The sequence below is a fragment of the Saccopteryx leptura genome, chromosome 13 (genome assembly GCF_036850995.1).
Source record: "Saccopteryx leptura isolate mSacLep1 chromosome 13, mSacLep1_pri_phased_curated, whole genome shotgun sequence".
In the NCBI taxonomy this organism is placed as follows: domain Eukaryota; kingdom Metazoa; phylum Chordata; class Mammalia; order Chiroptera; family Emballonuridae; genus Saccopteryx; species Saccopteryx leptura.
Genome location: NC_089515.1, coordinates 49,072,875 through 49,143,058, shown reverse-complemented (window position 1 = coordinate 49,143,058; position 70,184 = coordinate 49,072,875). Strand labels below are relative to the sequence as shown.

The 70,184-nt window shown below is 51.4% G+C and overlaps 1 protein-coding gene and 1 non-coding gene across 2 annotated transcripts; one reads left to right on the top strand and one right to left on the bottom strand.

Moving 5' to 3' along the window:
• The first annotated feature begins 14,143 nt into the window (after positions 1 to 14,143).
• Positions 14,144 to 47,118, top strand: FAM174B (family with sequence similarity 174 member B). The gene is made up of 3 exons (XM_066355340.1): positions 14,144 to 14,644; positions 31,727 to 31,858; positions 46,476 to 47,118. Exons 1-3 carry the CDS (start codon positions 14,322 to 14,324, stop codon positions 46,477 to 46,479), a joined length of 459 nt encoding a protein of 152 aa, XP_066211437.1. The 5' UTR covers positions 14,144 to 14,321; the 3' UTR covers positions 46,480 to 47,118.
• Positions 18,511 to 18,586, bottom strand: TRNAA-UGC (transfer RNA alanine (anticodon UGC)). Its single transcript has one exon. It is a non-coding gene; the product is annotated as a tRNA-Ala (tRNA).
• Positions 47,119 to 70,184: the final 23,066 nt, after the last annotated feature.

Below are 70,184 nucleotides of genomic sequence, written 5' to 3'. Positions count from 1 at the left end.
AAAAGGGCTCTCAGGCCCCTCAGCGAGATCTTCTGAGCATGGCTTTTAAGGTCTGTAATGACCCAGATAGAAACAGAAAAAGCAAATAAGGCCCAAAAGAGATCAGGAAAAATACTAGCTTTTGGCATATACCCTTAAAGGCTCCAGCACCCCAAAAGGGCTTCATAAGATTCCATCAGGGCCCTGCTTCAAGAGTGGAAGAAAGGTAATTTAAGCTGGAGCCTGCCAGGCTTCTCGGTCCCATGGGGGGACAGGCCTTTGCTGTGGAAAAAGGGACACGAGACTGAACTAGACATTAGGTTACACTTTGTAAATAACATAAAGCAGCAATAGTGTTAACATAGACTTAGTGAAATTACGTTAACATGTTAAGGACATTTGTGACTAAGAATTTTATTTTGGATCCTGTTATATTAGTTAGAACTTTGTTCCATTTAATAATCTAATAGGCTTTAGTCATTTTATTGTATTAGGACAGTTGCTATAGTATTTGTTAACATTAGTTGTTTGAATTTTATTGTTTATCTTATATTTCTCCAGTTCGCCTCAAAATCAGAACATAGTAATTCAAATGAATAGATGCCACCCAAAGTCAGTGGGGTTTTGGGACCCTTATTGCCAAAGGTTTGTTCGAAGCCAATTAGAGAAAGATTTTGCCAACGAAAAGGAGATAATTAGAAAAGCCAAACTTAGAATCTATTGCAGACGGCATAATATCTGAGTGTTCATTTTGTGTCCCAGTGAATACTGGGCAAAGTAAGGAAATTGCTGTATAGAATTCTTTCCAGGTTTAGCTTGCCCATTATAAGTATTGGACCTGCATTTGTGTCCACAGTCTCAAAGCCAGTAGGAAAGGAACTCAATATTAATTAGAAGCTAATTTGAAGTTACACTGTGCCTACAGGCACCCAAAAGGTCCAGGCAAGTAAAATGCATGAATCAAATAGTAAAAAGAAATGTAACCACCCCTCTCCTAATGTAAAGCCAGTAGCCAGGGCCACCATCACAGCAGCCTGGCCCATGCAGGTTCGCATTGGATTCGGACAGTCGGTAAAGAAACAACGGAGCCAAAAGCTGATGGGCCATCATCTTTAATCCTAGCTTGCACCCCGCGGGCAAGTAAAAACACACACTGGGTTCCAAAACCTACTCACATTCAGTGCTCACAAAGCTACTGACTTATCCAAGTTTCCTAGAATCAAAGGTTTCTAGCTCACCAGACTTATTCACCTCTGTTCCCCATCTCCTTCCTTCTCCCTGCACAAACTCTGCACAAACTGGCATCTCACTCAGCACTCCGCCATCTTGGCTGCTTCTCCTGGCCTCCTCCACGTGGCCTCTCTCTGCTCTCCTCTCTGCTCTGCTCTCTCCTCTAATGATAATCTCAGGAACCAAGAGAGCAAACTCCCGTTCTGCCCCCTTTTTATAGTGCAGAACTCAAAACCTTTAATCCAATATGCAAAATAGGGAAGTCTCTGATACAAAGTCAACTCCACATCGAAAAGGGTGGGAAAGGCTTAGTCCTAAGACCAAGCCCCAGGCTACAAGGATCCTGCCTGCCCACAGCTGGTCCAACACACATTAATATCACCTGGGTGACGGGCCTCCACGTGGGCAGTGTCATCTTTAACAAAGTGAGCTTAATATAGTTTATCTGCCCAACACCTAAGTACTTGCAGGATTTACACAGGTTACTCAGCAAACTGTTCAAAAGACTGTCCAAGAGGTGCTTCCAACATTATCAGAAGATCAAGTGCATTACCCAAGCACTGACTGTCACGTGGACGGGTCCACACCTCGTGATACTGACAACTCCCACTGCTGCTAAAGAAGAAAATTGACGTGCCTTACGCCAACCACAAACCGGAAGCTGGTTGGTTTATGTAAGGCAAATGCATGAAGAAACTTACTAAGGACTCCCTTTTAATCTGACTTTGGGGAAAGGGAAAACTAGGCTAAAAAGAAAGTCAACTTAATTGTCACTAAAGGTTAAGAGTTTTAAAATTAAGAGTTCTGACTAAAAGTAAATTGTTATAAAGGCCAATTAGTTTATAAGTTGCTAAAGGTTTGTACAATTCATAGGAAATCAATTCGTTTCTCTAGTAAACTATATTACTATTAACGCTGTCTGTCAAATATTTGTTATATAAGTTAATATCCCTACACAACAGCATCATGCATTTTAGTAAATTAAGTCAAAGATTTGACTTGGGACATAAAGCCAGTGAGGATTGTAAGGTACCAAAAAGCTGCAAATTAATATTGATATTCTAAGAGGAAGAGGTCAGGCTTTCCTGTCCTTTCCTTGGAAAGTGGAGGAAGAATGTAGAAGTCTCCTGACTTACAAGGACGACTAGGGTCATTTGGTTTTTTTGTTTTGTTTTGTTTTGTTTTTTCTGAAGCTGGAAACGGGGAGAGACAGTCAGACAGACTCCCGCATGTGCCCGACCGGGATCCACCCAGCACGCCCACCAGGGGGCGATGCTCTGCCCCTCCGGGGCGTCGTTCTGCCGCGACCAGAGCCACTCTAGCGCCTGGGGCAGAGGCCAAGGAGCCAAGCCCAGCGGCCCGGGGGGTGGAGAAGCAAATGGGCGCTTCTCCTATGTGCCCTGGCCGGGAATCTAACCCGGGTCCCCCGCACGCCAGGCCGACGCTCTACCGCTGAGCCAACCGGCCAGGGCTAGGGTCATTTGGTTTTAAATTCTCTGAAAGGATTAAGGTTAACTGAGAAACTTCTTCTCTTTCAATAGGAGGCAGAATTTACATACCACCTTGCATTGATTGTAGTTCCTCCCTTTCCTAGAATTTTGAGAGTAAAATACCTCTAGGCTAGTGAGGGAAGAGGAACCCTGAAAGATTTGTAAATGTCTTTGATTGTGTTACCTTGAGAGTCTTAATGTTTCTGTGTATTTCCTAGACAAATGTTATAATCTTGTTAATAATTGTGCCATAATGTCATGCTCTCCTCCACCCGCATGTGATCAAGGGTATATAAGCAGCCCCTGAACTATTTTTGGGACTGCACAATTTGGGCCTGATGCCCCGTGTCAGCCATATGTGGTGGCATATTAATAAATCTCCTCCTTTAATAAAACTCTTCAAAATTTATCTGGACTGGGTGTCTCTACGTGGTCTCAATGAAGTGAGGTACACTGCCTTTCAGAATCTGTGATGCAGTACTTCATAACAGATGCAGGACCTCAGCTTTTGTTTATGTGTGTTATACATAATAATTGATATTTACTACATTAGAAATTTAAAATGGAGAAAACTTTAAAATATTTAACTCATTTAAAAACAAAGTACTAAATACATTAGCATGTTAATGTCAATGACCTGATTAAAAAACGGTGCTATTTCAAAAAAAAATTGGAAGAGTGGCATTGTTTAACATTTTTTTCAAATTTATTTAATGTCTGGCTTAGGAGAGGATAACTAGAATCTCGTTCATACCTGCTTTTGCATTCAGTCTGTGGTGATTTGTTGCTTTGCTTAAAGACTGAAGAAAGGCCAGCCAGATATTCAATTAGATTAGTGAGATTTTATGAGCTTTTTCAGATAGTATGATGTTGGGCAGATAAAATATATTATGCTCACTTTGTTAAAGATGGCGCTGCCCACGTGAAAGCTGTCGCCCAGGTGATATTAATGTGTGTTGGGGGCTGGCTGTGGGCAGGCAGAATCCTTGTAGCCTGGGGCTTGGTTTTGGGATTAAGCCTTTCCTACCCTTTTTGATGTGGGGTGGTACAATCCCATCATGCCCCAGATAAGTGACTTTGTATTAGAGACTTCCCTATTTTGTATATTGGATTAAAGATTTGGATTTCTACACTATAAAATAGGGGCAGAACAGGAGCTTGCTCTCTTGGTTCCTGAGATTAACATATGAGGAGAGAGCAGAGAGGAGAGCAGAGAAAGGCTACGTGGAGTAGGCCAGGAGAAGCAGCCAAGATGGCGGAGTGTTGAGTGAGAGGCCAGTTTGTGCAGAGTTTGTGCAGGGAGAAGGAAGGAGATGGGGAACAGAGGTGAATAAGTCTGGTGAGCTAGAAACCTTTGATTCTAGGAAACTTGGATAAGTCAGTAGCTTTGTGAGCACTAAATATGAGTGGGTTTTGGCCCAGTGTGTGTTTTTACTTGCCTGCCGGGTGCAAGCTAGGATTAAAGATGATGGCACATCAGTTTCTGGCTCCATTGTTTCTTTACCAACTGTCCGAATCTAATGTGAACCTGCATGGGCTGGGCTGCTTTGATAGTGGTTGCCCTGGCTTCTGGCTTTACATATGGGCATTTTCCTTTGATATCTCACCAGAATCTTTTTTTTGACAGACAGAGAGTCAGAGAGAGGGACAGATAGGGACAGACAGACTGGAAGGGAGAGAGATGAAAAGCATCAATTCTTCTTTGTGGCACCTTAGTTGTTCATTGATTGCTTTCTCATATGTGCCTTGACTGGGGGGCTACAGCAGACAGAGTAACCCCTTGCTCAAGCCAGCGACCTTGGGCTCAAGCTGGTGAGCCTTGCTCAAACCAGATGAGCCTGCGCTCAAGCTGGCGACCTCGGGGTTTTGAACCTGGGTCCTCCGTGTCCCAGTCTGATGCTCTATCCACTGCACCCACCACCTGGTCAGGGGAACATTTTTTTTTTTTTAAGTGCGAGGAGGGTAGATAGATTCCCACACATGTGCCTTGACTGGGATCTACCCAACAACTCCCATCTGGGGCCAATGCTTGAATCAACTGAGCTACCCTCAGCAGCTGGGGCCTAGGCTCAAACCATTCAAACCACTGGCTACGAGAGGAGAAGAGAGAGAGAAGGCGGACAGGGAGGGGAAGAGGAACAAATGATTGCTTCTCATGTGTGCCCTAACCGGGGATTGATTCATCATGGGACTTCTGCATGCTGGGCCAACACTCTATCCACTGACCCAGGGCCCTCACCAGAACTTTTAAAGTAGTTTGTTTCTTAAAGACGAGTTGCAATGCGAAATCTGAAACTGTCCAAATGAACTTTTATACTCTGTTCCCTCTAAACCAGGGGTCCCCAAACTTTTTATACAGGGGGCCAGTTCACTGTCTCTCAGACCGTTGGAGGGCCGGACTATAAAAAAAACTATGAACAAATTCCTATGCACACTGCACATATCTTATTTTAAAGTAAAGAAACAAAACGGGAACAAATACAATATTTAAAATAAAGAACAAGTAAATTTAAATCAACAAACTGACCAATATTTCAATGGGAACTATGCTCTTCTCACTGACCACCAATGAAAGAGGTACCCTTCCAGAAGTGCGGCAGGGGCCAGATAAATGGCCTCAGGGGGCCGCATGTGGCCCGCGGGCCATAGTTTGGGGACCCCTGCTGTAAACCCATTGGTTTATCTTGTACGTTGAATGGATAGTTCACCCATATATGATTTTGTAACATTGTGCCTTGGCCATTGGGAAAAATTGTTTTGCTGATTTTGTAGTTCTTCCAAACTTTGACATATTTCATTATACAACATCCAAACCCCACATTTTTTAATATCACCACCCAGCTCATCAGAAAAGTTTGAAGTATTGGGAAGTAGTCCAGCTCATGGCAGAAAATGTCTGAATTGACAAGTTGTCTAAAAATTCAGATTTTTTGCTGGAAGGTCTGAATTTTTATCATTGGCTACAATCTTGTTAGTTGTTATTCTTGAAGTGACAGGCTCATCTTGTTCATTTTTGAGGAAATGCCTGCCAGAGACCAGGCTTGAAGTTTGTCAGGCACGCTTCTCATTAAAAATGGCGTTCTGTGCAAAAAGTGGCAAGTTCAGTTTGCACGGGAGCTTTTCCGTGAGACAATCCTCATGCTTCCGCGTGAGGCAGAAGTGATTTATTCATACTTAGCATTTCATCACATACAATATTAAAATGATCTGTTCTCAAGGGTCAAGATTTAAATAATTTTATAAATAGATCAATGCCATTCTAAAGTGAAACTTTTTTTTTTCTTTTTTTGTGCATGGCTGTGAAGAACACTGTTGAGTCTAGTTTGTCCAAATTGATGCTAGGGTACCATGAGGTTTTTTGTTTGTTTGTTGTTTTTCTTCTTTTTCCATGTGAGAGGAGGGGAGGCAGGGAGACAGACTCCCACACGCGCCCTGACTGGGATCCACCCGACAGCTCCAATCTGGGGCTGATGCTCTGCCCATCTGGGGCCATGCTTGCAACCAGTGGCTCCACGGAGCCATCCTCAACCAATGCACTCAAACCAATTGAGAGCCACGGCTGTGCGAGGGGAAGAGAGAGACACAGAGCAGGGGGGAGGGGGCGTCGTGGAGAAGCAGATGGTCGCTTCTCCTGTGTGCCCTGAGCAGGACTTGAACCCAGGACTTCCACATGTCGGACTGACGCTCTACCACTGAGCCATCTGGCCAGGGCTGCCAATGAGGTTTCATCACCATTGCTTTAGCTCAGTGGTCAGCAAACTCATTAGTCAACAGAGCCAAATATAAACAGTACAACGATTGAAATTTCTTTTGAGAGCCAAATTTTTTAAACTTAAACCATATAGGTAGCTACATTCCTTATCGAGGTAGCGCCTGCATGTGGTATTTTGTGGAAGAGCCACACTCGAGGGGCCAAAGAGCCGCATATGGCTCGTGAGCTGCGGTTTGCCAACCACTGCTTCAGAACATCAGTGCAAATGTTCACTCAGTTAAAATGTCCAATAACATCTTAGTGTTACTATGTGTATGGCCAGTAGCTGCGGCCACCAGCAGAGCCGCCTGGCCCATGAAGGTTCGCGTTTGATTTGGACAGATGGTAATGAAACAATGGAGCCAAGAACTGGTGGGCCATTACCTTTAATTCTAGCTCGCACCTGGCGGGTCAGAAATACACACAGTGGGAAAACACTTCCCTTTCCACTCAGGGCTCCCAAAGCCATGACTCATCCGAGTTTCCTAGAATCAAAGGCCCCACCAGCCTCATTCACCTCTGTTCCCCATCTCCTTCTCTCTGCACAAACTCTGCACAAACTGGCTTCTCCTTCAGCACTCCGCCATCTTGGCTGCCTCTCCTCTGCAATGCTAATTTCAGGAACTGAGAGAGAGAGAGAGAGCCCCTAGTCTGCCTCATTTTATAGTGTAGAATATTAAAGCCTTTAAACCAATATACAAATAAGGAAGTCTGATACAAAGCCACTTATCTGAGGCATAAATGGAATTCCTCATTAGAGTGCACCACCCACATCATGCAACAGTCAAGGGTGTGGAGAAAAACTCTTTTGAGAAGATCTTAGAGACTTAGAAGGTATTAGAAGGATGTTGAAGAGATCTTAGTATTAAAAGGGTGGGAAAGGCTTAGTCTTAAAACTAAGCCTTAGGCTATAAGGACCTTGTGAGTTTACAGCCTGTCTCCCACACCCAGTGCAAATTATAAGTGAGCAAACATATATATCATATTTACACACTTATTTGACTAACACTATGGATTTTCTCTTAAGTGAGAGAAGGGGAGATTGATTCCCACATGTACCCTGACTGGGATCCATCCAGAAACCCTTGTCTGGGGCTGATGCTCAAATCAACTGAGTTATTTTTAGAGCCTGAGGCTGATTGTTGGGCAGATAAAATGTATTATGCTCACTTTGTTAAGGATTACGCTGCCCACGGGGAGGCCGTAGCCCAGGTGATATTAATGTGTGTTGGGAAGCAGGCAGAATCCTTGTAGCCTGGGGCTTGGTTTTGGGATTAAGCCTTTCCTACCCTTTTTGATGTGGGGTGGTACAATCCAATCATGCCTCAGAGAAGTGACTGTATTAGAGACTTCCCTATTTTGTATATTGGATTAGAGATTGTGAAACTACAATATAAAATGGGGGCAGAACGAGAGTTTGGGCTCTTGGTTCCTGGGATGATTAGCATGAGAGAGCAGAGGGAGCAGAGCAGAGAGCAGAAAGAGGCCAAGTGGCCAGGAGAAGCAGCCAATATGGCGGAGTGCTGAGTGAGATGCCAGTTTGTGTAGAGTTTGTATCTGGGACAAGGAAGGAGATAGGGCACTGAGGAGAATAAGGCTGGTGAGCTAGAAACCTTTGATTCTAGGAAACTCGGATAAGTCAATGGCTTTGTGAGCACTGAATGTGAGTGGGTTTTGGAGCCACTGAATGTGAGTGGGTTTTGTGTATTTTTACTTGCCCGCCGGGTGCAAGCTAGAATTAAAGAAAATGGCCTATCAGTTTTTGGCTCCATTGTTTCTTTACCGACTGTCTGAATCCAATGCGAACCTGCATGGGCCAGGCTGCTGTGATAGTGGCCCTGGCCCCGGCCACTGGCTTTACACCCTCTTTTTCTAAAATTAGCCAGGGTTGGTTTCTCTCTCCTGTTATCTGTGTTCCATGTTTTAAAAAATGTTATATGTACGGTTGGTTGAATCAGAATGTTTAAAGGACTTTAATTGAGGACATTTTGTAAGTCAGTCCTTTGTTGTAGGGAATCACCCATCTAACCTTGGACACTCTATGACTTGGATTGAAGAACTTTAGTTAAAAGCCCTGAGTGCCTGACCAGGCAGTGGCACAGTGGATAGAGCATCGAACTGGGATGCAGAGGACCCAGGTTCAAGACCCCGAGGTCGCCAGCTTGAGCGTGGGCTCATCTGGTTTGAGCGAAGCTCACCGGCTTGGACCCAAGGTTGCTGGGGTTACTCGGTCTGCTGAAGGCCCACGGTCAAGGCACATATGAGAAGCAGTAAATGAACAACTAAGGTGTCGCAATGAAAAGCTGATGATTGATGCTTCTTATCTCTCTGTGTTCCTGTCTGTCTGTCCCTGTCTATCCCTCTCTCTGACTCTCTCTCTGTCTCTGTAAAAAAAAAAAAAAAGCCGAGTAAATGTCTCTTGGGTGCAAACACCAAGAAACTGTGTGACTGACTGTGCAGACACAAAGGAATACATGTGAACGGGCTTTAGAAAATTAGCCTAGAGGTTCTAGATTGCCCCTTCCTTTGTGCTTAATTAGCAAAAGAAAAGAATGTTCTGACCAATTTAGACCTTTCTCCATGTCAGCATTAATCAGCCATTAATCATTTTTTCCCCTTATCGCCTGGCCTCCCTCCCTTATAATCCTGTTACCTCTGTCTGCTCCTGATCAATAAAAACTAAGGGAGTCGGCCCTGGCCGGTTGGCTCAGTGGTAGAGCGTCAGCCTGGCGTGCAGGAGTCCCAGGTTTGATTCCCAGCCAGGGCACACAGGAGAAGCACCCATCTGCTTCTCCACCTCTACCCCTCTCCTTCCTCTCTGTCTCTCTCTTCCTCTCCCGCAGCCAAGGCTCCATTGGAGCAGAGTTGTCCCGGGCACTGAGGATGGCTCTGTGGCCTCTGCCTCAGGCGCTAGAATGGCTCTGGTTGCAACAGAGCGATGCCCCGGATGGGCAGAGCATCGCCCCCTGGTGGGCATGCCGGGTGGATCCCGGTCGGGCGCATGCGGGAGTGTGTCTGACTGCCTCCCTGTTTCCAACTTCAGAAAAACAAATGAACAAACAAACAAACAAACAAAAAAACTAAAGGAGAAGGAAATTCAGGAGGTCCTCTGTGCCTCCGTTGACAGGCCTCCCCCTCTCTTCCTTTTGACGTAAGTTTGTGTCTCGAGTAGGTTTCTTCCACTCGACACCGGAAGTTCCCAGAGGCCTGGAGTCTTACACTTTGTTGTGGTGATTTGCACAGCAAATAATCAGAAAGAATGCAAGATTCTAAAGTTTCACTTCTAAAAAGCCCAACCTTTATGCTTTCTACATTTGAGGTATTAACTGAATGTTATATAATTAAACAAATCTATCCTGATCCATGAACTTTGGCAAAAGAAGGGTTAAATTACCAATGTTTTCTCCTTTCTTATGGCTGCTTTCAGTGACTTTTTTGAAAAAAAAAATTTTTTTGATTTTTAGAGAGAGAGGAAGGGGTCAGGAGAGAGAGAAGCATCAGTTTGTTGTTCCATTTATTTATGCATTCATTGGTGATTCTTGTATGTGCCTTGACTGGGGATCAAACCCACAACCTCGGTTTATCAGGATGATGCTCCAACCGAGTTATCTGGCCAGGGTTTCCAGTGACCTTTTTGAGTTAAGTATGACTGTACTCATTTTAGACACTTAAAAAAAAAACCTTGAATTTTGTGGTTAAGTCCTTGGCCAAGGACACTCAGTGGTCAAACCTCTCATGTTGAGTGAGAGGCTCCCAAACCCAGTCCCTCTTTGCTCTACCACGTAAGAATTTCTGATAAGGACTGAAATGTAAACCTGTGACATCAGAGTTTTATGCCTTAGAGGCCGGTGCTGCAATATCATGGCTGTCAGAGGTGGCTCATTAGGAATTTCTTTGATAAATTCTATCATGATGACATGATAATCTTCTTCTTTTTTTTAAGTGAAAGAGACAGACAGATAGGAGGGGAGAGAGATGAGAAGCATCAATTCTTCATTGCGGCACACCTTAGGTGTCCATTGATTGCTTTCTCATATGTGCCTTGACCAGGGGGCTCCATTCGAGTTAGTGACCCCTTGCTGAAGCCAGTGACCTTGGGTTCAAGCCAGCAACCTTTGGGCTCAAGGTGGCAATCATGGGGTCATGTCTATGAACCCACGCTCAAGTCAGCGACTTCACGCTAAAAATGGTGAGCCTGAACTCGAGCCAGATGAGCCCACACTCAAGCTGATGACCTGAGTTTTGAACCTGGGTCCTCAGAGTCCCAGGCTGATGTTCTATCCACTGCGCCACTGCCTGGTCAGGCGTCAGTGTACATTTCAAATAGCACTTTCTGGGTGGTGACTTCTGATAACCTATTATTGTTCATTTCATAAAATCAAAATGTAGCACATACTGTGGCAGCCATCTTCTTAGATGGCCTGAGGGATCCCCTCTTCCTGATATTCACACCCTTGTCTAATTCCTCCCTTGAGTGTGGACAAGATCTGTGACTTGTCTCTAACCAACAGAATATATATAGCAAAGGCGTAGGGATGCCATTTCTGTGACTGGCTTTCATTAGATAGTGACTTCTGTCTTGCTAGCAGACACTTTTGCCTTCTGGATTTGTAACTTTTATTTTTTATTTTTATTTATTTATTTATTTTTGTATTTTTCCGAAGCTGGAAACCGGGAGGCAGCCAGACAGACTCCCACATGCGCCCGACTGGGATCCATCCGGCATGCCCACCAGGGGGCGATGCTCTGCCCATCTGGGGCATTGCTCTGCTGCAATCAGAGCAATTCTAGTGCCTGAGGCAGAGGCCACAGAGCCATCCTCAGCGCCCGGGCAAACTTTGCTCCAGTGGAGCCTTGGCTGCGGGAGGGGAAGAGAGAGACAGAGAGGAAGGAGAGGGGGAGGGGTGGAGAAGCAGATGGGCACTTCTCCTGTGTGCCCTGGCTGGGAATCGAACCCGGGACTCCTGCACGCCAGGCCGACGCTCTACCACTGAGCCAACCGGCCAGGGCCTTGGACTTGTAACTTTTGATAAGGCAAGCTGCCATGTCAGAAAACCCCACATGATAAGGAAAGGAGGGCAGCTTGTGGCCAAAAACCAGTGGGGAACTGAGGTCTCAGTCCAAATAATGGTCTGTAGTCAGCTGAATCTGGCCAACAAGCACTGATTGGACTTGGAAGCAGGTCCTTCCCCACTTGAGTCTTCAGGTGAGACCCCAGCCCCAGCTGGCACGTTGACTGACCCCTTGTGAAAGGCCCTGAAGCAGATGGCTCAGCTAAGCTATGCTCAGATTCCTGACCCACACCAACTATGAGATAATGTATGTGTGCTGTTTTAAACCTTAAAGTTTTGGGGTGAGCCTGATCAGGCGGTGGCGCAGTGGATAGAGCGTCGGACTGGGATGCAGAGGACCCAGGTTCGAGACCCCGAGGTCGCCGGCTTGAGCGCGAGCTCATCTGGTTAGAGCAAAAGCCCACCAGCTTGAACCCAAGGTCGCTGGCTCCAGCAAGGGGTTACTTGGTCTGCTGAAGGCCTACGGTCAAGGCACATATGAGAAAGCAATCAGTGAACAACTAAGGTGTCACAATGTGCAACAAAAAACTAATGATTGATGCTTCTCATCTCTCTCTGTTCCTTTCTGTCTGTCCCTGTCTATCTCTCTCTCTCTGACTCACTCTCTGTCTCTGTAAAAACAATAAGCAAAAAAAAAAAAAGTTTTGGGGTGATTTTTTAAGGCAGTAATGGCAAACCAATGTACTCTACTGTCTGGATTTAGCTGTCTCTTTCTTTTTTTTTTTTTTTTCCTTCATTTTTTCGAAGCTGGAAACGGGGAGGCAGTCAGACAGACTCCCGCATGCACCCGACTGGGATCCACCCAGCACGCCCACCAGGGGGCGATGCTCTGCCCATCTGGAGCATTGCTCTATTGCAACCAGGGCCATTCTAGCTCCTGAGGCAGAGGCCACAGAGCCATCCCCAGCGCCCGGGCCATCTTTGCTCCAATGGAGCCTTGGCTGCGGGAGGGGAAGAGAGAGACAGAGAGGAAGGAGAGGGGGAGCGGTGGAGAAGCAGATGGGCGCCTCTCCTGTGTGCCCTGGCCGGGAATCGAACCCGGGACTCCTGCACGCCGGGCCGACGCTCTACCGCTGAGCCAACCGGCCAGGGCCTAGCTGTCTCTTTCTTTAGCAGGTCCAAAAGCCAGCTGTTTCAGGTCACCGAGTCCTTGTCTTGTGTGTTTGCCTGTTTACCCAACACTGGACAGCTTCCTGTCTGAAGCCATTACCAGGGTGAAGGATGGAACCCCAGGCCCTCAGTGTACGCACTTTCTAGTGTGCCAGGAAGGCCCTCTGTCTCTCCATCAAATCCCACCTTCGGACCTCACACTAGGACCTTCACTTTCCCATCGTCTAGCTTCCTAATCAGGCAGCCAAGCAGAGATTCCCTGGGATCTGAATCTTCAGCCTGGGAAGGAGACTGTTAGTCCCTGTCCTCGGTGAACTGTGAACGCAGAAGCACACATTCCAGTCCAGATCATGAGCAGACGTGTGCAAGATGCCTGAATTACTGAAGCCATGAGATAAAAAAAACTCTTTTTGACAGAAAGAGGGAAATTGGGGAGATACCGAAATACATGCAAGGGATGCAACCTGCGTCACCCTAGCACAGGGGTCGGGAACCTTTTTGGCTGAGAGAACCATGAACGAACGCCACATTTTAAAATGTAATTCTGTTAGAGCCATATAACGACCCAGGTACCTTAAGCATTATCCAATAAAAATTTGTTGTTGTCCCAGAGGACAGCTGTGAATGGCTCCAGCCACCTGCAACCATGAACATGAATGGTAGGAAATGAATGGATTGTAATACATGAGACTGTTTTATTTTATTTATTTATTTTTTCTTTTAGTGAGAGTGACAGACAGGGACAGACAGGAAGGGAGAGAGATTAGAAACATCAACTCACTTTTTGTGTGTGTGTGTGTGACAGAGACAGAGAGAGGGACAAATTGGGACAGACAGGAAGTGAGAGAGATTAGAAGCATCAATTCTTTGTTGCAGCACCTTAGTTGTTCATTGATTGCTTTCTCATATGTGCCTTGACCATGAGGCTACAGCAGAGCAAGTGACCCCTTGCTCAAGCTGGTGAGCCTTGCTCAAACCAGATGAGCCTGCGCTCAAGCTGGCAACCTCAGGGTTTTGAACCTGGGTCCCAGTCTGATGCTCTATCCACTGCACCACTGCCTGGTCAGGCTGTTTTATATTTTTAACGTTATTATTTTTTTATTAAAGATTTGTCTGCGAGCCAGATGCAGCCATCAAAAGAGCCACATCTGGCTCGCGAGCCATAGGTTCCCGACCCCTGCCCTAGCGGCTTCAGTTTTCTCTTCCGTGAAATGGGGTTTACCTCCAGGTCGCATAGCCTTGGACCCTCACTCTGGTACAACCTGGATTGCTGTGAGCTGGTTCTCCGGGTCCTAAGTCAACTATTTCACGAGACTAGCAATTACTTGTCTCCGAAAGGGATTGCAGAATTAAATGACATAAAACGGAAACTGCAGCACAGAGCCTGCACAAGGAGTCCTAGGTCCTCAGGGTGATTGGGGCCGCGGGTGAGCAGTGCGAAGCCCGCAACCCGGCCTAGTGGCCTGCCCCGCCCACGTGGGGCCGCGGCGGGTCGAATGACTCGGTGTAACGTGTTGGCAGCGGCAGCGGCGGCGGCGGCGGCGGCGCGGGCTCTTCCGGGCGCCGCAGTTTCCTGCCAAGAACCGCGCAGCCGCCTCGGCCGCGAGAGTCCCGGGTGCAGGCCTCCGCGCGGGTGCGGGAGCCGGGCTCAGCCGCGCGCCTGTCCGCCCCGCGCCGCCCGCCCGCACCATGCGCGCCGCGCCTCTGGCGCCGCTGCTGCTGCTGCTGCTCGCGCTCCTCTCCGCGCCCGCCGCCCGCGCCCGCCGTGCCCAGCCAGCCGCGGCGCTGCAGCCCGAGCACCCGCCGCCCGGCCCACGGCCTGCGAACACCACCCGGACCGGGTCTGCGGAGGCGGCGGCGGCAGGCGGCGGCAGCTCCAATAGCAGCGGCGACGCCCTGGTCACCCGCATCTCCAGCCTGCTCCGCGACCTGCCCACCCTGAAGGCGGCCGTGATCGTGGCGTGCGCCTTCACCGCTTTCCTCATCGCCTGCCTGCTGCTGCGCGTCTTCAGGTGGGTCCAGTTGTCCCCTTCCCGGGCAGGTCCACCTGCACCCGCTACCGGCTGTTACCCGGCCGCCGCGCCACCTGGGCGCACAGATGCTTTAAGTGCGCGGCTCTGTGCCACCCTGCCCTGGGGTGCTCCATCAACCCGGCTTCCTCCGCTGCCCCGTGGCGGTGCGCTCGCTTGGTTTTCCTGGTAACATTTTCGGAATTTTTCCTCTTTTAACTACATACACATAACATAAATATTGGATTTCTTCGAACTCTCTGTTAATGCTTAACACTAACAGTAGCTCTCTGAATTTTGATAACGTTACACGGAATTTATTTATATACCCGTTTCACAGATGAAAAAATTTACCGCGTAAAGTCTGTGGCAGAGGTGGAATTCTGTGCTCGACTGACTTCAAGCTTGCCCACCTTGCTAACCCTCGTGTGAGGTCCTTCTTCTGAGGCTCCCTCACCCCCAACCCGCCTGTCCCCTCTTCCTTGTGCAGTGTCTAGCACGTGGAGATGTCTGCAGGACACCTGTTGGGAGCTGGGCTTCAGGATGCTTGGTGACTTGGGGGCCTCGGTATTTTCTGTGAGTGGGGGACAGACAGCTGTGCTCTGCTCCTGCCTGACTGGGCTGGTCTAATGAAGATTCCATGGGCATGAGGGATCCTGGAGAGGACTTAGGTTGCTTCAGTTCAGGGAGAAAGTGCTTGGGAAGTTGGGAAGGATGCCCGTGATCCTGGAGTAGGGAGAGGGAGAGAGCTGCAGTGGATACACAGAGTGTGTTTTCCCCTAATGCCCGGGAAATCCTGCCTTTGTAGGAAATGAACCAGATGTGTCCTCCTACTCCCGCAGGCCCCAAGTATGTGTGTGTGTGTGTGTGTGTGTGTGTGTGTGTGTGATTATTCACTGCCCATTCGCTTCCCTTCAGGTGTACACAGAGTGCTGGGGTTTTGATCAGCTGCGGGAGGTGTGGGGCCGGGGCTTGTTCTCCCTGTGGGATCATTCTCCAGGGCAGGAGCAGAGACCCGACCTGGAAGGGAAGGGTGGGGATTTGCCTAGAGGTTTGCTGTAGTTGTGCTGTGACTTTGAGTCCAGGTGTTTTCTTTTGGGTCTGTAGGAGTAAGTGCCAGTGCATCTAAGAAAATGGAAGAAGGGGGAACTATGGTCCCCCCATCCACCCACCATCCTGTGCCCTGGCGTAGGCCACGCTGTTCCTCACTGTGCTGGTTGGTCCCTTTCACGTGGGAATTGAATTGTCCCCGTTTTCCCCACCCTCCCACCTCTGCTTACAAACCTCAGTGGCTCCTAGTGGCCGTTACCTGGGCATGGCAATTGGGGCCTTTACAAACTGACGCCTGCGCCCCCTGCAGCCACCAGCCCTTCCAAGCCTCCTCTCTGTCTCTCCGTCCCTCGCTTCTTTTCCTGCGCTCTGCAGATTGTGCTTCCCCGCTCCTGGGCTGGGCACCCTGCTCCGCACCTGCCCTGACTGCACGCAGCCGCCGCGGCCCAGCGCCCATGCGTCTTCCTCCGTGTAGTTCTCCTGCACATCCGGGTGAGGCCGTGGCTCCCTTTCCTGGCCGCCCCGGGCCCCAGCCTTGTTCATCCTCCTTAGGGCCCCGCTCCCGCCCTGCTGGCTGGCTGGCTGGCTGGCTGGCTGGGGTTGGTGTCCAGCTCCCATACTTAGGGACAGCCATGGCCGGTGTCTCCTTACCCCTCGCTGGCCTTCAGCGGAGGCTCCCTTATCCTTGACCTATTCCCTGATGGTTCAGTTGGAGTGAGTGTGGATGCCCTACAGCCATTCTGGGCCTGGAGCTTTGCAACATTGAGCTCAAAATAGGCTGCCGAGCCCAGAAGGTGGTGTACTTTTCAAGAAGGTATTTGAACTATTTTGCCAGTCTGCTCCTTATTATCCAGGAGTGGGGGAGAAAGGCAGCAGCATGCGGCCAGATGTGAGGGCTCTGGGAGGCAGGTTTGAATGGGGGCGCGGCACCGGGGCGGGCAGGGACAGGTCCCCTTCGGGTCCCCTTCAGCCTGGGTGCGAAGTGTTGGGAGAGCGCTCTGACTTCACAGAGGAGCCGGTGTGGATGTCGTCTGCCTCTTCCACCCAGGAAGGCAGTCTCTTTGGGGTGGGTTTGCAGGATGACAGCTGCCACCCCGGTCTCTGATGTGGAGAGGAACATCCGGCATTTCCAGCTGGGAAGGGCCTGGATAGCACACAGACCCATGTGCTCCGTGGCAGAGGGGGAAGTTGTGTCCCGGGGTGTGGATTGGCTCATCTGTCCGATGGTAGAACGCTGGACAAGCCTGTGGCTGAGGCAGCCTCAGTGCCCTGTGGCACTGCTAGGTGGTCCGCGCTGTGGCCTGGCCCCCTTTCTGCGGTCCTCTGCGGGCTCAGTCCCCCGGGGGGCGGCCTTCACCCTGGTGCCCTCTCCCCGCTTCCCAGCAGGCAGGTGCCACTCCTGCCTGGTCTGCCCCCGTCACCCTGAGGCTGTCTCACCTGTGCCCGCGGCCCTTTCACCCACGGAAGCCTCCCGCCTGCCCGTGCCCCCGCCCACCCCGATTCCCTGCTTACTCTGAACCACCACCATTGCCTCCGGGCTGGTGCTCCTGCCACCAACCTTGTCCTGGCTCCCACTCTCCCCTCTTCTCAGCCTGTGGGCGAGCTGGCTCTTCAGGTCCCCGGGCTCACCTCCCTCCTGAGCCCCTGTCTTGGCTCTGCGCCCAGCTCCAACCCTCCTGGGCCCCCAGGGGTTCTCGGGAGGTAGTGTGTGGCTTCAGGCCTGCAGGTCCTGCCCTGCTTTGACCCTGGCTGGGAGCTCCCTGCTGTTTGTCCCCCTGAGCTGTCTCCAGTGGGAGGCCTCCCCCGCCGGGGCCCCCCCGCGCTCCAGAGCACACTGGAGTTCTGAGTTTCCTACCCGGAGTCAGGAGTGTCACTGAATATGCCCCTTTGCCACGGGAGGCAGAGGGCTCTGGAGAGCAGGGCTGGGCCTTAGTCATTGGCGTCTCTCTAACACCTACTTGTGGCTCCAGGCACAAGCTGGCATCTAATAAAGATATTTTTAGCAAACGAATGTTGAACTTCTGGGTAGTTTGCATTGCTGACAGCTGGCCCATGGCCGACACCTGTGAGGTCGGAGTTTGTTTGCATGGTGGCCTTTCCCTTTCTTAACAATGTAGATAGGGAGGAGTAAGTGCAGGGTTACTGTGTATAAAGCGGCAGTCCTAGCCCATTGGTCTTCTTTCCCTGAAGGAGTCACTTGGCTGGACAACGGAAAACAATATGGATCCCGGAAACGTAAAATTAGAAGCAAAGATTGTGAATTGTAGTGAAAAAAAAAGTATATATCTTTAATCAAGCAATTCTGTTCCTAAGGCACAGATGGTTTTCACTGTGATACATATTCTTTGCTATGCTAATTTTATTAATTTGGCAAAGATGCACGGGCAGTGAAATGCAGAGCAGGTGTAGCTGACGGCGGAAAGGTTTCGATAACCTGAGTATCCGACAGTTGGGCACTGGTTAGTTACAGCAGGGGTCGGGAGCCTTTTTGGCTGAGAGAACCATGAATGCCACATATTATTATTATTATTTTTTGTATTTTTCTGAAGCTGGAAACGGGGAGGCAGTCAGACAGACTCCCGCATGCGCCCAACCGGGATCCACCCGGCATGCCCACCAGGGGGTGGTGCTCTGCCCATCCGGGGCATCGCTCTGTTGCAACCAGAGACACTCTAGTGCCTGAGGCAGAGGCCATGGAGCCATCCTCAGCGCCCGGGCCATCCTTGCTCCCATGGAGCCTTGGCTGTGGGAGGGGAAGAGAGAGACAGAGAGGAAGGAGAGGGGGAGGGGTGGAGAAGCAGATGGGTGCTTCTCCTGTGTGCCCTGGCCGGGAATCGAACCCGGGACTTCTGCATGCAGGGCCGACGCTCTACCACTGAGCCAACCAGCCAGGGCCGAACGCCACATATTTTAAAATGTAATTCCATGAGAGCCATACAATGACCTGTGTCCATTACGCATTATCCAATAAAAATTTGATGTTGTCCCGGAGGACAGCTGTGATTGGCTCCAGCCACCCGCAACCGTGAACATGAGCGGTAGGAAATGAATGGATTGTAATACATGAGAATGTTTTATATATATATATTTTTTTTTATAGAGACAGTGAGTCAGAGAGAGGGATAGACAGGGACAGACAGACAGGAATGGAGAGAGATGAGAAGCATCAATCATTAGTTTTTCGTTGCGTGTTGCAACACCTTAGTTGTTCATCGATTGCTTTCTCATATGTGCCTTGACCATGGGCCTTCAGCAGACCAAGTAACCCCTTGCTGGAGCCAGTGACCTTGGGTCCAAGCTTGTGGGCTTTTGCTCAAACCAGATGAGCCCGCGCTCAAGCCAGCGACCTTGGGGTCTCGAACCTGGGTCCTCCGCATCCCAGTCCGATGCTCCATCCACTGCGCCACCGCCTGGTCAGGCATGTTTTATATTTTTAACGTTATTATTTTTTTTATTAAAGATTTGTCTGCAAGCCAGATGCAGCCATCAAAAGAGCCACATCTGGCCTGCGAGCCATAGGTTTCTGACACCTGGGCTACAGAAATTATGGTGACCCTTACAGAGGAATACTGTGTAGCTGTTAAAAATGATGGTGTCACTAGAATGCTCATTATATTTATTGTTGAGTAGAACAGGTTATAACACACATGTTCAGTATGAGCTCATATAAATAAATGATACATGTGAATGTTCAAAAAAATCTACAGTATGTATGTGCATGTATGTGTACACATGAATGTGTAGGTTATTTATTGCATCTTTATGATTCATGAGATATCCCTATATTGTCGGAGTTTCCTTACCATGGACATCTGTTCATTATTTCTCTCCCTGTCTGTGCACTCGGTTCCTCGTTCACCCTGGGGGAGACCTCCCGAGGGCCTGCATGATGGCATCTGGGGTGTACAGCTGGGAGGGGGACTCCTGGGGTCCCGGGTGCACAGACTGGATTTCCTTGCGTATTTACCAGTTTACCATCCCATCTGCAATGCCTGTGGGTTCTCATATCCTCCCATCATATCGAGGACTTGTCGGCACAGTCAGGCTTGCTAAGGTTTTCCAACCAAATAAATGGGTGTGATTGGGTATCACATTGCTTTGTTTTGCATGTCCCCATTTTCTTTTTTTTAAGTTTTTTTATAGTGACAGAGAGAGGGATAGACAGGGACAGATAGACAGGAAAGAGAGAGATGAGAAGCATCAATCATTAGTTTTTCGTTGCGACGCCTTAGTTCATTGATTGCTTTCTCATATGTGCCTTGACCATGGGCCTTCAGCAGACCGAGTAACACCTTGCTTAAGCCAGCGACCTTGGGTCCAAGCTGGTGAGCTTTTGCTCAAACCAGATGAACCCGCGCTCAAGCTAGTGACCTCGGGGTCTCGAACCTGGGTCTTCCGCATCCCAGTCTGACGCTATATCCACTGCGCCACCACCTGGTCAGGCGTGTCCCCATTTTCTATTGAGGTTGAGTAGCCATGTCTTTCCATACTTACTAATCCGTAAGATTTCCCCACCTGCAGAATCGTTTATACCTTTTCTCATGTATTTCAATCATTAAACACAAGTATTTTAAGACGAGACAAAATTGGAAGGAGGGAAAGGCAGTTTGGAGGCAGAGGCCCTTTGATGGGAGTGTGTGTGTGAGTGTGTGTGTGTGAGTGTGTGTGTGTGAGTGTGCGTGAGTATGTGTGTGTGTGTGTGAGTGTGTGTGTGTGTATGAGTGTGTGTGAGTGTGTGTGTGTGAGTGTGCGTGTGTGAGTGTGCGTGTGAGAGTGTGTGTGTGTGAGTGTGTGTATGAGTGTGTGTGTGAGTGTGTGTGTGAGTGTGTGTGTGTGAGTGTATATGAGTGTGTGTGTGTGTGTGAGTGTGTGTGTGAGAGTGTGTGTGTGTGAGTATGTGTGTGTGTGTGTGTGTATGAGTGTGTGTGTGTGTGTGTGTGTGTGTGCGCTACACTCCTACACTCCCAGGTCGCTCAGCTCACTGTGAAGCCTTCTGTCCCCTCAACCCTTCGTGTCTGTTCCTTGATGTGTTTCTGAGAGCTGGAAGGCTGTCTCTAGGGAGGAGAAAACTTCAGTTCCTCCCGTTTTTGAGGTCGGTATGTTGGCTGGGTTAGCATGGACCCAGTGGCAGCTGTTCCCCGTGTTTGTCCCGGGGCTCTGTTACCCTTTGAGACGGGGGAGGGAGGGTCGCATTTTACTCTCAGGTGTCTTGCAAACAAGATGGCGGCAGTCAGAAACTCCCAGCTGACGCCACGACTCCCCTTTTCTTCCCGGGGAACCTTTCCCCCGGTCTCGGCGAGTCTCCCAGCTCCCCTGCCGGGGCCACCTTTCCCCCGATCTCCGTTGGCCGTGTGCCCAGCCACCTCTTATTTCAAAAGCTCTGTCAAGCCCTCTTATCTGAAAGGAGGGTTTGTTTTGGTGCTTCCTGGGGGAGGGCGGGGAAGCCGGACTCTAGGTGATCTGACATCGCCCAGCTGTCGCCGCCACATCCTGCTGATGTTGGGAGCGCAGAAGCTGAGCTGCTTTGCTCAGCCATGCCTTAGAAAGGAACGGAAACTTTCCTGCTTAGCCTGGAAGTCCCGAAGCTCCCATTTCTGTGGATTGACATTTATAATAAGAATAAAAGTTAAGAGGAAATAGCCTGGCCAGGTGGTGGCACGGTGGATACAGTGTTGGACTGAGATGCAGAGGACTCGGGTTCGAAACCCCGAGGTCGCCGGCTTGAGCATGGGCTCATCAGTTTGAGAGTGGGGTTGCTGGCTCGATCGTGGGATCATAGACATGATCCCATGGTCGCTGGCTTGAGCCCAAGGTTACTGGCTTGAGCAAGGGGCCACTCACTCTGCTGTAGCCCCCCCCCCCCCCGTCAAGGCACATATGAGAAAGAAATCAATGAACAACTAAGGTGCCACAACGAAGAATTGATGCTTCTCATCTCTCTCCCTTCCTGTCTGTCTGTCCCTATCTGTCCTTCTCTCTGTCTCTCTCATTATCTCTGTTCCCCCTCCTCCCCCCCAAATGTTAAGAGAAAATAGAAAAGCTTGGTACCATTAGGATTTGGGGAAAGTTACCATTCTGAAATGTGTTCAGTTATTGCTCATTAGTATATCAGTATTATTTTAATAAATAGGGGCTTGGGGCAGAGCCATGGTTAGACAGCCCAGTCCCTGTCCTTGACATTAAAAAAAAATTTATTTATTAGTTTTAGAGAAAAGAGAGAGAAGTGGAGGAGGACCAGGAAGCATCAATTCCCATATGTGCCTTAACCAGGCAAGCCCAGGGTCTTGAACCGGCAACCTCACTTGATACTTATTTTTCTGGGGTGCAGGGAGGACGAAACCCACGCTCATTGGTGGGTGTAGAGCAGAAGAAGTCCATGGTGAAGGCCATGGGCAAGGCTGTCAGGACTGGGAGGGTGCAGGGCCTTATAACCTCTCAGGTGTTGGGTTTCTTTGCATTCAGAACTCCCCTGACCTCCTTCCGTTCACCCATTGTTCAGGTGAGGAGACTGAGGCCTAGAAATGGAAAGGGCTTGTTAAGGTCCCCTAGTAAGTTTGTAGGAAAAGTCAGACTGAAGCCCAGAGGTTCTGACACTCAGCTTGTCCTTTCTGGGCCTTCAAGATGCGGTGGGCTGGGTTTTGAAATGGACCAGCTGGGTGTCCTCAGTGCCCAGCCAAGGACCTAGGAGAAAACATGGCTGAATGGCTCATTCTTCTCCGTGTGTTAATGAGACCTGCTGTGAATGTCGAGGCTGCCTCTGGGAACACACTACAGGCACAGGAGCTTCCAGTTCAGTCTGGGAGACAGGATGATACCCTGCGATGATGCTACTGGTAGACAAGAAGCAATCCAGTCCACCTGGGGGAGTGATGTGATGTATCCAAAGCAACACTAGCCTGACCAGGAGGTGGCGTAGTGGATAGAAAGAACACCAACCTGGGATGCTGAGGACCCAGGTTTGAAACCCCGAGGTCGGCCCTGGCCGGTTGGCTCAGCAGTAGAGCGTCGGCCTGGCGTGCAGTAGTCCTGGGTTCGATTCCCGGCCAGGGCACACAGGAGAAGCGCCCAACTGCTTCTCCACCCCTCCCCCTCTCCTTCCTCTCTGTCTCTCTCTTCCCCTCCCGCAGCCGAGGCTCCATTGGAGCAAAGATGGCCCGGGCGCTGGGGATGGCTCTGTGGCCTCTGCCTCAGGTGCTAGAATGGCTCTGGTTGCGACAGAGCGACGCCCCGGATGGGCAGAGCATCATCCCCTGGTGGGCATGCTGGGTGGATCCCGGTCGGGCGCATGCGGGAGTCTGTCTGACTGCCTCCCCGTTTCCAGCTTCGGAAAAATGAAAAAAAAAAAAGAAACCCCAAGGTCGAGGGCTTGAGCGTGAGATCATCAACGTGAGCCTATGGTTGCTGGCTTACGTCTAAGGTCACTGGCTTGAGCAAGGCATCACTGGTTCGGCTGGAGTCCCCCAGTCAGGGCAGGTATGAGAAGCAATCAGTGAACAGATAAAACGACACAACTACGAGCCAACATTTCTCATCTTTCTCCCTTCCTATCTGTCTGTCTCTCTCTTGCTAAAAAAGAAAATAAATTTAAAAGAGCAGCGCTAAGTAAGCTGTTAAAGGAAGGGGCCCAAGGGCTTTGGCTGGGTACAGAATGACCTAGGAAGGCAGATAGGAAGGAGGAGGGACAGGACTTGAGAGGGTTTGAAGAAAAACAGGTTCTTCTAGGACCCAGTGGGCCAAGCAGGTTTTGCTGTGAGTAGGGTTTAAGCAATTGATCACTTGTAATCATGATGATGTCAGTAATAATAGCAACTGTTATTTTTATTTTTTGGCAGAGACAGTGAGAGGGACAGATAGGGACAGACAGACAGGAAGGGAGAGAGATGAGAAACATCAATTCTTCATTGTGATTCCTTGGTTGTTCATTGATTGCTTTCTCATATGTGCCTTGACCACCGGGGCTACAGCAGACCGAGTGACCCCTTGCTCGAGCCAGCGACCTTGGGCTCAAGCTGGTGAGCCTTGCTCAAACCAGATGAGTCCGCGCTCAAGCTGGCGACCTTGGGGTCTCGAACCTGGGTCCTCCACATCCCAGTCTGACGCTCTATCCACTGCGCCACCGCCTGGTCAGGCAGCAACTGTTATTTATTAAGTTCTTACTGTGTACCAGTCTCTGTGCTAAGGATTTTGGGCATTCCCTCATTCTCATGACGGGCATGCTGTTGGACCCCCATTTTACGGGTGAGTAGATCAAGACGCAGAGGTCTGAAGTGTCTTGCTCAAGGCCATGGGGTGGGGAAGGGCAGGAGTCTGACTTCTGGTCCAGCACGCTCGCCCCTTCTCCTGGTGCAGTGGGATTTTGGAAGACATGACCTTCAACTGGAGACTTCTGGGGTTTGTGGGGTCAGAGGAGCAAGCGGAAGATTTGAAATAATCAAAGGGCTACTTTAGATACAGGAGGCTTGGTGAGACCTGTGGAAGGTGCTGGAAGCACCAGGAGTCAGGGCTGGAGGCCTGAGTGGAGAGAGAGGAAGAAGAGGACAGTGTGAGGAAGGGCCTGAAGAGGGGTCCGTGGTGACGGGGACGGGCAGTCAAGGTCGAAGGAGGCTTACAGGGGGACAATGATGGACCGGTGAAATTGGCTCGTGGAAATGCCAGCCACGCAGCTGAACATGTGGGTTTGAGGTAGACAGTCAGGGAGCTTCTGCTGAGAGGTAACTGTCCCCGAAGTGGGGGTCCTGGTGGCAAGAACCGACATGTAGCAGGGACAAGTAGATCCCTTATGATGTGTGTCCCAGAGCACAGTCACACCACAGTTTCCAGGCTATGTTGGGGCCCCTGGGTCCACCGAAGAGCCCGTCTTGGTCATCTCGTTGCTGCCCTTGAACCAAGGGAGTTACCCCAGAGGCTTTCTTTCCTTTAAGACCCCTCTTCCTTGTTCTAAGCCCTACCTTCCTCTAAGCCCCACCTTCCTCATGCTAAGCCCTCCCTCCTCCCCCTAAGCCCTCCCTCCTCCCCCTAAGCCCTCCCCCCCACCCTAAGCCCTCCCCCCCACCCTAAGCCCTCCCCCTCCCCCTAAGCCCTCCCCCCACCCTAAGCCCTCCCTTCCTCACCCTAAGCCCTCCCCCTCCCCCTAAGCCCTCCCCCTTCCTCACTCTAAACCCCGCCTTTCTCACACTAAGCCCCGCCTTTCTCACTCTAAGCCCCGCCTTTCTCACACTAAGCCCCGCCTTTCTCACACTAAGCCCCGCCTTCCTCATGCTAAGCCCTCCCTCCTCCCCCTAAGCCCTCCCCCTTCCTCACTCTAAGCCCCGCCTTTCTCACTCTAAGCCCCGCCTTCCTCACCCTAAAGCACCGCTTTCCTCACTGACACGTCACAGAAACAAACAACCCAGCCCTTGGCAAACACATTCGGGAGCTGGAATAACAGGTCTCGGGGCATTGCTGTGACCCTATTTCATGTGGCTCCTCAAACAGTTCAAACTCGGGGTAGGATGACTTTGTCTTAGAAGGGTGAGGGCTGGGTCTGTCCCTCTGGCACTGAGAGAGGGAAAGAGAAACAAGGGTGGGGCAGAGGGAGGTGCAACACTGGAGTGTGGTGGGGAAAAGCCCTAAAAATCGTGGTTGAGCTTTTTGGGGTTGCCTGGCCCATGCTGTGTGATTCTGTATGAAGCATAAGCCCCAGTGGACACACTGTGTGTGGTGTGCTGGGCGCAGGTGTTGGGGTCAGTCAACATGGCACCACTTTGTCATCCTGAGGGGACAGTGCCCAAGAGAGTGGGAGCAGCTAGGTTGTATAAAGGGCGGCCAGTCCCCTGTCATCGTAAACGAGCCGCTGAGAACTGCTGTAGGGAGACCCAGCTGAATGTGTGTCACTCCATTTCTGTGGGTTCACGGCTTTTAGCTGAGTTATTTGGTGTCACTCACGCTTGGTTCTCATGACCAATGCCCATGGCCAGGAGACTTGAGTCAGAGGTTGTGAACTGATGGCCCCTCGATAGCTTTTTTGTTTTGTTTTGTTCTGCACAGTGGTTTTAACAACTGAAGTTGAGAACACAAAGAAATTGGGAGTCTTCAAATCAAAATCTAGATCTCCCATTTTTCTTGACTAGTGGAAATGTTTGGAAACCTGGGGCCTCTGTTCCCAGTGACGGCAACGTGCGGAAGTTGGTGGCTTCCATCCCTTCTCCGGGCCTGCGAAGCACCACTCCTTGTATCTCTTTGACTTGGGGACAGAAAGATGACAGCCAGATGGCCAGACATCACCTGTTTGCACTAATGTTTATGTCACATCAGGCCCACATCACTGGTTCTCTGTGCTTATGGGCTCTGGGACAGTTGAGCCTTTGACCTAGTGTTTTGAGTCATTTCCCTTGACTGGGCGCTGGTCCTGGAGCGGAGGGGCCGCAGCGTGGCGGGGAGGGGACAGCCCCAGGACAGGGGGAAGGTGTGATGACGCCGCTGGAAGGCTGCCGGACACCCGTGTTCTGGAAGGCTTGGCGGGAGCGTGTTCGACAGGCGTAGAGGGTGGGTGAGCTCACTCAGAGGCACTGAGACCGAGGAGTTGCAGAGCGAGATCTAAGCCCCAGTCTCTGGACATGCTGTCTCTCCGTCTGACCACCACACCCTCGAAGTGAACTTCCAATTGCAAGCTAACCTTTATGGGCTTGTTTTGTTTTGTATCTCTTTGTGGGCAGGGCAAGGAAGGAAGGTCTCTCTCCAAGCTGGTCAGCTGAGCTCCGCTTCCTCTGCCTGTGTTTTTGTATAAACGGTGCCTGCCCGCCCAGCGTTCACCAGAACCCGCTGCTGACCAGCTGTTGAGAGGGCCTCTGAGTAAACAAACCCCCTGGCTTTAGGATTGCATTTCAGAGCAAAAGAATTTTGGACTTCTCTGTCTTGTTAGAAATGTGTGCTTTGGCTCCAGTGGAAGGACCCTGTCTCTTGTAGAACGTCCCTGGTCTTGCTCGTCCCGCTGAAGCACAGCGTGGATGTTTATTTAAAACCCCCACTTGCCAGTACTTTGTGGAGGCCGCCTGGTGGGATGAGACCTGTGCCAGGGGAGAGGAACTGCCGCAGGGGCCATGCTGCAGGGGGCGTGCTGCAGGGGGTGTGCTGCAGGGGGCGTGCTGCAGGGGGCCGTGCTGCAGGGGGCCGTGCTGCAGGGGCCGTGCTGCAGGGGCCTGTGCTGCAGGGGGCGTGCTGCAGGGGGCCGTACTGCAGGGGGCCGTGCTGCAGGGGGCCGTGCTGCAGGGGGCGTGCTGCAGGGGGCGTGCTGCAGGGGGCCGTGCTGCAGGGGGCCGTACTGCAGGGGGCCGTGCTGCAGGGGGCGTGCTGCAGGGGGCGTGCTGCAGGGGGCCGTGCTGCAGGGGCCGTGCTGCAGGGGGCCGTGCTGCAGGGGGCCGTGCTGCAGGGGGCCGTGCTGCAGGGGGCCGTGCTGCAGGGGGCGTGCTGCAGGGGGCCGTGCTGCAGGGGGCGTGCTGCAGGGGGCCGTGCTGCAGGGGGCCGTGCTGCAGGGGGCGTGCTGCAGGGGCCGTGCTGCAGGGGGCCGTGCTGCAGGGGGCGTGCTGCAGGGGGCCGTGCTGCAGGGGGCGTGCTGCAGGGGGCGTGCTGCAGGGGGCCGTGCTGCAGGGGGTGGGCCAGCGGTCTCTTCTTTCTTGGTTTCCTGACTCTCCTCCTCCTTCTTCTGAGGGATAGTTTTTTTTTTGTTGTTGTTGTTTTTACAGAGACAGAGAGAGGGATAGATAGGGACAGACAGACAGGAACGGAGAGAGATGAGAAGCATCAATCATCAGTTTTTCGTTGGGACACCTTAGTTGTTCATTGATTGCTTTCTCATATGTGCCTTGACCGTGGGCCTTCAGCAGACCAAGTGACCCCTTGCTCCAGCCAGCAACCTTGGGTCCAAGCCGGTGAGCTTTGCTCAAACCAGATGAGCCTGTGCTCAAGCTGGTGACCTCGGGGTCTCAAACCTGGGTCCTCTGCATCCCAGTCTGACGCTCTATCTACTGTGCCACCGCCTGGTCAGGCTGAGAGATAGTTTTTGAAAGCCTCTCTCCTGCTATGCCCTCCCACCCCCATGCCCATGTACAGCTGCGGATACAGGCCTGTGTGTCGAAACGCTGGGTTGGTTGTTTTTTTGTTTTTTTATTTTTCTGATGTGAGAAGCAGGGTGGGGGAGGCAGACAGACAGACTCCTGCATGTGTCTGACTGGGATCCACCTGGCATGCCCACCAGGGGGCGATGTTTGGCCCTTTTGGGGCGTTGCTCCATTGCAACTGGAATCATTCTAGCGCCAGAGGCAAAGGTCACAAAGCCATCCTCAGCGCCCGGGCCAACACACTGGACCGATGCTCTACTGCTGAGCCAACTGGCCAGGGCCAACACTGGGTTTTGAACCAAAGTCTGACTCTTCCCCTGGGATCTTTCTAGAACCAGGTGCTTCTTCCTTCAGCTGCGTGCCTTTCTGGGTGAGGTGAGTGCTCTGTCCACAAGGCTGAGCCCCTGTCACCTGCAGGGACTCATGACCATGTAGCCTTGGCTTTCCTTTTCTTCCTTCCTTCCTTCCTTCCTTCCTTCCTTCCTTCCTTCCTTCCATCCATCCATCCATCCATCCATCCTTTCTCAGTGACAGAGAGTCAGAGAGAGGGATAGACAGGGACAGACAGACAGGAACGGAGAGATGAGAAGCATCAATCAGTTTTTTGTTGCGCGTTGCAACACCTTAGTTGTTCATTGATTGCTTTCTCATACGTGTCTTGACCGCAGGCCTTCAGCAGACCGAGTAACCCCTTGCTCAAGCCAGTGACCTTGGGTTGAAGCTGGTGAGCTTTTGCTTAAACCAGATGAGCCCGCGCTCAAGCTGGCGACCTCGGGGTCTCGAACCTGGGTCCTCCGCATCCCAGTCCGACGCTCTATCTACTGCGCCACTGCCTGGTCAGGCGGCTTTCCTTTTCACAGGCAGCCCTAGCAAAATATTTTATACTGTCACTGAGGCACTTTTATATGTGTGTTTTTTTGTTTCTAGAGCAGGGAAGAGTCCGGGGGTTTAAGAGAGTTTGAGGAACTGGGAAAATTATGCTTGTATGTGCCAGGTTTATTATCAAAATGTGGAAAGCCCCAAGATGGTGTTTATTATTACAGGGTGGTCTTGGCCCCCACTGTGCCTGCCTTCATTCCTTGGTGACCCTGCAACCCTGTCTTTAGACTGTGTGTGACAGAAAACCCGGCCCAGACTGGCTTTGGTGAAAAAGAGAGTGACTCTGTAGTTATCAGGGAGGGCTGGCTGCACAGGAAATTTGAAACTTGCCCCCATCCCCTTTCTGAGTGTCTGCAAGGGGCTTTCTAAGTGCTTGGGTGCACCGGACGACACCTTCTCTGACTTGCTCGTTCAGTTGTGTGTTGGGGGTGGGTGGCTTGGGCACACAGCTCGGTCAGGTCAGTGCAAGGGCAAGTCCTGCCTCTTTTATTTATTTATTTATTCATTTTTTAGAGAGGAGAGGGAGAGACAGAGAGAGAGAGAGAGAGAGAGAGAGGAGAGAGGGAGAGAGAGACAGGGGGAGGAGCTGGAAGCATCAACTCCCATATGTGCCTTGACCAGGCAAGCCCAGGGTTTCGAACTGGCAACCTCAGCATTTCCAGGTCGACGCTTTATCCACTGCGCCACCACAGGTCAGCAAGTCCTGCCTCTTTGCAAAGCCCGCCATCCCCTCGGGGCAGCCATGAATCACCCGGGTGAGATGGGGGCCGTTTTCCTGAGAAAGGTGTGGTGTGTGAGTCTGCGCAGGTGCGGAGCTGGACCCTGGTCTCGAGGGGGCGGGGAGGGCTGGTGTTCCTCGTGGCTTTATCTGGGTTTGCCTGTGACAATTGGAGCCATTTATGGGCTTACATGTCCCCCGTCCAGTATTGGAGATGGAATTGGTCAGGGGTTATAAATCATTCTGGGCAGGATGCAAAGATTTATTTTGTTCCTTTGCGGGGAAGCGGAGAGAACTCAAGAATCTGTTGATTGTATTTCTGGTTAGCAGTCACCGCCCTGCACAAAGCCTGCTTCCAAAATACTGTTGTCCCAGGGCCGCCGGGGAGGTGACTGGCTGTGCCCCTCCTGCCACCAGGCTGGGCGTCGGCATCGTGCTCTGTCCCCGTTCAGAATCCAAGCAGTCTCACACCCATCTCTCTCTCCCCCTCTCTCTCCCCCCCTCCCTCTCTGTGCACCTGTGATGAAAGCGGGGAGGACAGATCATTCTGTGATGAGACTTAGGGATCCTCAGGCTTTATAGCTAGTGGCTTTCTACCTTCTGAAGTCTCTACCCAAAGAACCCAAATGACTTATGGGAGTGCCCTGTGGTAAATCACACGAGGCAGGTAAGACGAGAGCGAGCTGACGTTGTGGAGAAGCTGTTAGGAAACTTTGGAAGTGAGTTTCTGTGTTCGTGTGCGAACTTACCGTTTCTGTGCGCTGCGGGCGGAGAGCTCTCTCTCTCTCTCTCTCTCTCTCTCTCTCTCTCTCTCTCTCTCTCTCTCGCACGCGTTTCTGACGTGGTCTCCGTCGGGCGCGGCGTACAGTCTGCAGGGAGTGCTTAGGGAATGCAATTCTCCGATGCCTCGTGGATGATTCTAGGGGTGCTGGCTGGTTCCCCATAGGTAGGATCGAATATACATAAGGAGGAGGGACAGTAGGGAAGACAAGGCATTTACTTGGGAGAGTTGAGGACAGTGGAGAAATAAATGCAGGCAGTATCAGTCGTCATAATAACAGCAGCTTTCCGAGTGGCACCGCGAAGGCTCCACTGTTTTCTGGTAAATGTCGCCTTCTTCCTGTGGAGAGACTGACACTGGAGAATGAAGGCCTTGTCTCAGCACTTTCCCTGGGGCTCACAGTGGCCTCCTGTTATTTCAGAAGGAAAAGCTTAGCGTGCTAACTCACTGGCCTCATAAATCCTCATGATGGATACAATATTGACTCCTTTTTTACAAGTCCTGGTCCTACCAGGGAGGCCGTAACACTTCCGTTTGCTTGTTATGTTTACTGACAGTCATGTTTGCTGAGAGCCTCCTGCGTTGAGGCTGGTGACATGCACCGTCTCGCTGGATCCCACCCTCGCCTGTGAGGGACAAATACTATTCTTGTCCCACTTACTTAGGGGGAGAGTGAGGCTTCGGGAGAGGAACTCACTTGCCCATGACCACACAGGGAGGAAGTGGCGAGGCCCTGACCCAGTCCCCCCCTGGGCAGACCACAGGGCAGTGCTCTTAACGCAGCAAATGCCACTGGGCCATGGAGCAGTGACCATGCAATACAGCATGGCTAGGACGAGGGTGAGGGTTGAGGGGTGGGGTGCCTCACTTGTGTGCAACTGCAGGGCTGGATTTTTTTTTTTTTTATTCAGTGAGAGGCAGGGAGGCAGAGAGACAGACTCCCACATGTGCCCTAACCTGGATCCACCCAGGAGGCCGCCTACCAAATGATTCTCTGCCCATCTGGGCTGCTGCTCCATTGCTCAGCAACTGAGCTATTCTAGTGCCTGAGGCCAAGGCCATGGAGCCATCCTCAGCACCTGGCACCAACTTTGCTTGAATCATTTGAGCCATGGCTGAGGGAGGGGAAGAGAGAGAGAGAGAGATGGGGGAAGGGGTGGGGGAGGGCGGGAGAAGCAGATGGTCGCTTCTCCTGTCTGCCCTACTGGCAATCGAACCTGGGACTTCCACACTCCGGGCCAATGCTCTACCACTAAGCCAACTGGCCAGGGCCAGGGCTAGATTTTCTTTGCATTGATTTTTACCTTTTTAAAATACTGCATTTGGGCAGTATTGTTTATTCTGGTTACTGTGTTTTCCAGGGCTCAGGGCAGATAGAGTCATCTTTGTTTTGTGGTTGAGGACCACCAAGGGTATGCAGGTCAGGAACATGCCCGAGGCCCCATGGATGAATGTGCAGGGGCTGGGATATTGGCTGGACCTCCGGGAATCCAGGCTGGGGACAGCAGAGTGGTGTGCCCCAGTGGATCATGGGAGTTCTCAGGAGTACGCTTCTATTCCAGGTCAGGAAAGAGGTTGAAGAAGACCCGCAAGTATGACATCATCACCACCCCGGCCGAGCGAGTGGAAATGGCCCCGCTGAATGAAGAGGATGACGAAGACGAGGACTCCACAGTGTTCGATATCAAATACAGGTGCGGGCAGGGACAGCAGCTGCCTCCTGGGCTCCTGGGCTGGGGGGAGGGGGACGGCTCACCTTTGAAAATCCCGCAGGGCCAGGTGGGTGTGTGTTCTTGTTCTCTGGCCAAACGGTTGACCCCGGGCTGTGCTGCTTGTGGGGGGAACTGCTCTGACCCTCACGACGGCACACAGCACCCTGAAAGCCGACAGGAAAGGCAGATAGATGGTCACTCCCCACTTTTCCCAAATGTAAACACTGAGCGGGCAGCTCTGCAGGAGCAGAGGGAGGGCTGAGTTTCCGAAGAGAAGCGGGCCGTGAACTTGCGGGGGACTTGGTTTGAGCGGCCCGTCTGCCACACACCAGGCACACAAGCGGAAGCTTCTCTCTCAGCCTCTCTTGAATTAATTCCCGAGAGCACAGGGTGGGAAGGGGTGTTACTCCTGGGTGAGATTTACTGATGAGCTCCAAAGCAAGTGTGTTTCCTTAAGGTAACCTGTGGGCAAGTCAGCATGTGACTTCAGGAGTCACTTAGTGTGGTTTTTGGGCTGTACGTCAGACCTGGGAGTCACTTAGTGTGGTTTTGGGCTGTACGTCAGACCTGGGAGTCACTTAGTGTGGTTTTGGGCTGTACGTCAGACCTGGGAGTCACTTAGTGTGGTTTTGGGCTGTACGTCAGACCTGGGAGTCACTTAGTGTGGTTTTTGGGCTGTACGTCAGACCTGTGGGATTCTCAGTGTGAGAGATGGGGTGAAAGTCATTTAGAAATGAGGGCTCAGGGATCCAGAGACAGACAGGATGCTGCTTGCCCAGTCTCAGTTATCCGTGGCAAAGGTGAGACACAGATCCAGGCTGGGCCCAGTCCCCAGCTCTCCCTTCCCCGGGCTCTCTAGAGAAACACAACCAGTAATCCTATATCTGTGTATAGAAAGAGGTTTATTAAAGGGCCAAGCTTGTAGTTCTGAGAACCAGGAGAGCCGAAGGTATAAGTTCTAGTCTCAAAGCAGGAAAAGACCAATTTTCCACCTCAAAAACAGGCAGGTGGAGAGAGCAGACGCTCCTTACTCTCCTCAGTCTTCTGTTCTAGGCAGGCCTCCACCGGATTGGATGAGGCCTGCCCACACTGGGGAGGGCAAGTGACTTCACTCAGGCTGCGGATATTATTGTTAATCTCATCCCAGAACACCCTCAGCCTGGCCTGTGGTGGCGCAGCAGACAAACTGTTGACCTGGAACGCTGAGGCTGCCAATTTGAGTCCCTGGGCTTGCCTGGTCAAGGCCCATATGGGAGTTGATGCTTCCTGTTCCTCCCCTCCTCTCTCTCTGACTCTCTCTCTCTCCTCTCTAAAATGAATAAATAAATAAAAAAACAAAGCACCCTCAGACATGCCCAGAATAATGTTTGATAATATAAATATCTGGGTACCATATGACCCAGTCAAGTTGTCACATGAAACTGACCATCACACATGGCTTTTCCACACCTGGGCAGGTAAGTCTCCCACCCCGCCCTGACTTCTCCAGCGTGGCCCTGGCTGTTCTCCGCCCTTGACCCTTCTGTATAAATCAGTGGTCATGTAAAGCAAAACAGCATCAGGGAATTTGATTAGAGCCGTATGGACTCTGTTGATCAGTTGAGGGAGAACTGATTAACCCCTTTCTGTTGACTTTTCCAATCCCTGAACATGGAATGACTTTCCATTTCTTAGATATTTTCAAAAATGTCTTTCAAGACTTTCAAAAAGTTCTTCATAAATGTATTATAATGTTTTGGGTTTTTTTTGTATTTTTCTGAAGTTGGAAACGGGGAAGCAGTCAGACAGACGCCCGTATGTGCCCGACCGGGATCCACTCGGCATGCCCACCAGGGGGTGATGCTCTGCCCATCTGGGATGTCGCTTTGTTGCAACCAGAGCCATTCTAGCGCCCAAAGCAGAGGCCACAGAGCCATCCTCAGCGCCCGGGCCAACTTTGCTCCAATGGAGCCTTGGCTGCAGGAGGGGAAGAGAGAGACAGAGAGGAAGGAAAGGGGGAGAGGTGGAGAAGCAGATGGGCGCTTCTCCTGTGTGCCCTGGCTGGGAATCAAACCCGGGACTCCTGCATGCCAGGCCAACGCTCTACCACTGAGCAAACCAGCCAGGGCCTATTGTAATGTTTTGTTAGCTATAATCCCAGGTATTTTGTATTTTGAGACATATATGCTTTAAAATACTATTTTCTATATATTCATGTCTAAAACCATGGCTGTATTATCATATTTGCATGTCACTGATATTGGAAGTACAGATAGTGTGTTCATCTCACCTAGAAGACACAGACAGAACACAGATTGGTCACAGATCGCAGTGTCAGGGAACAAATCATTAACCATAATTTATATTAAATTTTTTTTAAAATTTATTGACTTTTTAGAGGGATAGGAAGGGAAAGAGAGAGAGGGAGTGAGATCATAGTTGCTTCACTTCAGTTGTTCATCAACTGATTCTTGCATGTGCCTTGACTGGGCAAGCCTGGGGTCTCGAACTGGCCACCTCAGTGCTCCAATTTGATGCGCTATCCATTGTGCCACCACAGGTCAGGCATAACCGACATTTTTGGTGAAGAGCAGCACCTTTTGAGAAGAATCAAAACAATTAGTAATATTTATCCATACTGCAAAATAATACACACATGAGAAAATTGGCGACTGTACTGCTTTTTTTTTTTTTTTTTGTATTTTTCTGAAGCTGGAAACGGGGAGAGACAGTCAGACAGACTCCCGCATGCGCCCGACCGGGATCCACCCGGCACGCCCACCAGGGGGCGATGCTCTGCCCCTCCGGGGCGTCGCTCTGCCACGACCAGAGCCACTCTAGCGCCTGGGGCAGAGGCCAAGGAGCCATCCCCAGCGCCCGGGCCATCTTTGCTCCAATGGAGCCTTGGCTGCGGGAGGGGAAGAGAGAGAGAGGAAGGAGGGGGGGGAGTGGAGAAGCAAATGGGCGCTTCTCCTGTGTGCCCTGGCCGGGAATTGAACCCGGGTCCCCTGCATGCCAGGCCGACGCTCTACCACTGAGCCAACTGGCCAGGGCTGTACTGCTTTTGAGGCTAAGACATTTTAGCTGTTTCACGTTTGGTGCCCAGACAGAAAACAGTGTGGAGAAAACCATGTCCTCACCGTTAGTCACAATAAAGAGGGTCTGCTGCACCCTGCCGGCCGGGGGCTGTTGTACAGCCGGAGCACGTGGTGGCTTAAGTAGAACAACGTACCGTTTCGGTTCTGAGCCACCGAGCAGAATTTCATCCTTATTTGGTGGCCAGAACAACTCCTTGGGAGCCACAACACGCGGAGCCGTTTTCATAGCAGCCTCCTCAGATCTTGCTAAATAAGAAGAGACCCTGGACAAGGAGCTAAAACAATGAGTCTGTCTATAGACAGAAATTCTATCCACAGGCTTTTTCTGAAGTGGAAGGTGGAAGAGGGGCCCCTTTCTTGAGTATGTGGATACAAGTGTTATTGTCATCTGAAGGCTGCTGGACTGAGACCGTTTCTGGCATAATGAAGAGAAGGTGATCTTCAAACCACTGTCCCGTTAAGAAACTTCCCACAACTTGTCTCAGTTCTTCAAGTAACAGAACAAATAAATCCTTTTTCCAGGCTGACGATTAGTGCTGTTGTTGGCATTGCTGCTGGCTCTGAAACTCAGCACCAAACACACGCGGTTTTTAAAATTTTTTAAATGTTTTCACTTTTACTGAGGTATGATTGACAGTCCTCACTGTATGAACTTAAGGTGTACAGAGTAATGACTTCACATACGTATGTTGTCAAATGATTGCCACAGTTAGCTAACATCTGTCACCTCGTATAGTTACAAAAATTTTCTTCTCTTGTGACGAGAACTTTTAGGATCTGTTCTCTTAACACCTTTTAAAATACACCATAAGGCCTTGGCCGGTTGGCTCAGTGGTAGAGCGTCGGCCTGGTGTGCAGGAGTCCCGGGTTCAATTCCCGGCCAGGGCACACAGGAGAAACGCCTATCTCCTTTCTTTTCTTTTTTTTTTTTTTTTTTGTATTTTTCTGAAGCTGGAAACGGGGAGAGACGGTCAGACAGACTTCGCATGCACCCGACCGGGATCCACCCGGCACGCCCACCAGGGGGTGACACTCTGCCCACCAGGGGGCAGTGCTCTGCCCCTCCGGGGCATTGCTCTGTCACGACCAGAGCCACTCCAGCGCCTGGGGCAGAGGCCAAGGAGCCATCCCCAGCGCCCGGGCCATCTCTGCTCCAATGGAGCCCCGCTGCGGGAGGGGAAGAGAGAGACAGAGAGGAAGGAGAGGGGGAGGGGTGGAGAAGCAGATGGGCGCTTCTCCTGTGTGCCGTGGCCGGGAATCGAACCCGGGATCCCTGCACGCCAGGCCGACGCTCTACCACTGAGCCAACCAGCCAGGGCCACGCCCATCTCCTTTCCATCCCTCCCCTCTCCTTCCTCTCTGTCTCTCTCTTCCCCTCCCGCAGCCAAGGCTCCATTGGAGCAAAGTTGGCCCGGGTGCTGAGGATGGCTCTGTGGCCTCTGCCTCAGGTGCTAGAATGGCTCTGATTGCGACAGAGCGACGCCCCGGATGGGCAGAGCATCGCCCCTTGGTGGGTGTGCCGGGTGGATCCTGGTCAGGCGCATGCAGGAGTCTGTCTGACTGCCTCCCTGTTTCCAAGTTCAGAAAAATACACACACACACAAAAATACACCATAAGCAGTGTTAACCAAAGTTATCATGTTGTGTATTATGTGCCCAGTGCTTACGTGTCTCATAACTGGAAGTTTGTGTCCTTTGGCCACCTTTACCCAGTTCTCTCCTCCACAGAACACCTGCCTCTGGTAACCACAAATCTGGTTTTTTTCCTTAGGTGTGTGGTTGTTTTAGATTCCACATGTGGCCTTGGCTGGTTGGCTCAGTGGTAGAGTGTCAGCCCGGCATGTGGATGTCCTGGTTTCGATTCCCGGTCAGGGCACACAGGAAAAGCGACCATCTGCTTCTCCTCCCTTCCCCCTTCTCTCTGTCTTCTCTTCCCGCAGCCATGGCTTGATTGGTTCAAGCGCGTTGGCCCTGGGCACTGAGGATGGCTCTGTGGCGCCTCTGCCAGGCACTAAATATAGCTCAGTTGTGAGCAGGGTCTCAGATGGGCAGAGTATCGGCCCCAGATGGGGTTGCTGGGTGGATCCTGGTCGAGGTGCATGTGGGAGTCTGTCCTTCTATCTCCCCTCCTGTCACTTGGGAAAGAAGGAAAAAGAAAAGGATTCCACATATGAACGAGAGCATACAGGATTGGGCAGAGCATCGCCCCCTGGTGGGCAGAGCGTCGCCCCTGGTGGGCGTGCCGGGTGGATCCCGGTTGGGCGCATGCGGGAGTCTGTCTGACTGTCTCTCCCCGTTTCCAGCTTCAGAAAAATACAAAAAAATAAATAAATAAATAAAAGCAGCATTCAGTTTGTAGATATTTTGTTTAGGACTTCCTTGTTTCTCTTAGTGACTGAGATTGGTTTGTTGTTTCCTTACTTTGTAATATCCTCGTCAGGCTTTGGTAAAAGGTTGACTAGCCTCACAGAACACGTCGGGTGAGTGATTTATTTTTCTTTTATGTGAAATAGTTTATGTCAGATTAGAATTATTTGTTCCCTGAATGTTTAGTAGATCTTGCCAAAACTGGCTGGGAATCGCCTGACGCCTTTCTTTGTGCAAAGATTTTGAAAAACTGTTGATGTTCAGTTCTTTGAACAGCTATAGGACAATTTTGTCTTTATTTATTTATATAGCAAAAGAGAGAGAGAGAGCGAGAGGACAGACAAACAGGAAGGGAGAGAGATGAAAAGCATCATTCTGTAGTTGTGGCACCTTAGTTATTCATTGATTGCTTTCTCATATGTGCCTTGACTGGGGGGTACCAGCTGAGCCAGTGACCCCTTGCTCAAGCCAGCGACCTTGGGCTCAGGCCAGTGACCTTGGACTTCAAGCCAGTGACCTTGGGTTCAGGCCAGTGACCTTGGGCTTCAAGCCAGTGACCGTGGGCTTCAAGCCAGCGACTATGGGGTCATATCTATGAGTCCATGATCAAGCCGGCTATCTTGGGGTTTTGAACCTGGGTCCTAGATGTCCCAGGCCGACACTTTAATTCTCTGCGCCACCACCTGGTCAGGCTGTCTTTATTTTTTCCTTGGGCCAGTTTTGATGGGTTGTATTTTTCTGAGATTTTGTTCATTTCATTTAAGTCTTCAAATGTCTTGTCCAAAAGTTTTTCATAATATTCTTTTATCATTTTTTTTAATCCTTATAATGTGTAGTCATGGTCCCTTTTCATCCTTAATATTGATTATGTTTGCCTTTTCTCCTTTTTCTTGATCCAGCTTGCTGGAAGTTTAATTTTATTCATCTATTGTTGGTTTGTTTGTTTATTTATTTATAGATTTTATTTAGAGAGAGGATAGAAGAGGGGGAGGAGTGGGAAGCATAAACTCATAGTAGTTGCTTCTCATATGTGCCTAGACCAGGAAAGCCTGGGGTTTTGAACCTGTGACCTCAGCATTCCCGGTTTATGCTTTATTCACTGTGACTTTGGCTTCTTTAATCCTCTCTATTACATTATCATTTTCAATTGGTTTCTGCTTATCTTCCTTAAGCTTCCATTGGGTGTGGTCTGTGGTTTCTTCTAACTTCTGTTGACTCTATAGTTCATTGGTTTTCAGCCATCTTTCCTGGAGCGTTTATTCTGTAACTGGATCCACTCTGCCACGCCCCAGGGCTTTCCTTATCACTGCTGGTCACTGCCCGCCTTCCTGCTTGCTGGGAAGAACTGGACTTCAGGTCGCTCATGTGAGAAGTTTGTCCTGTTCATGGTTGAAGTGATATCAGGATATCAGTGAACTTGGCATTAATCATTAGACACAAGACCGCTCTACTCCTTGAGCTCAGAGACGACTGACCGGGTAGAGAGAGACCACTGAGAGGCTTGCCTTATCACAGGTGTAGTGTGTGGTAGAGAAATTACAGAGGAGAAAAAGGGGGAATAAAACTGCCTGTGAGCTCACTGCTCCGTGATAACCACTAGAGTGTGTGTGAGTACACATGTGAAATTTTCTTTCTTACAGAAATAAGACCACATAACACATGCTGTTTTGGGACACTTTTCACCTGAACGGCATATTGTGAACAACTTTTCAGGTCACTACATTTGAAAAGAATGATGATTTTAGGAGCAGTGTTCTGTTTAGTGTTTTTGAGAACGTCTGTGTCTACACGTGATAATCTGTTTACAGGTCTGTAAAGCCAGTAGCCAGGGCCACCATCACAGCTGTCTGGCCCATGCAGGTTCGCATTGGATTCGGACAGTTGGTAAAGAAACAACAGAGCCAAAAACTGATGGGCCATCATCTTTAATCCTAGCTTGCACCCGGAGGGCAAGTAAAAACACACACTGGGCTCCAAAACCCACTCATTCAATGCTCACAAAGCCACTGACTTATCTGAGTTTCCTAGAATCAAAGGTTTCTAGCTCACCAGACTCTATACACCTCTGTTCCCCATCTCCTTCCTTCACTCTGCACAAACTCTGCACAAACTGGCTTCTCACTTAGCACTCCACTATCTTGGCTGCTTCTCCTGGCCTCCTCCACGTGGCCTTTCTCTGCTCTCTCCTCTAGTGATAATCTCAGGAACTAAGAGAGCAAGCTCCCATTCTGCTCCCATTTTATAGTGTAGAAATCCAAATCTTTAATCCAACATACAAAATAGGGAAGTGTCTAATATCATACAAAGTCACTTATCTGGGGCATGATGGGATTGTACCACCCCACATCAAAAAGGGTGGGAAAGGCTTAGTCCTAAAACCAAGCCCCAGGCTACAAGGATCCTGCCAGCCCATAGCCCGCCCCCAACACACATTAACAGCACCTGGGCAACGGCTTCCACGTGGGCAGCGCCATCTTTAACAAAGCAAGCATAATATATTTTATCTGCCCAACAAGGTCCTTGTCTTTCCTGTTTTGACATAGTTCAACTAAACATTTGGTTCCCTCCTGGAAGCGGTGCGTTGAAATCGGTTGGATCGTGACCTTGGTGATTTCCTGAGTGAGTGCAAAGAGGAAGACCATGTTTCTGGTGCTGGGACAGTCAGGCAGTAACCTGGCCCTCTCTATTACACGTGTGTACTTCTGGGAACAACTCAGGACTTAGGTCCCACACACCTAAGCCAGGCAGGAAATGGAGAGACGGTGTAAAGCCAGTAGCCAGGGCTGCCACTATCAAAGCAGCCGCCTGGCTCATGCAGGTTTGCATTGGATTCGGACAGTTGGTAAAGAAACAACAGAGCCAAAAACTGATAGGCCATTTTCTTTAATTCTAGCTTGCACCCGGCGGGCAAGTAAAAACACACACTGGGCTCCAAAACCCACTCACATTCAGTGCTCACAAAGCCACTGACTTATCCGAGTTTCCTAGAATCAAAGGTTTCTAGCTCACCAGCCTTATTCTCCTTAGTTCCCCATCTCCTTCCTTATCCCAGATACAAACTCTACACAAACTGGCATCTTACTCAGCACTCCGCCATCTTGGCTGCTTCTCCTGGCCACATGGCCTCTTTCTGCTCTCTGCTCTGCTCCCTCTGCTCTCTCATGCTAATCATCTCAGGCATCTTGTCTTTGAAACCGTGCTTCTAGGATGGGGGGCGGTGCTCTTAGGTGCCCCGGTGTGTGTACAATACAGAGGCACCGGGTACCAAGAGAGCAAACTCTCGTTCTGCCCCCATTTTATATTGTAGCTTCACAACCTCTAATCCAATATACAAAATAGGGAAGTCTCTAATACAAAGTCACTTCTCTGAGGCACTATTGGATTGTACCACCCCACATAAAAAAAGGGTGGGAAAGGCTTAATCCCAAAACCAAGCCCCAGGCTACAAGGATTCTTAACACACATTAATATCACCTGGGCGATGGCCTCACGTGGGCAGTGCCATTTTTAACAAAGTGAGCATAATACATTTTATCTGCCCAACAGATGGTCAGTAGTGCGAGGCTGCAGCCAGTCCTAATGTGCCTGGGATGTTATAATCCATGAGATGAGACCTCTCATGTGTAGGGCAGAAGTTGAGGGAAGACCTGTAGAAATGAGATTTCGACCCTGTACTTAAAATGGCTAATTGAAAGAGAGGAAGTGGACCTTGGCCAGTGGCTCAGTGGGTAGAACATTAGCTCAGTGTTTGGACCTCCTGGGTTTGATTCCTGGTCAGGAGAAGCGACCATATGTTTCTCTCTCCCTCCCTTACCCACTTCTTCCCTCTTTCCATCCCACAGCCAATGGCTCAGTTGGTCTGAACGTCAGCCTCAGGCACTAAAAATAGCTCAGTGATTCAAGCATTGGCTCCAAACAGAGGTTAGCTGGTGGATCCCAGTTGGGGCACATGCAGGAGTCTGCCTCACTATTTCCCCTCTTCTCACCTAATAATAATACAAAAATAATAAAATAAAAAGAAAGGGAGGAAATGGTGGCTAAACAGAGTACTGAGATCCCCTCACCCCACCCCAGGGCTCTGAAATGGTCCCATATTTCTAAAGGCAGCTAAATCCTGCTTGCATGTGTTTGGAACTTGGCCGGCCTTGCATGCAATTATGGCTGATGTTTTGGGCCTCTCTGCATCCCTGGTTTATTACAGGAGACTTTTGTGCCACCCTCTGGGCATCCCCTAAGGCAAAGCAGATGCCGCCCTTCCTGCCATCTGGCTGGTAGGTGGCTTCGGCAGCTGTGACAAACACTGTCCAGGGTCTGGTGCTGGGAGAACATGCTGCTTCCTGAGAGAGAGGCCCCTGTTCCATTGCTTCTTAAGTTTGGAAAAAATGTGGCCTGTGGGGGGGGGGCAGGCATGTGTTCTGGAATTGCCTGCCGCCCACCCTCTTGTACATAGAGCTTCCTGTGGGAATTTAATTAGAAACTGATGAGATTTCCGCTACAACACTGGAGGCCATGCCTGGCATCTTGTCTTTGAAACAAAGGGCATTTGGTGCCTGTTTGCAGCAGGGGGACCCCGGAGGCTAAGTGGGGTGTAGGAGAATACAGATTGACTTGCTTATTCCTAGACTGAGGTGGGGAATCAGGGTCCCCAGGAATACCCAGGGGCAGTTGCTAAGCACACTCAGGGCAGGCAGGGACTTGTCTGAGTGGTTGGGCTGGAAGGTCCTAGTGCCCACTCATCTCATGCTTCTAGGGTGGGGGATGGTGCTCTTAGGTGCCCCGGTGTGTGTACAATACAGAGGCGCCGGGTATCGCGAGCTTCTGAGGCATGGAGGAAATCACAGGCCACCTGGGGGGTTGCAGGCTCCCCTGCAGATGTTGGAGCATCTGACCCGGGCTGGAATCTGCATCAGGGGGCGTCCCCAAACCAGTTCGAATAAAGCTCTGCCGGCCCTCTCCCCTGCAGAGTGCTGAGCTCATGCGTTCAGAGTGGGCATCTCACAAGGCATTTCTGTTTCTTTGAGAAGCCATATGGGCACTTGGTGGGCACTTCTCGGCTCTGGCACTGTACCTCTTAAAAGTTTGCATTTTATAGCTGTGAGGAGCAAGGCTACGCAAACAGGAATTTGTGTGGCGATGAAAATTGACCACTGGGTGAATCTGACTTAATCAGTTTCCTGTCTACACACATACACAGTTTACAGTGCTGCCTAAGAATCTGTCAAAAAGGAAAAAAAAAAAAAAAAAAGGAGAGAGAAAGGAAAACAGCACCAATAACCCTGACAATGCTTTTCTAGAAGTTAGCCACATTTCTCAGTTTTGTTTTTTTCCCCCGTGTTTGGTGTCCTGGTGTGAAAATGGTTGGGCCGTGGAAGCTCCCAGGCGTGCATGGCGGTCCTCACGTCTGTCCATCTCAGATGCGCTCACAGGTGGGGCCTCGCTTCCTCCCCCGGCTTGTCCTTCACTGTTCCTTCCGGTTGCCTGCGCCCTCTTCCGGACACATTTTCGCTTGCTGCACCAACAGGTCAGCTGTCTGGGTGCTGGACGCGCTCTGGACGGGTGCTTTGATGTAGAGGGTTCTCTCCACAGTCAGACAAGCTTCTTGTAGAACAGAGGACTTGGACAGGCTGGGACACGTCCCTCTCATTCTCCGGAATGGTGATGGCACAATGTCATTATACAGGACAGCTGGCAGTCTGAAAGGAAGAAGCGTGGCTCATGGCATGTAAACAGGCCTCCACTTCCCATGGAGTCCCCAGGGAGGGCGGGGGCAGGTCAGCATTGACATCCTCATGTACCTGAGTGGTGATGCAGGAATGTCACGGGCAGTTGGGCAGTTCTGGGGGAGAGAAAGGGGCCGAGGGAGTCTTCTTAGAAATCTCCGCTTGTCCCCTCTTCATGGGCCCAGCTCATGAGCTTGCTGATCTCATTCGCCATAAGTGCAGGATGGGGGAGCCTAGCCCTGCCCTCCGCAGCTTGTGCTGTGACAGGGAGACAGCCAGGGACACCGCACTTCCAGGAGGACCTGGTGAGCAAGTGCCACAGGGAGGGAGGAACAGGGGGCTTCCCCTCCGGTCAGGAAGCTCTCCCGAGGAGGTGAAACCTCGGGCAGGTTTGAGAGGCCCAGAAGCAAGCTCACAAGTGGCTTAAGGAGTATGGAGGCGTGAGGGTGTTGCAGGAAGTAGGTTTGAGTAGTGGACGGTCAGCAGGCAGTGTGCCTGTGCCCCCGGGGCCTTCCTGGGCAGTGGGGGGCATTCTTGGGGAGACAGATGCCGTGAAGAGACCGAGACGGTACAGCAGCCTGCTTACTCCGTCTCTGTGTCTGCAGTCCCTGGACCGTCCTGAGTCCTGGTCTCACCAGACGGTCTGGATGGGGTCACATCCTAGTGGAGAGCCCCAGAGAGCCAGTGGCTTCCATGGGTGTCTGCAGGTGCCCAGGGCGACTGCTCCCCATGCCAGTGGGAGAGAGAGCTGCTGCTGTGTGCTCTTTCCCAGCGGCCCGGGAGGTTTCGTTCCGCTGTGGCAGGGACCCCAGCGTCAGTGACGCACTGGGTGAGTTGTAGAGGGCCCCCTGCCGTCTGCTTTGTGTACGTGTGCGTGTTTAATCCCGGCAGCGCGGGAACGTCGGCAGCCGCACAGAGGAGCCTGGCAGGGTGTCCGGGGCACGCTCTTAGTGCATCTGTAACATGGTGTGATACCAGCTCAGAAATGCTGGGATGCCCATGACGACGAATCCTTAGCAGGCTGGTGCTATGGAAAGTCTGCCCCTCCGCGAACGATGGCGTCTGCCACAGTCAGCAGGCCTGCTCTGGTTGATGTTGGTGCCAGTGCGTTCCCGCTGCGGTGCAGGTATCAGGAACCGGGTCCCTTCTCTGTGGACCAGTTCTTGGTTTGGTCTTTGAAGTCTTTGCTGTCCCGTCCCCATGCCTTGGGCCCCGCCCCTCGTCCTCGCTGGTGAACTTGCAGGGGACGCAATGGAAGACCTGACTGTGGCGCAGGCCTGGGGGGAGGCGGAACTCTGAAGCCCTCAGGCTGCATCTGTGCAGTGGGGGCGAGTGCTTGGGCCCCCTGGACGTCAGTCAGTGGGGGTTAGCCCCGCCCCCAGCTGGCAGAGAGGGCACTGGCCACTGTAAGAATGCCGACCGGCCCGGTGTGGCTGTGCCATGGGGCCTTATCTTTATTTTCTCTAGTCTGGTGACCCTAGTGGCCATGTCTGTATTTTCTTCTTTTTTTATTTATTCATTTTAGAGAGGAGAGGGAGAGACAGAGAGAGAGAAGGGGGGGAGGAGCTGGAAGCATCAACTCCCATATGTGCCTTGACCAGGCAAGCCCAGGGTTTCGAACCGGCGACCTCAGCATTCCAGGTCGACGCTTTATCCACTGCGCCACCACACGTCAGGCCTCTGTATTTTTTCTTTAAAAAAAATTTCTTCCTTTTTCTTTTGGGAAATAATTTCAAACTTAAAAAACATTGCAAAAATAAAAATAGCATAAGGGGACACTTTGCCCAGATTTTCCTGTTTTAACATTTCATGTCCTTTGTCTAATGATGGACCTGTATGTGTGAATGCAGAGTTCTTTTCTTACCTGTTTGAGGATAAGTTACATATATTATGTGTATATAATACTTAAGTGTATGTTTCCTAAAAAGAGGATGTCCAAATCTTTTAGTAAGTAATTTCCTGGTATGATAATAATATTTGAGATCATACAACATTATGAAAAGAGGTTGTGGCCCTAGCCCAGTGGTCGGCAAACCGTGGCTCGAGAGCCACATGCGGCTCAATCAGATTGAGGACGTTTTTAGCAAAGGCCAGTTTAGGAGTACCCTAATTAAGTTAATAACAATGTACCTACCTATATAGTTTAAGTGTAAAAAATTTGGCTCTCAAAAGAAATTTTGATCGTTGTACTGTGGATATTTGGCTCTGTTGACTAATGAGTTTGTTGATCACTACCCTAGCCGGATGGCTCAGTGGTAGAGTGTCGACCTGGCATGTAGATGTCCCAGGTTAGATTTTGGGTCAGAGCACACACAAGAAACAACCATCTTCTCCACCCCTCCCCCCTTTTTTCTCTTTCTCTTTCTCTCTTCCTCTCCCACAGCCATGGCTTAATTAGTTCCAGTAAATTGGCCCCTAGTGCTGAGGATGGCTCTGTGGAGCCTCCACCTCTGGTGCTAAAAATAGCTTGGTTGTCGAACAACGGCCCTAGTGGACATAGCATTGCCAGTAGGGGGTTTGCTGGGTTGGGACACATGTGGGGAGTCTGTTTCTCTGTCTGCCCTCCTCTCACTTTAAAAAAAAAAAGAAAGATAAAAGTTGTTACTTTATAAATTCTAATAAATCCCCACTCTTTTTCCATGTGTGATTATATAATGCCCACGATCAAACATCAGTAGACAGTGCTGGTGGCTCTGACCTCTCAGAGTTTCCCGCCTTTTCTAAGTCCCACTAGATGATGTCTTGAATAGATTTTAAAGGTGAATGAGCTCAGACCAGGGTCTTGTCTGCAAAGAGCTTTTAGACTAAGCAAGAGACAGACATGAAGCAGGTAATTTTATGAACTTGGGGTCAGCAAACTGCGGCTCAGGGGCCAAATCCGGATTAAGGCCTGCTTTTGTACAGTTCACAAGCCTAGAAAGACTTTTATATTTCTGATGGTTGAAAAAGAATCCAAAGAAGAGTAACATTTCACAATGTGTAAAAATTACACGCAATTCAAATTTTGGTGTCCATAGAATAAAGTTTTATTGGAACGCAGCCACACCCAAACATGTCTGGGCTGTCTGTGGCTGCTCTTGCCCCACAGTACTGGGTTGAGTCAAAAAATACTTACTTTGTGGACTTCTAGATAAAACTTTTGCTGAGCCCTGCTGTAAATCCCTGTAAAATTTCTAGGGAGGAAAAATATAAGGAGAAAAAAGATTGTGGGATAGGGGGTTTGTGTGGAGAACTAAGAAGGGATCCTGAACTGGGAGCTGAGGGAGAGAAGGAGTTACTTGGAAGGGTGGAGCTTGCCTTCCAGACAGCAGCACGTTCAAAGGTCCTGTGGCTGAGGAGTGTGACCCTGCCAGATGGAGGCTGTTAGAAAGGGGTCCGAATGGGTCCGGGGCTCTGCATGAAGGTGCTGACTCACTCCTCCTCTTATATTTGTAGGTAAAACCTGCGTGATGGCATCCCGTGGGAAGTTAGTCAGCTGCTGCCTGAGTGTGAAGGACCTGGAAGCCGTCTTGTTCGAGGCGTCGAAACCAAAACAAACATCATTTGTGAAACTTGGGCATGTTTGTGTGTGTTGAACATCTGCTCAGAATGTCACCGCAGGGGAATCACCTCTACCACCCTCTGGACACCCCTTTAAAACGTCACTCCTTCTTCCTCAAGAAGACCTTTACCTTGCTAAAGGGCAAAGGATAGAAAACATGTTGACTTAAGAAATAGTAATTTGATAGCAACTGTTGACAAAAGGGATCAGAAGTTGTCGAGAACCAGAAGGAAAAGCCTGAGGGAATCCACCCGTGTGTTCGGGACTTCTGACATCCCGCTCTGCTGGACCTAGGACCTTTTAGATGTCTGACCTTTCGGCGGTCTTTTGGGCTTGGTCAAGTTCTGGCCTTAGGTTGGGAATGGCCGTGGGAAAGTGCAGAGTGAAAGCGCTTAGAGCCGGTCAGCCCGTAGCGGAAGTATACGCTTGTCTGTGGCTCCTTTTGTTTCTCTCTGTTTCTTTCTTTTCTTTTCTTTTTTTAAAGGTTCAGCAAAATATATAAAATAATTTTTCCTTCTTTGAGGGGGAAAGAAAGCAGCCTCTGGTTAGTAATGTCCTTTCTTTGATTCTCTGCCCTGTTGGTCTTAGACATCTAATTTCAAACTACCACTGTGGTAATTTAAATGAACAGTGATTTGTTGGCTGAACAAGCACATTGTCAGGGACTACAGGTGAAGTTGGTCTTGGCCAGGCTAGACTAGAAACCCACTGAGCCCGGAGGTACCATAGGTGCGGGTCGGGGGTTCAGGTGGGTTTGGGTGGCTTCTGGAAGCGGGGACTTGGACTGATTTCTCAGGTTGATGGAGACTCCTGGCTCACTGTTTCTTCTGCTGAAGTCACCTGGCAGGGCCTTTGGGGCCCGGGGACTCCATTCTCCCTGGAAAGGTGTTCTGTATTTTTTGGCTTTCTGCAGGGTTTGTAGGTTTGCCTGTTAATTTTCTGCACTGTTGCTTTGGATGAAAACATAGCCTTCCCCGGCTCACCCTTTTTTCAGATTCTTCAGTTTCCTGAGAGGGGGATGCCGGAGCTGTAGGGTCCCCTGGTTCCCGGGGCCCCTGGGCGCTTTGCAGCCCTGGCCTGTAAGGAAGGCACGCTGGCCTCTGTAGGAAAGCGGGGGTGGGGGACGGGGGACTCCGGGGGATATCTCCATGGGAAGAGTGCTCTCTGTATGGGGCCCCCCCGGGCGTGCCTGCTCCTCTCGGATTTTACACCCTTTTCTCTGTCCCCTTTGCCAGAGGGGCGGGTCTGCTCTCTATCTCTCCTCCACAGTGCCTTCCTGGGTGGGACTGGTGATTAAATGGGACCCGTCGCCTAGCAGCTGCACTCCCGCGTGCTTTGGACCACAGCGCGGACTGAAGTCCTCTCCTTCCGCACATCCGCACCGGTTCCAGACGGCTCCAGACAGCTCCAGAGCCACACGCTCGCCGCTGGGCCTGGCAGAAGCCGGAGACTGACCTTCCAAGTTCAGGAGTGTCAACACTACAGGCTCTCAAATAAAACAAAACAACAAAAACCCTTGGGCGCGAACCATGTGCGCCTTGGTTTGGGTGCTTTTCAGATGGAGGCCAGCGAGGTGGAGGTGCCGCTGTTCGGTGTTAGGGCTCAAGGTGAAGGGGGCCTGGACTGGAGGCTTAGAAAAAAAAAAAAGGTTTAGAAATGAAATGGCCCTTGTGGGAGAGGTGGGTACAGCTATTACTCCAGATACATTCTTGGGTCCATCTAGTCCTTTCCTGAGAGCTGCCTCTTTGGTGAGCAAACACTGAGCCGTCATTGTTTTCGGAGACACTAGGGGTATCTTCAACGAACAGGGAGCCAGTTGTGTGAAAAGCGGCTGGCGTATTACTTACCGCCTCCGACCTGGCTGGGCTTACGCTTTATAGGAGTGGGAACAGGATGAGTTCAGGCTGGGTCAGTGTGCCAATGCGCAGGCTCCAGAGTGGAACTTGTTGGCTTCTGTTCTAACGCCGGGTCCTGGAGGTAATGGAGACACTGGTGGGTGAGGTCTGCCTGGTGCTCCTCGGAGCTCCGCCTTCTAGAGTCGTCCACAGGGCTCTTGCTATGAGGTGGTTGGTACAGTTGTCCTCTGCCTTTCTTCTCTTGATCTCTTTCTTCCCTTGTGGTTTGCTGTTTTTATTTGGTGTTTTGTTTAGACCCCTTTCTCTTTGTGTATCTTTTGTAGGTTCTTGGTTTGTGGTTTCCATGTTTATGTGTATCATTAAAAAAAAATTCATTCATTGTGTTGCCATGGTTTCAGTGTCCCACTCAATTTAAGGCCCTCTGTCCACTGCATTGTGCTCCCTCATGCCTTATGATGAATCACGTTTATTGATTTGTGAATTCTGTACCAGCCTTGCGTCCCTAGAATAAAGCCCACTTGATCATGTTTTGTTTTGTTTTTTTTTTGTATTTTTCTGAAGCTGGAAACGGGGAGAGACAGTCAGACAGACTCCCGCATGCGCCCGACCGGGATCCACCCAGCACGCCCACCAGGGGCGATGCTCTGCCCACCAGGGGGCAATGCTCTGCCCCTCCGGGGCGTCGCTCTGCCGCGACCAGAGCCACTCTAGCACCTGGGGCAGAGGCCAAGGAGCCATCCTCAGCGCCCGGGCCATCTTTGCTCCAATGGAGCCTTGGCTGCGGGAGGGGAAGAGAGAGACAGAGAGGAAGGGGGGGGGAGAAGCAAATGGGCGCTTCTCCTATGTGCCCTGGCCGGGAATCGAACCCGGGTTCCCTGCACGCCAGGCCGATGCTCTACTGCTAAGCCAACCGGCCAGGGCCTTGATCATGTTTTTAATGTATTCCTGGATCCGGTTTGCTCATATTTATTTATTTTTTTCATTTTTCCGAAGCTGGAAACGGGGAGGCAGTCAGACAGACTCCCACATGCGCCCGACTGGGATCCACCCGGCACGCCCACCAGGGGGTGATGCTCTGCCCATCTGGGGCATCGCTCTGTTGCATCCAGAACCATTCTAGTGCCCGAAGCAGAGGCCACAGAGCCATCCTCAGCGCCCGGGGCCAACTTTGCTCCAATGGAGCCTCGGCTGCGGGAGGGGAAGAGAGAGACAGAGAGGAAGGAGGGGGGAGGGGTGGAGAAGCAGATGGGTGCCTCTCCTGTGTGCCCTGGCCAGGAATCAAACCTGGGACTCCTGCACGCCAGGCGGACGCTCTACCGCTGAGCCAACCAGCCAGGGTTGTTCATATTTTGTTGAGGATTTTAGCATCTATGTTTTCTGTCTTTGTAATGTCTTTACCTGGTTTTGGTATGACGATAATGCTTGCTTCATAAAATGAGCTGGGAAGTCTTTCCTCCTCTGGAATATTTTGGAATAGCTTGAGAAGGATAGATAATAGTTCGTCTTTGGATATTTGGTAAAATTCACCTGTGAAGCCATCTGGTCCAGGACTTTTGTTTGCTGGGAGTTTTTTTTGATAACTGTTTCATTTTCATTTGTTGTAATTGATCTTCCAGATTCAGTTTTGGAAGATTGAATGTTTATAGGAATTTATCCATATTGCGTAGGTTGTCCATTTTTTTTTGGCATATAGTTCTTCATAGTGTTTTTTTTAATAATCCTTTGTATTTCTGTCATGTCAGTTACTTCTCTTTTCATTTTTAATTTTGTTTATTTGGGTCCTCTCTCTTTTTTTCTTGATGAATCTGGTTAAAGGTTCATCAATCTATTTTACCTTTTCAAAGAACCAGCTCTTGGTTTCATTGATCTTTTGGATTGTTTTATTAGCCTCTATGTCATTTATTTCTGCTCTGATCTGCATTATTTCCTTTCTTCTACTTCCTCTGGGCTATGTGTGTTGTTCTTTTAGGTGCAGGGTTAGGTTGTTTGAGCTCTTTCTTCCTGAAGTACGCCTATAATGCTATGAACTTCCCCCTCAGGACTGCTTTTGCTGTGTCCTATAGGTTTTGGGATGTTATATGTTCATTTTTATCTGCTTCAAAGAAAGTTTTTATTTCATCCTTGATCTCATTGTTAACCCATTCGTTATTTAATAAAATGCTATTTTGCTTCCAAATGTTGGAATGTTTTTCAGTTTTTCTGTTGTAGTTTTATGCCATTTTTAGTTTCATGTCATGTGGTCAGAGCAGATGCTTGATATGATTTCCATCTTCTTAAATTTTCTGAGACCTGTTTTGTATCCTGACATGTGGTCTATCCTAGAAAATGTACCATGAGCACTTGAAAAGAATGTATATCTTACTGCTTTGGGGTGAAATGTTCTGAAGATACCAATTAAATCCAGTTGATCTAGTGCAGGGGTAGTCAACCTTTTTTTTTACCAACTGCCCACTTTTGTATCTCTGTTAGTAGTAAAATTTTCTAACCGCCCACTGGTTCCACAGTAATGGTGATTTATAAAGTAGGGAAGTAACTTTACTTTATAAAATTTATAAAGTAGAATTACAGCAAGTTAAAGCATATAATAATAATTATGAAGTACTTTATGTTGGATTTTTGCTAAGTTTGGCAGAATAAATCTTTATAAAACAACTTACTATAGTTAAATCTATCATTTTATTTATACTTTGGTTGCTCTGCTACCGCCCACCATGAAAGCTGGAACTCCCACTAGTGGGCGGTAGGGACCAGGTTGACTACCATTGATCTAGTGTGTTATTTAAGGCCACTATTTCTTTGTTGAATTTCTGTCTGGAAGATCTATCCATTGATGTCAACAGGGTGTTATTGTATTGCTGTCAATCTCTCCCTTTATGTCTATCAAAATCTGCTTATATATTTAGGTGCTCCTATATTGGGTGCATAAATATTTATAATGGTTATATGGTCTTATTGGATTGCTCTCTTTATCATGATGTAGTGACCTCCTTTGTCTCTTACTATATATAGCCTTTGTTTTAAAGACTATTTTGTCAGATATAAGTATTGCTACCCCAGCTCTTTTTTTGCATTTCTGTTTGCATGGAATATTTTTTTCCATCCCTTCACTTTCAGAATGTGTGTATCTTTTGTTCTGAGGTGAGTCTCTTGCAGCCACAAGGAGTCCTGTGGGTGCGGCCTCTGAGACGCAGAGACATGGTCTGCCCACAGTCCTGGTAGTGAGGTGGAAGCACCAGTCATCTTCTTGGAAAAGTGGAGAGAAAAGCTCTGCCTCCAGGCGGTCAAGTGAGTCACCGTCACCCCGGAGTGCCCTCAGGCCCCTGCGTTCTGGCCAAGGCTGCTTGCTTCTCAACTGGCCCAATCTGCACTGGGCGGGGCTAGAGGGATCCGGTGGGCGGGGCTAGAGGGATCCGGAGGGCGGGGCAGTCGCCTTCCTTCAGGCTGCTGCGGCCAGAGGGGATTGCTCCGCCCAAAAACAGTGGTGGCCGTGATGTTAGAGAAGGACTCAGCACAGAGGTTCTGGTGGCTGTCGCCCGCGGTGTGTCTCCCCGAGATGCCAGTTTCACACGCTCCTTGTTCAAGTCCAGTCCTCTTAGCCCTCCCCTGCCGGAGCCCGGGTAAGTGCCTGTGAATGAGATTTTCTGCGCTGGCCCTTTTAGATGGAGCCTGCATCTCCCAGAGGTCCATCTCTTTCTCTTGTCACCGCCACATGCTATGTGGGTGCCTCTTCTAGGCTCTGGGGCTCTAGGCTGGGCCCCCCGGCCTGGGGCCCAGGCCCCTCCCCTCTCAGGGCGTCCCCTCCCTCCTGTATCTCCTGGCCCTCTACCCTGCTCACTCCTGGGGGGTGGGGAAGCCCTGTCCCGGTCTCTGCCTTTCCTACCATCTCCCTGTGGCTTCTGTGACTCCTTGGCCATGGACTCCTCTTCATTTAGCCCTGAGTTGGTGGGGGACAGCTGTGTTAGGCTTGCTCGCGGGTTGACCACTTGCTTGCACTTGACTTGATTAGTGCGTGAGCACGTGGCAGAGGCACGTGTGCATAGGGTGTATACGGCTGTGGGTGCTTCCCCCGGCGGTGATTCTCCCCAATCGCACTCCCGCCGCGCCACCCTGAGGTGGGATTTTCCCTGCTCCCTTCCCCTTACTGGGAACAGCAGATTTTCCTTTGTTTATTAGATCTTTCCCTTTTGTTATCTGCTTGCCTGTCTTTGCTCACCTCCAATCAACGGGTATGGCCCTACTCTTTCCGGCTCCGCAGTTTCTCTGCTGTCTGCCGGAATCCAATGTAAACCTGCCTGGCCCCGGCCACCGGCATTACAGTTGGTTTTTCAGGATGATGTTTCTTAATTATAACTCCAATTTGGTCCTGGGTGGAGGCGGGTGGAAGATCTGTTCGCCCGCTCTGTCACCATCTTGAATCTGTGTACCATTCTTGATTGCCATCTATTTTAAGCTGATTGATGTTTTAAGTTTGAATTTGTTCTCTAAGGACATCTTTACACCCTTATATATGCTTTATACTATTGGTGTCATATCTTAGATATTTTTGTGTTGTGTATCTCTCTGTGGGAAAGCAGCTGTGTTAGGCTTGCCCGCTGGTTTACGGAGGGCAAGCACTTCACTTTGCCTGAGTAGCACATGAGCGTGCGGCACTGCCGTGTGTCTACAGTCTATGTAAGGCTGCGGGTGCTTGCGCTCAGGAGGATTCTCCCAGATCCCTCTCCCTTTACTGCGAAAAGCAGGTTTTCCTTTGTTTATTTGCTCATCTGCTGTTGTGAGCCTCCAATAAACGGGAATGGCCGGACGCCTTCCGGCTCCACAGTTCCCCTACCGTCTGCCCGAATTCAGTGCAAACCTGTGTGGCCTCGGCCACCAGCATTACAATCTCCTAACTACTTATTTAGTTTAAGTTGAATTTGATGCTTTTTAAAATTTTAACCTTTGTAGTAGCTTAAAAAATATATTTTTTTAATTACTGATCTTAGAGAGAGGGGAGAGAGAAAGGGGGAAGGAGCTGGAAACATCAAGGCGTAGTAGTTGCTTCTTATATGTGCCTTGACCAGGCAAGCCCAGGGTTTCAAACTGGTGACTTCAGCATTCTGGTCAATGCTTTATCCACTGGGCCACCACAGGTCAGGCTGTAGTAGTTTTTAAAATTTTTATTTTTATTTTTATTTATTCATTTTTAGAGAGGAGAGAGACAGAGAGGGAGAGAGAGGAGAGAGAGAGACAGAGAGAGAGAAGGGGGGAGGAGCTGGAAGCATCAACTCCCATATGTGCCTTGACCAGGCAAGCCCAGGGTTTTGAACCGGCGACCTCAGCATTTCCAGGTCTATGCTTTATCCACTGCGCCACCACAGGTCAGGCTGTAGTAGTTTTTTTAAATGTGCAGTTTGCTTTATTTATTGAATATTTGGCTTTATCTGTGAGGTTTTTTAACTTTCTCATATTTTCTTATTTCTGTTACAGCCTTTCCTTTTCCACTTAACGAAGACCCTGTAACACTTCTTATAAAGCTGGTTTAATGGTGATGAGGAAGTCCTTTAGTTTTAGGATGGGAAACTTTCTCCCTCCTTGAATTCCTTGCTGGATAAATTCTAGGTTATATGATTCCTTGCTACTTTATTCTTTCTTTCTCTCTCTCCCTTTTGTAAATCAAGAACGTTATTGTTGGATGAGAACGGGGCCTGCTAATAGATTGAATGCTGTAGTTCTTCTTTTCCAGTGACTGGCCCAATCTTCCTGATCCTGGGCTCTTCTCCCTCTTGGCAAAGGTGACCCAGAAGCAGGGTGACTGCCCACAAGCTTTTCCAGAGTGCGGCCCAAGGATCAGGAAATAGATTTCAGCCCTGACCTGTGGTGGCCCAGTGGATAAAGCATCGACCTGGAATGCTGAGGTCGCCAGTTCGAAACCCTTACTTGGTCAAGGCACATTTGGGAGTTGATGCTTCTTGCTCCTCCCCTTTTCTTTCTCTCTCCTCTTTAAAATGAATAATTAAAATCTTTAAAAAAAAAAAAATAAAGGAAATAGATTTTCGTTCCCAGGAAAAGTCCTTGGAGCGACTGGGGTTCCTCAGCTTACTATACCTGGCTTTTTGGGAGTCTGTCCCATGGGAGAAGTCAGCCGAGGCCATTCAACAAAGCAGAGACTTCTGTAAAGGGCCCTCCCTTCTGGCCTATAACGCTGCTGATGAGGCGTCACCTGACCGCCTGGCAGGTTTTCCTCGGGCTTCCTTCAAGAACGGCTCCTTCTCTTTAACTTGGGCCTCCGTGCAGTCTCTTCGGGCTCATCTGTTATAGTTTGGAACTCTGTGCTTTCTGGGCTGGGATGTCCGTTTCCTTTCCCAGGTTAGGAGAGTTTTCAGCCATTATTTAAATAAAGTTCCCGTGTTTTTCTTTCTTCTCCTTCCGGGATTCCTATAATGCAAGTATCTTGAGTGCTTGAGGTTAACCCAGAGGTCCCTTAAATCATTACTTTTTCTTGTTTTTAATTCTTTTTTTTCTTTCTGTTGTTCTGATTGGTTGCTTTCCACCAGTCTGTCTCTAGGTCCCTGCTCTGTTCTATATTAGCTAATCTGTTGGTTTGTTCTGTGTTTTTTGTTTCAGTTACTGTGTATCCTTCAGATCTCCATGGTTCGTTCTTGTCTTTTCTCTTTGCTGAAGTTCTCCCTGAGTTTCTCTGTTCTACTCCCAAGTTTGGTGAGGATCCTATGACCCTGTCTTTGAATTCTTTATCAGGCAAATTATTTCTGTTTTCTTAGGTCCCCCCCCCCCCCCGAGGATTTTTTAAATTCATTTTATTTGAGAGCTGTTCTTCTGCCTTTTCATTTTGTTTGACTTTCTGTGTTTGTTTATATGAATTAGACAAACGGACTATCAACGATCTTGGAGAAGGTCCTTATATAGAAGAAGGCTCTGTGCAGACTGTGTGCAGGGTGGTTTTGGTGGGCCGGTGTGTAAGACGTCCGTCGGGGCACTGGCCCACGGGGGAAGGAGCAGCCCGAGTGGGGAGACCACGTGTGCGTAGTAACGCCCTGTTGGTCCTGCTTGCTCTCTTTGTCTGCCCGAAATGGGCTTCAGCAACCTTGCAGGCAGGACAGAGCCCGTGAACAGAGCCCCTGCCCATCCTGTGCAGGTGGAGGGGACAGACCCCAGAGTGCCCGCAGTTTCAGGAGGGGCTCCCTCGGCCCCCAGTCTTCTCTGCTCTGGCTCTTTCCTTTGTCATCAGAAGCTGGGCACTTGGTGCTGGGTCGTCTCACGGGTGATTGCTCCCCGTGTTCCTGTGTATTTGGTTTTGCTCATGGGAGGGGTGAGTGCAGTGCCCTGCGCAGCTGCCATCTTCCCCCTCCTGCATTTTCTGTCAGAAAAGCATTAACCATTTGAGGAGTGAGTTTTTCTCATTTGCCATTTTTTTAATGTTGCCTTACATATTTTTAAAATAAAAATTTTTGTACGATCGTACTCTGGTTGGTCAGGAGGCACGAGGACGGACATGAGCGTTTGTGCTACTCAAAGGGTTAATCACATGGCCCTTCTCACACTGTGTGGGGATGGGGGTTTGGGAATGGGGGCAGATTAAGGAGGTTGTTGCAAAATGACGTATTACAATGACACGGGCACATTATCCCCAGAAAGGATTTGTGTCCCCTCCTCGCCCTCTCCAGTGGGATCACCTTGTTTGCACACTGTCAAATGGCCGAGAAGAGCAGGCTATGAGGGAGGGGTGGGTCAGGGTCCCAAACTTGCCAGCGAGACTTCAGCAACCACAGCCATTTCAAGAGATGGGGGCATTTCCTGGAGAGAGAAGAGAAGGTGAGGGGAGGGGCGGGGAGAAGAGGAGGGGCTGAGAGCAGGGGAGGGGAGGGGTGGGGAGAAGAGGAGGGGCTGAGAGCAGGGGAGGGGCGGGGAGAAGAGGAGGGGCTGAGAGCAGGGGAGGGGCGGGGAGAAGAGGAGGGGCTGAGAGCAGGGGAGGGGCGGGGAGGGGCTGGGAGAAGAGGAGGGGCGGGGAGAAGAGGAGGTGCTGAGAGCAGGGGAGGGGTGGGGAGAAGAGGAGGGGCTGAGAGCAGGGGAGGGGCGGGGAGAAGAGGAGGGGCTGAGAGCAGGGGAGGGGCGGGGAGAAGAGGAGGGGCTGAGAGCAGGGGAGGGGCGGGGAGAAGAGGAGGGGCTGAGAGCAGGGGAGGGGCGGGGAGAAGAGGAGGGGCTGAGAGCAGGGGAGGGGCGGGGAGAAGAGGAGGGGCTGAGAGCAGGGGAGGGGCTGAGAGCAGGGGAGGGGCGGGGAGAAGAGGAGGGGCTGAGAGCAGGGGAGGGGCGGGGAGAAGAGGAGGGGCTGAGAGCAGGGGAGGGGCGGGGAGAAGAGGAGGGGCGGGGAGAAGAGGAGGGGCTGAGAGCAGGGGAGGGGCGGGGAGAAGAGGAGGGGCTGAGAGCAGGGGAGGGGCGGGGAGAAGAGGAGGGGCTGAGAGCAGGGGAGGGGCGGGGAGAAGAGGAGGGGCTGAGAGCAGGGGAGGGGCGGGGAGAAGAGGAGGTGCTGAGAGCAGGGGAGGGGCGGGGAGAAGAGGAGGGGCTGAGAGCAGGGGAGGGGCGGGGAGAAGAGGAGGGGCTGAGAGCAGGGGAGGGGTGAAGGGTCATGCCTTCCTTGGCCGCCACCCTCCCTGCGCGCCTCTTCCTGGCTCAGAGTCAGGAATTTGCTTCCTTTGCTCATTGCTGACAGCTCCTGGGTCTTCTGAGGGCACTGGGGTTAGGCCTTATCTTAGGTAATTCAGTGTTTTCATCCTTTGAAGGTGAGAGGGGAGTGAGCTCTGGTGGCCCAGAGGCGTCTGCCAGCCCGTTCTGCTCTGCTCTGCAGAGATGGGGAGACAGGTGGGAGCCAGCGCGTACCTCGCGCCTGGCAGTGCCAGCTTCCTGACACGTCCTGTGGTTTTTATTTACCAGTCTATTCAGGAATGCTTGGTGCAGACTGCACACCGCACACAGCTTGTGAAAACCAGGATTGTTTTGCATTCTTGTTGGGAAGTACATAGAAACATTTCAGGTGGTTCTCAGGAGCTATATATACGCAGCACCGCTACCCGAGTCCTTTGTCCACAAAGTACCAACCTGGGCATGACATTCCTTGTCAAGTATCTCGACATGTGCTGGTACTTCGTGTTCAGTCCCCAAGTTGACGGGGATGGAACACAGTGTGCTCTCGGGTGTCTGTGGGCAAAGCAGGGGGCCCACAGTCTCTGGCGTAAATATTTAGCTGGCTGTCTCGGCATGAGGGGCTGTGAGTTGTGTCCTTATACTTCATGAGACATCACTGGAGCGTGCAAGAGAACGAGCTGGGTGAGGTTGAGCATGGTGGGACGAGGAATTGGGCTGCACGCAGAACCCCTGCAGCTCCTAGCCTTGCTGCTCAGGGGCTGTGTGAACTTGGCCTCACTTTTCTCTTCTGTAATATGGGAGCGAGCTTACCTCTTTGGTTATCGTGATCATTAAGAGGATTAATCTAGCACAGTGCGTGTTGTAAGTACCAGGCCCGACATCACTCACAAAATCTGCCACCTCTGGTCACCTCTGCCACCTCCGTCACCTCGACTACTGGTAACATTGGTGTCTCTCCTGTTTGTGTCCGCTTCCTTATTCAGTCTTTTGGAGAGATCTTCAGGGGAAGGTCTCTTTCCTGGAACAGGCTCGGAGTGCTGCTGTGATTTCACAGGCTTTCCCCACTGAGAACTGCCTGGCCTTCCTGGGCTCCCCCTAGATAACAAACCTAACTTTGGCCCAGCACATGGACACCCTCTGAGTCCAGCCACTAACGTGGCCAGGGTGGGCAGTTGTCTTTATTTTGTGCTTGGAAGAATGGGACCAGGAAGGTCTTGTCGCTGTCTGTTCAGGGTCCCCTGGTTATAAGGAGCTGGTCTGGGACCCCGAGTCTCTTGCCCCCTTCAGCACTTTTCCCCTGAAGGGAGGAAGCAGGGGCTTCCCTGTGAGACCACCGTGATTCACTCATGCGATGACATAAGACATCTGAACTTTTGGGTCAAGGACACTGGAGGTCCCATGTCCCAGCTGGTATCCCACACCCTAGAGGTCCCCACTCTGGCGGTGGCCTCCCGATTGGGGGGAAGGATTGGCAAGGCAGAGGGGACATGCGCCCTGGGGTCCCAGCCCTTCCCTTTCCAATCTCACCTTAGAATTCTCTGTGTGAATATCCTGAGCTGGCTTCTCGGGCATCCTGCCTGGGGGGGGCCACCTGTGTGCCTACCGCTTGGTGTGACTGGGTCGGTGCGGGCAGGCTGGTGGGGACCAGGCGAGGATGGCAAGAGAAGGGAGTGGGTCAGCTCACCTGGGTCCTGACAGCTGTGCATGGGGAGAAACAGTGCCTCCAGCCTCAGTGTTAGTTCTGACCGCCTCAGCATCGTTGCACAGCATGCAGACCACGAGTGGGTGGAGGAGCCGCTCTGAGTGCCCAGCAGGGGGCAGGGTACGTGGACCATTGGACAAGTTGGAGTCTGGTTCTAGGGGGGTTTTCAGGTCCCCCCCCCGCATTTATTTATTTATTTTTTATCACAGGTATGGTAGGGACGTGCTCTGAGATTGTCAGTGCCCTAGGATCGCTTTTATTTTTCTTTGTATTGATTCTGTCTCTCACATGATAAGATTTTGAGACCGATATTGATTCAACTGGCCGTGACCTCAACCTCCGTTTTCTGACGCCCTTGCTCTCACCCTCACAGTGCCCTTGGGGTCTTGGTGCACACCACCTGTGTTCTTGTCTCTCCTTCCCTTGGAATCGCTGTCCAGGCAAAACAAACAGTTGAGAAATGTTTTGGAATGGAAAAATGAAGAACAACAGAACTGTACAAGCACCACGGAAAGCAACTAATGAAATGGGATAATCTTCTTTGCATTTGAAAGCTACCCCCAGGGCAGGTTACTGTGCCTGGAGAGTCAGCCACCCTGGGTCCCAGAGACTCGCAGCTCCGTCCCACAGACCCCCCTGCTGGCTGGGCCCTGCGGCCGGGCCACTGTAATTCTCAGCTGCCCACCAGGTGGCGTGTGTGTGTGTGTGTGTGTGTGTGTGTGTGTGTGTGTGTGAACTGAACGAGATAAGGTGCCCATGGTGGGCGCTCGGTAGATGCGACGTCACTGGATTTCACAACGAGCAGGCAGGTGCCTGGGGAACTGCAGGCATGAGGTGGCCTGCTTAGCTACAGAGGTGGGTAGGACAGGCACGCCTCTGTCCTTTCAAGTGTGTTAGAGTAGGAGGGACAGGAGGTTTGCACACAGGGCCCCGTTGTGGCCATCCTCCACTTCACTGAGGTGTCTGCGATGGCCGAGCATCGACTACTGCTTATTGCGCTTTTTAATAGGTTCCAGACGCCGTCTTACCTCTCTGAGAGCCCCTCTTCTCTCCTACAAAATGGGAATAGAAATGTTCTCTGGGCATTGTGAACTGGGTGCGTTATTATTATTTGTGTGTGTGTGTGTGTGTGTGTGTGACAGCGAGAGACAGAGAGAGAAACAGATAGGAACAGATGAACAGGAAGGGAGAGAGATGAGAAGCATCAGTTCTTTGTTGTGGCACCTTAGTTATTCATTGATTGCTTTCTCATATGTGCCTTGATGGGGCGGGGGGGCGGTTCAGCAGAGCGAGTGACCCCTTGCTCAAGCCAGCGACCTTGGGCTCAAGCGCTGGCGAGCTGTGCTCAAACCAGATGAGCCAGCACTCAAGCTGGCGACCTTGGGTTTTTGAACCTGGGTCCTCTGTGTCCCAGTCCGACGCTCTATCTACTGTGCCACCGCCTGGTCAGGCTGGGTGCATTACTGTTTTTAAAGCACTCACACCACCGCCGGGCACACAACACTGATGTGTTAGGTTGAATGTCAGCACTCTGACGTAGCTTCTGTTGTCACTGCTGCTTACAAGGAGGAAACCAAGGCTCCGGTAAGGGGCTCGCCGGGTCCGAAGCCCCGGGTGCTGTGCACAGCGCTGCATCGCCAAGCTCGGGGTCGAGTCCCAACCAGGTCCCTCTCTGCTTCTAGGTCCTGCCAGAGCGACACGGTTCTGTTGGACTCCAGGAATGCAGAGAGAGGGTTGGGGAAGGTGTAGGGGTCCCTTGAGGCTGGTCTCGTACCCAAATGCAAGGCATGTGTGGTGACTGGTGCTTAGAGAGTGGTGTGCAGGGATGTAGCTCCCGGGAAGAGGGGGGAAGGGAGAGAGGGGTGCGGAGGGGAGGCTGCGGAAGGTCCCTCCTTACCCGACAGTCCAGCTCCTCCTCCTCGAAGACGAGATCTGGTTCCTAAAAGCAACCTGAGTTCAGCCCCAGAGGAGCAAGCTCAGCTGGAAGGACTAGTGGACCTGGGCAGGGTGTCTCCCTCTTTTCAGCCGCCTTCTGGGCCTTTTAGAGTCGCCAGCTTCAGGCGAAGCAGAGCTGCTGTCTGAAAGGGTCCCACCCCCTCAGTGGTACTGACTTCTTCCCTAAGTGGAAGAAGTGCCTATGCCTCGAATGTAGGGGGTCCTGCTAAAATTTGCAGGGCACCCCAATTCCAAATACTAAACTTCATTTTTTTTTTTTTTCTGAACATTTGGTAACCTGTTAGGTCATGTGGCTCAGTACGGGTGTCCTCAGGTTATGACCGTCTCGACATGTGACGTTTTGAGTTTATGACGTTCACGCCCATAAAAACTTTAAAAAAAAAATTGAGACGTGTTTTGGCTTACACTGTTAGCCTTGTGCTTACAGACTGCGCGGGTGAACTAGTTTGGTCGCACTCGGTGCAAGACGACACGGTGATGTGGGTATGAGGGAGGGAGTTGGCGTCTCCCAGTACGCTTACCTGCGCCATTTTGGACTGTTAAAAGCGGAAGTGTTCTGTTTGTGTTAAGGGTGCGGTGTGTTTCGACTTACACCAAAATTCGGGTTATGTCACTGTTGTAGGAACAGAACTGTGTATTTGTGACCCGAGGACCCCCTGAATGGGCTCTACAAGACGTGACCACTATATATACACATGGTCTGGCTCTATTGTCTTCTAGGTTTGCTAAGAAAAGATGAAGTTATAACAATTCAGACTGATTTTTTTGATAAAATGTGAATTTATTATAAGAGCCTGGAATTTATGGAAATCCCAGCCCTTTCCTCCACTGGGGGGTAAGTTCCCTCTGAGGCTGGACCTTCTGAGCGCAGAATCCCAAGCAAGACTCAGCTGGAGGCCACCGGCTTCCTCTTCCTGCAGTCTTCCCTCTGCGCCTGTGCCTCGTGGCGTTCTGCCTGATCAGGGGAGGGTGCTGAGGGGTGTGTTGGGGGCACACCTGACCCAGGGCCAGCTGGAGAGGGTACAGCCACTGCATGTGGACAGAGAATGGATTTGGACCCACCTATAAAAAAAAGCCCCGTTCTACCGGCAAGCATGGTATTTAGCAGAAGCAGTCAGCTCAGTGGCCAAGGGCCCAGGTCACCACCGAGTCAAATCAGAAAGGCTTGGACTTCACTGTGAGGGCTTCAGGAAGCTGTGTGACAAGTGGTGACCCCAATTTTTTGGCCATGCCCAGCTGTGGCTTCTGCTGCCGGGGCTTTGGCTGGATGTTTCCGAGTCTGGAGGCCCCGCCAGCACACGCCTTGGCTGGCTGGGGCAGGGGGTGCCACACACAGCTGGGTGTTCTGTGAGGGGGTGCTGGGCCCCACTGGGAGGAGGTGCCAGCCCAGTTGTCCCCCAGGAGGCCCACTTGGGGCACACTGTGAGGTCCACCGAGACCAAGGCTACACCGCCTGTGAAGATGCCCGAGAACTTGCCACGGAAGCCCAGGTAGACTCAGCAGGCCGCTGGCCTGAGACTCTGCATTTCTAACACACTCTGGAGGCCAGAACTGCCAGTCTGGGAAACCACATCTTAAAGAGCAAGACTTGAGGTGGCTCTTTCCTCCACCCTGCTCTGTTATTACCCCTCGGCCTTCCGAGCCCTCGCCCTGGGTTTGGGGGGCAGCCCCACGGGCCCCACTGAGGCATCCCCCCCTTCTGCTGCAGTCCCCAAAGACTCCGGTGCTTCCTGGAGGTCCTGGCCTGGGGACCAGATGTCCAAACTCACACAATGGAAGGCTGGGAGGAGGCTTACTCATGCCCTTGAGGAGAGCGGGGCGTGGGGACTTGCTGGGGGACAGTGCTCTCTCCATGCCTGGGAGAACCACCCTGTTTGTGGTTCCGGCATGGCTGGTACCAGGGAGACGATCCAGACGTCAAGGACCGGCCCAGCTAGCCCGACAGGACTGTTGGAAGAGGAGACGGTAGAAGAAGTTCCTAGAACCTTTGATTACAACGTATAAAATGTTGCAAGCATAGATAATCATGAAATTCATGCAACAGCATGATAAATGGTATAGGTGGGGATATTTGAAACGTTTTGAAGAATTTCAGACCTTTGCTCATGGGATAGATACTTCATCTGTATTAAGAGCTTTTTCCGTATGTTGGGGTCTGCACGGTGCTCAGGAAAAAGTAAGTGGGCACCAGGGGTGGGTGTGAAGAGCCTCACAGGAGAGGTGGGAGGACAGCAATGTGGGGGTCCCCTGGCCTGACCCCCAGGAACGGCAGGCCAGGAGGATGCGTGGCCAGGGCAGCTGTCTTGCTCAGGCTTGCTGGTCAGTCCTGTGCCCAGGGCTGTGTGAGGGGGGCCTTTTGGGGCGGCACGTCTCTGTCCAGTGAGACATGGACATCTCTCTCAGCACAGTGCCGATGGCACAAAGCCTGCATGTTCTGTTGGGAAGACGGAGGAAGACAGGAGACTTGCATCTGAGGAAAAGCAGCCCGAACATCAGAAAGTCCTCTTACCCCTTCGCCGCCCAGGGAGCGTACCTGGCCCGTTTCCCGCCTGACACCCCCCCAAGCACCAGCTGCCTGTTCCCAGGGTGTCCTAGGTTCCCCCCTTCTCCCGGGGACCAGCGTCATCCACCCGCGTCGTCTCTGACTCAGCACCTGCCCTCCTCCCTGCCCCGCCCTGCCCCACCCCGCCCCGCCCCGGCTGCTCACAGGTTCTTGTCCTTCTCCAGCCATTCTAGGGTTCGTCTTTCCTTTGCACCCCGGCCCCGGCTCCTGCAAGCCTGCACCCTGCAGCTCCCCAACAGGTCTCTGTGGCCCTGGGTGCTTCTGGTGCAAGGCGGGGTCCCCCAGACCTCCCTCCCCGGGAGGTCTCAAGCACTTGCTGGCCCGGGTGGTGCTCCTTTGGTCAGTAAACCTTTGAGGGGCTCCGCATGGCCAACAGGTTAAATGTCCAAACTCTTTGCCTTAGCCTCGGAGGCTCTCTGCAGCTGGCTCCCGGCTTCCCCGCTCTCTCTTCTCCACTCGCTGCCTAACCAGCCCTTTGGTTGAGGTTCAGCCCATCTTTTCCATGGTAACTGGAAATGCCGCACACCCTCCCTCTCCGGTCAAGAATCACTGCAAGTCCCGCTTGAACGTGGCGACCGTCTGCAGAGGTCGCCGGGCCCCGTGGGGAGTTTGGATGCGGGCAGGTCCACTTGTGTGGTTTCCTTGGAGGCCTGGGGGCTTGTGACTGTGGGGCCACCTTGTCCGGCTGGTGCCTGCCTCTGTCCCTCTTTGCTCTCTTCCCCGAGTCATCCTTGGTATATGCAATCGAAGGTCAGTCGCACACAATATTGAGGGGGGCGGTCTAGTCGCTTTCTGGGTAACGCAGCCATGTTCTGGGGAGGCCTAGGCCTGTGTACAGCAAACGCGTGCGCACACGCTTCTACGAGGGTCCCCTAGACATTCCCGCTTTCAGACACTCCTGCCCCCGTGCTGCTGGGACGTCCCCCTGGCCCCCAGGTCAGCGTCCAGCCTCAGGCTCTTGCCCACGGCTCGTCTTGCTGGCCCTCTCTTACTTCGCTGAGCTTACCCCTTTCATCCCTTTCCTCTCAACGAAAAAAACCGTCAGGATTTCCCTGCTTGTCACGCGTTGTCCACGGGCTCTCGGGACCTCACCTTGTCACCAAATAGCATCTCAGAAGCCACCAGCCGTTCAGACATTCCCTGGGCCCCCGTTCCTGCAACATCATCCCAGCGCTCACTGGCCCAGGCTTCCCCGAGCCGAGGCGTGCCAGCTGCCCGGCAGGCGTGGACCGTGAGTTCCTTCTGTGTTCGTGCGGTGCCTGGGCTTTCGCCCTTGGGCAGCGGGGCAGGGATCGCTTTCGACAGTGACAAAGACTGTGGTGTGAGGACTTGCCCGGAAGTCACTTACAGGGACTGTGGTGTGAGGACTTGCCCGGAAGTCACTTACAACGACTGTGGTGTGAGGACTTGCCCGGAAGTCACTTACAGTGACCGTGGTGTGAGGACTTGCCCGGAAGTCACTTACAGGGACCGTGGTGTGAGGACTTGCCCGGAAGTCACTTACAGGGACTGTGGTGTGAGAACTTGCCCGGAAGTCACTTACAGGGACTGTGGTGTGAGGACTTGCCCGGAAGTCACTTACAGGGACTGTGGTGTGAGGACTTGCCCGGAAGTCACTTACAGGGACTGTGGTGTGAGGACTTGCCCGGAAGTCACTTACAGGGACTGTGGTGTGAGGACTTGCCCGGAAGTCACTTACAGCGACTGTGGTGTGAGGACTTGCCCGGAAGTCACTTACAGGGACTGTGGTGTGAGGACTTGCCTGGAAGTCACTTACAGGGACTGTGGTGTGAGGACTTGCCCGGAAGTCACTTACAGCGACTGTGGTGTGAGGACTTGCCCGGAAGTCACTTACAGGGACTGTGGTGTGAGGACTTGCCCGGAAGTCACTTACAGGGACCGTGGTGTGAGGACTTGCCCGGAAGTCACTTACAGGGACTGTGGTGTGAGGACTTGCCCGGAAGTCACTTACAGGGACTGTGGTGTGAGGACTTGCCCGGAAGTCACTTACAGGGACTGTGGTGTGAGGACTTGCCTGGAAGGCACTTTGTGAATATGTCTGGAAAAATGAATCCAAGAGTGGACGAGCGCTCAAGGATGTAAGTTCGCTGTGCAAGTGCCCGAGGCTCTCGCTAGCTGGAAAGTGTTGTATAGAAGGAGGGGAAGAAGAAACCGCAGTGAGAGACGGAGGAGGCTCTCAGTATTCTGAAGGAAGGAGACGCTGTCACTGCAGCCAGAGGACGCAGAGGCCCCAGGACTGACTGTCCTGAGCGGCCAGGCATCGCAGGAGATGCTGTCACTTCATGTGGACATTCACGGAGCTTTACTTGCTGCCAGAGTCCCTGTGGGGGGGGGGGGAGGGGGGCTACTGGACTCCTAAGGGAGCCTCAGGGCTCCTCCTTGTAAAGCAAAAGCAAGATGTGGGGGAGGGAAGAGGATGATGAATTTTAATGATTCTAAAAAGTTCGCATTTTTAAATTTCACTCAGCAAGAGGCAGCCTCCAGCGTGGACACAGCTGATTTCCTAGAGAACCTGCCTCCATCCGGGTCCAGATTTACCCCGGAAAAGGGCAAGGGCACAGTGAGGGCTCCTTGCAGTGCAGGGAGGGGTCCACTGTGTTCCTGCCCCACACCTGCCAGGAGTCCCCGGTGAGGACGGACTTAAAGGGATGGGTCTTGCTCTGTGGGAATAACCTGAGGCCTAAGGTGACAATATCTTGTGCCAGAGACGACTTTTCTCCACTTTGGACCAACGTCCGCCGGCTGCGCCCGGCTGGGGTCACCATGGCCCGAGTTCAGAGTCGCAGGCTCCTTTATCAACCCGACGTCACGAAGCTGCTGCTCTGGCCGAGTCCCTGTCACCTTTACTCTGAGCCTGTGACCCTTCTGGGTCCGTGTAAGGAGGTGGGGGAAGGGCCGGAGAGGGCTCCCAACCTTGGCGGCCCCTGGGAGCGTCGCTCAGTTTCTAAGCAGGCTCGTCCCGGCCTGCCACAGTGCCCTCCAGGCAAAAGCAGCTGAGAGCTGGGCTCAATTCCCCCATTCCAAGAGAAAGGAAAAGAAGAGTCCTTCCTCACTGTTCTCGTTATCGCTTTCTATGCCTCTCTGGGAAGATTGTTCGTTTTATAACAACCCACCTTTTAAAACCTGGTCTTGAGGGGACGGCTGTCAGTCTCAGGGGCCATGTCCAGGAGCGGAAGTCTCAGCTACTTCTCTTCCCCTCCTCCCCGGGTCCTGGGTCCCTCACCGGCCTCAGAGCTGCCCACCCTGGGGGAAGTGGAGGCCAACAGAGGGTGCGGGACGGGGAGGGGTGGGCAGAGATGGGCGCAGTGGGACGTGCGGGGGGGTGGGGATGGCTCAAACACACAGCTCCAAGCCAGAGAGCTGCCCGAGCCTTCCCTGAAAGGTTCCAGAAAGGTCCACCACCTGGGCTGCCCCAGACGGCCTCCAGGCCTCCTGGCCTCTTCAGTCACAAGCTGCTGAGTCCAGATTTCTCCAAGAGCCTCTGGGGACAGGAACAACCCCAAAGAAGAGAGGAGTTGGAGCGCTGGAGGGACTGTGGGGCGTGGCTGACCCCTGAGAGGGATCCGTTTGCCTGCAGATAGAAAGAGCTGACGTATTTCCAGGAGATTCTCGCCTAACCCTGGGTAGAGTCTTCTGGTTTTTTGTGGTTTTTTTTTCTTCTGAACTTAGAAAAAGCTCTAGAAAAATAGGCCCAAGTGTAAGTCAAAGTACATTTACATATCTTCATATTCACTGCACTTCTTTTTTGTCTTTGCATATATGATACTGGAGTCAGCTTGTGCCTTCCAATCAGTTGCCTGTGCTGGGCCACTGTTCACAGGTTTCTGTGCCCATGACCTCTTATTTGGCTTGGGACACATTTTGTGTCTAGGTCCTCTCTCTCTTTTTAGAAATCTCCAGTAAGGGGGGAAAAAGGAAGCCTCGGGAGATGCAGAATTCAGAGGGTTAGACGACAGCTGAGTGGTGCTCGGAAGGCCGGGGGTGGACCCAGGAGACGCTGGGACACAAGCTGAACACAGAAATCATTTTTCTGTTGTGAGTAGAGTGCTGGGTGCTGTGCAGTGGGCACCATCTCCACAAATCCCTGCACTTCCTGCAAATGGACAGAAGCCCTCGGCTGGCTTGGTTTTGACTTGAACCGTGTTGCTTCCCATGTGGGTGGTCTTTCCGAGGGGTGTTCCCGCATCCCTCATGTATCTCTAATCATTCTCCTATCTTATTTGTTTATGTGGCGCCCAGGTTTTCACTTTATGGCTATTTTAAAGATTATATTTATTGATTTGAGAGATGGGGGGGGTGGGGAGAGAGAGAGAGAAAGGAGGATAGGAGCCAAAAGCATCGACTTGTAGTCGTTGCTTCTCATATGTACCTTGACCAGGGAAGCCCGGGGTTTTGAACCAGCCACCTCGGCATTCCAGGCTGACGCTTTGTCCACTGCGCCAACGCAGGTCAGGCTTCACTGTGATTATTGACACTTTCAAAAACATCCTTTGACAGACATTTTAGGATTGCCTTCTCTCGTTTCTGAGAATAGACTCCTGAGAACGAGATCACAGTGGCAAAAGTTTTTGGCAGGCACAGTCATCGCTAGCGATCCTTGTCGAGTTCATACTAGCTTGCTCTCTAGGTTCCCACACGCGAGCCTATGAGGCTCGCCAAGTGACGCCGCCCCCCCCCCCCCCCCTGTGAATGTGACTTGACCTGGTTCCACAGTTTTCAGCCCTACTGACCGGGCATGTCCTGGAGACGGCCCAGGAGGAGAGAGGCATCTCTGTTGGAGGGGCCTGCAGACCCAGGAATCAGAGAAAAGGCAGATAAGGAAAGGTGTGCCCGTGGGTCATGCCGACGGCCAGAAGCCTTTCTCTTTTTTTTCTAACGATTGCCTTGGCCTTGGAGTTCATCAGTTTTGGATGAACCAAGTAGAACCAGGCTTGTGAGTTCGCAAGGGCTGGAGGTCCCTGTGCCTCCTCTGGTCTTCTGTGACCTCTAGAGAGAAGCCAGCCCTTGGGTCGCGAGCCAGCCGGCCGTTTCAGTACTGCCCTGGGCAGCTCAGCTGGCACGGACCCTCTTAAACTTCATTTCACAGCTCTGCTTTCAGTTTGTAAGGAACCCGCCCTGATCGATTGAGCCATTCATTTATGTCACAAAAGTTTACTGAAGCACCAACGACATGTCAGGTGCTATTGGGCCTTGGGGACACACCAGCCTATAAAACAAACCCTTCAGAACAACTTTTAGAAAACTTTCACTCTTCTAAGTCATCAGAGTAGGCATTCCCTCCCCTCACCCCCTTCCCCAGCCAAGGTTTCCCTGTTTCGGAACAAGGGTGCTTCCCTCCAGGATTGGTTCTGCCCGCAGCCCGAGGTGAGTGGAGGCGGCGGGAGAACCCTCGGACAGTCAGGTGTGTATCTGTGGGGGCGGGGCGAGCGGCAGGGCAGACCAGAGCTCAGGGTCTGCCCCAGCAGGCTTCCTTCGGGGGGAGGAATGCAGGCCTGGGGGGCTCGCGGGGGTGGGCACCGGAGGGTCATAGACAGCCACATCACAGATTGCCCTGGCAGCCTGCTGGCAGCCAAGAGAGCAATAGCGGTCCATTTAGCCCGAATGTCAGGACCTGTGGGCATGGCATCACCAGGGTTTAAGATGAGCATCTTCAGAGAACTTGATCCAGTCACAGTATCTCCTAGATATATCCACTGACATTTTCAGTAGTAATGTGGATCAAGAAGTGGAATGAACAAAGGATTTGCATGATTGCAATTTAGCACTTCTTGAAACGTTCACGTGTCTGAGCCCCAACTGTGAAGTCATGCCTGTCATCACCGGCAAGGCTGAGGGGTGGGGAGGGGGACCGTCACGCCATCTTGTTGCAGCTCGTGGAATCACATGATCACCTGCACCCAGGCTACAGCTCTACAGAAGGCCACGGCGCACCTGTGTTTTCAGGCCAGTTTCTAGAAAGGGCCTTCTCACTCTGGCCCCTGGCTCAGACTTCCTCTGCCCCTGTTCACAAATAGGAAACACAGCCCCTCTCCTCAGATAAGCCGACCCTACCGGCCATTTCTCAGTCTCTTCTGTAGACTTGGCCGCTTCAAACAGAGGGGGTCGCGCTGAGCCACGTACTTGTCTTCAGAAACGTCACCTGTACCCTTCTGCTGTGTGCTGTCCTGACTTCTCGTCTTCCAACTGTGAACGTGCTTCTCTGTAGGGCCAACCTTGCTCGCTTGAACCCCTAATGGTGCTCATTGAAGTAAAGGGCTTTCCCTTCACCAACTCCCTCCCCTCCGAGAAGGGAATGGAGGGAAAGGTGAGAACTCAGGGGGTGTGGAGGGAAAAGGCAGCCAGGTGTCCGTGTCTTGAACACCTTTCCCAGCATGCAGTCCGCCTGAACCTCATCCCACTGACTCTGGCTGTGAGCCCTGCAGCAGCTGTCCTCTCCGCACGGACAGGGAGCGGTGGCTCTGAGGAGGGAGGGCAGGTGACGGACCGCCCTCTTTCCCCTCAGAAGACCTGAGAGGTCTGGCGAAGCCCCGGTGTCCCCAGGTCAGGGGAGGCCGTGTGAGAAGGCGCTTGGTGCATCTGAAGGCCGCGCTTCTCCCCGTCACTGTGGAGAAAGCGGTCCCTGCAGACAGAGTTCGGGATATTTTAACGGGGAACGGGGAGAGAGTCTTTATGTAGCAGTTTCCACGGAGCGCAACGTGCCAATACATGCTTTGTGTGTTTTCAGATCTGAGCTCTGAAGCTCGCTGGAAGGGTTCGCAAGGAGTCCTGAGCTGCTGCCGGGGGGGGGGGGGGGGGGGGGGGGGGCGACACACGGGGACTGTTTCTCCCCTTGTATTCCTACTGGTCATGGATGGCGCCGTGTCGCTTT

Excerpts from the sequence above, each read along its gene's own strand:
- FAM174B (XM_066355340.1), top strand. The coding sequence starts at position 14,322 with ATGCGCGCCGCGCCTCTGGCGCCGCTGCTGCTGCTGCTGCTCGCGCTC. Across the intron at positions 14,645-31,726 it reads CTGCTGCTGCGCGTCTTCAG|GTCAGGAAAGAGGTTGAAGA; the intron begins GTGGGTCCAGTT and ends CTTCTATTCCAG.